At 41.8% G+C, this 72,089-nt stretch overlaps 1 protein-coding gene across 1 annotated transcript; it reads left to right on the forward strand.

The window, feature by feature from the left end:
• Positions 1–6,427: 6,427 nt before the first annotated feature.
• On the forward strand, positions 6,428–21,353 carry OTOL1 (otolin 1). The gene is made up of 4 exons (XM_029074438.1): positions 6,428–6,791; positions 12,956–13,045; positions 18,563–18,634; positions 19,990–21,353. The coding sequence occupies exons 1-4, from the start codon at positions 6,428–6,430 to the stop codon at positions 20,886–20,888; spliced, it is 1,425 nt and encodes a 474-aa protein (XP_028930271.1). The 3' UTR covers positions 20,889–21,353.
• The last annotated feature ends 50,736 nt before the right edge of the window (positions 21,354–72,089 follow it).

Consider the following 72,089-nt stretch of genomic DNA (forward strand, 5'->3'; position numbering starts at 1 on the left):
ACCTGAGACACTCACAGAACTGGAAAATACACATTTACCCAAAAAAACACTTGTGATAGTCCTTTGCAAAAAGTAGGCACTAATCAAATGCAGATGATAAAAATAATGTACTGATGCGCACCCACACTATCATTGAAATAAAAATTTGTCCACTCTAAGGAGACAAATACATGGAGAAACATGCAGATATTCAGTTAAATATATATCTAGACTTGCAAATATAGAGACAATGGCATCTGTACAGAGGGGACACCAAAATGATAACTCCACACAAAAATACAGTAGTATACATTCAGTGACTCATCTGGTGGTCAGACTGAGGGCAGGCACAGGCACAAATACAGGTGTGGCAGGTGTATTAAGGGGAACAAGAAAAATAAACATGACAAGGCCGAGACTATATACTAGTAAAGGTGAAAGCAAGAATGGCAAACTGGTCATTATGTGGGATGAGATTATAAAGGAAAAATGGTTTGAGGAAACAAATGATGAAAACAAAGGCAAAAGTTTCAGTTTTCAGCTAGTTTGTCGCACATGCAGATAAGGTTTTACTGCCAGTAGCATTATCTTTGAAAAGGAAGGACAGCTATACAATTAAGCAAAAGAGAAGGACCAAAGGAATGTCAGATCTCTCTGAGACCCTGTACAAAAGTACACAGTGAACAAGTGATTTGGATCGGGGCTCATTTGGAAGATTGAAAAGCCATCAGTGAATTGGGAATATGAACAAAAGCTGTGACATGGGAGATCCGGAAAGTACTATTTCCTCTGTACTCTGCTTTGTATACCCTTTGTTAGAGTGTGGTGTCCTGTTTTGTTATCACATTTAAAAAGGGATATGGAGAATCTGAGGAGAATCTAGAAGAGAGGAAAAAAGGTGATTAAGGAGTGGAAAATGAATCCTTTGAGGAAAGACTGAAGGAATTGAGAGGTGTAGCCCTCAGGGGGAATGACAAAACAGAATTCAAGTAGGATTGGACAAGAGGAAGAAGGTTTAATTAAAGAAGGAGAGTATTTAGCTGGACAAAAGAACATATTCTTAACTGTTAGGAGGAACAGAACAGGAAGGATATGCTGAGGGCATAAAACTTGTAAAAATGGATGGACGATACCAATCTACTTCTTAAAGGACAGCAAAATTTGAAGGCCAAAAATGACCTTCTCTTGGATGTTCTCAAGCTCCTAGAACAATGCTCTGGCACTCAGTAGGTTAGGAGCTCAGTATATACTGTTATTGCTAACCTTTTTAAAAATATTCCTGGAGTGACCCTTTTGTAGGGAGAGTCATGAAGTCCAGAGAGGAGTTTGCTTTTCCTTGCAAAACATTTGGTATTGTGCTCTGCACACACTCAATAAAACTGCCAAGTAGTTATAGTAGTACAGAGTAGCTGTGTGACTTTGGGAAAGTCATTTAGCTTCTCTGTGCATCAATTACCTCATCTGTAAAATGGGAATTAAGACTGTGAGCCCCAAATGGGGCAAACTGATTACCTTGTATCTACCCCAGCACTTAGAACAGTGCTTGGCACATAGTAAATGCTTAACACATACCATCATTATTATTGTTATTATTGAAATTGACTACTGGGGACATTGTTGAGCATTTAATCTGTACAGAGCACAGTTCTAGGAAGCAGGATAGCCTAGTGGATAAACCATGGGCCTGGGAGCCAGAAGGACCTGGGTTTTAATCCCAGCTCTGCCACTTGTCTGCAGTGTGACCTAGGGCCGGTCACTTTACTTCTCTCTATCTCAGTCCTCTTATCTGTAAAATGGGGATTAAGGCTGGAAGCCCTATGTGGGACAGAGACTGTGTCCAATGTGATTAGTTTCTATGTATCCCAGTGCTTAGAAATATCATTTTTATGAGTATTATTATTAAGAGAGTACAGTGAGTACAAGAGAGTAGACATGATCCCTGCCATCAGGGGACTCACAAGAAAACTGCTTTTTACTTCTATCATACCACCACCCCCAAAAACCAAAGAAAGAGCACAGAACTGGAAGTCAGGAGGCCTGCCTGATTTAGGGTTCCAACCTCAGCTTCACCATTTACTTACTATTTGACCTAAAGCAAGTCACATGACTTCTCTGTTTATCAATTCCTCACCTGTAAAATGGGGATTAAATCCTATTGCCTCCTACTTACTCAGAGTGTTAGCCATATTTGGGACAGGGACTATGTCTGATCTGATTGTATTGTATGGACTCCAGTACTTAGCACAGTGCTTGGCTCATAACAAGTCCTGAGCAAATGTCACCAAAAGTAAAGGCATGTTGAACTTTCTTCCATCTGCCCAAGTGCAGGAGAAGGCTTTCTAAACAGGCCAGAAACAAGTTGCTGAGAAGAGGGTAGCAGAAGCCTAAGTGAAGTACCTAGTCCTCAATTCCCACAGGCATTTGCATTTCCTCAGATTTCACTGCCATTCAGCTCACTTTCTGAAAAAGTCACTAATTTGCTTCATTTCCCTTCTTAGAGCAATGCCCTCTTGTTTGCTAGGGGCAAAGTAATGGGCAAATGAAATTAAACAGAACCCTATCTGGTTGAATAAAGATTGGATTTTCCAAGGTGTCAGTGGGGCAGGAAAGTGCCTGATAAAGGGAACAATCATAAGGGAGGAAGCAATAACAAACACTGATTCACTTTATCTTGTGGCATTTAATTTTTCAAGAGCATAGATTTAAGGGGACCATTAATATATTCCGAGCCAAGAAAATCAACATATTTGGTAAGTGTATAATGACCATTTTCTAGGTAATATTTTTTCTACAGCAAAAAGGTCTTCAGGCATTATTTAGTGATGGGGGGGGGGGGAAATTAAACATCAAAGCCAAGCTTTGGAAGTGTTTGATATTGTAAGTTCAGTTTTATATCTGCTTTTGCTAGAACACCTTAATTCTTGTATTTTCCAGGGGCAAAAGCAAATAGGTGATGCAGCAGGTATATAATAATGGGGAGGGGGGGTACAAATCTGTTATCTTTATTCATTGTTTATGATGTAATGAAATGTAGATTTAGTACAGATACAGGAAGCCACTTGCCTTTATATCATGGTAGTATTTTGCTGTGCAGTCAATTCTTTAATCCAAAAGAGTGATTAACAAATACCATAATTATTATTAATTATTTTTAATACTTTATCAGAAAAATAATCTGATAATGGAAAGAGTTGATTTGAATGTACTGTGCTTGTAACCATTTATAAATAATCCAGAATTATGATTTACACTTTAAAAATAAAATTCTTAGGATTATTTAGTGCACCATTTACTTCTAAGTCTGCTAGTGATTTTCTTGGCATTATCCTTTGTTCAGGATTTATAATTCTTAAAATCTATCACTTGTTCTAAACTGACGTGAGGATTCTTAATATAAATGTTTTTTTCCATATATTCTAGTCTAACATAATTCAGGAGTTATGTTCCAGATAAAGCCCACTTTAAGGAAAACTGGACATGTAGTATGCCTGCTTTTACTGTTGCCATGCACATGTGCATGATGATTTCTGCTGATGTCTAATTGCACTCTACTCAGACAGACACATATCAGATAAATATTTCCTAATTCCCCAAGTGTTCTAGCCAAAATGTGTGGTGAAAAACTTCCTGAAGGCAGGTTATTAATGCAGTAAAACTAATTTTGTGGCTCTACCATTCAAAAACCACTTTTTCAGTTAAAAATGGAAATTGTTTGTGAAATGAGTGACAATCTAAAATGAAATTTCAGGGAGAATGAACTCTGGATGGTAAATTAGTGATTTACATACACTCCAGTGCTTGGTGCAATTCTCTGCACCTAGTAAGTGCTCAAAAAATACTTACTTTATTTTGTAAGATTGTTTATTTTGTAAAGATTTTTGACTGCTTACTTAGATCCTATGAGATAACCTTTCTTTTTTCTGCAGTTTCAAATCTCCTGACCTTTCTTCACCCCTAAATCAATAGACAAAAATCCCAAACTAATTTAGATAAACTTCTAAAATATTCTCCTAGGTATAAACACTAAAGACTAAATACTAGATCCAACATCACTTAACTTAACAAAAGGAGAAAAATAAGATTTTTTTGGATGTCTGTTAACAGTTTTCTGAAATTGGTATCAAAGTTGGTGTAATGCTACTTCAATGCCTTATATTTGACAAGAGGAAGCAAATACTAAATGAAAAATATATTTGTGGATGGTTAGTGTTCATTCACTTTAGATATTTTCTGTATTCATTCATTCAATTGTATTTATCGAGTGCTTACTGTGTGTAGAGCACTGTAACCTAATCCAGCTCAGAAGATAGAACATTTAAAATCTAAAGGCTTTGCATTAGAACCTTCCAGGTGTTTTAATTTCCACAGGATATAATGGACCTTTGCCTGGCTAATTACTTGAGTTACAGCAGTTGCATAAAGCTCTGCACTGGGTTGGGTCTTTGGGGATCTAAAGTAGAAAGGTCATCCCGAATGAGGAAATGAATAAATGGTTTTTCATTTGCTATGTTAACCTGTAGGTAGTTTCTCAGAGACAAACCTCCTTCTGTTTTACTCTGCTCTGCTTTTTCCCTTCCCTGATCCTGCTGTTCCTCAGGCATATTTATCATTCTGAACTTCTTGGCTCCAAACTGCTTCCATTGTGTGAGGAGGCTGATGCGATAACTGTGACAAGAACCTTACAGAGGAGGCCCATGTACCACAAAGCTCAGGGCTGAAAAGCACATTCATTCCGTTGTATCACTAGTGTTCACTGTTTTAAGCTCCTTTTGAGGTTTGAGGTTCAAAATACCATCGTTTCATTTGATCTGGATTTGTCTCTTTTAAAGAAGACAAGAAGCTGGACAACTGCATGGTCTAATTTCATTCAACCCAGAAGAGATTGAATGATTTTCTGGGGGAATGGTTCTTTTGCACTATATCGTCACTTGATACGTAACTCCTGCATGGATCGTACTTTTTTTCAGTCTTCAGATGTCCTTGAGTTTGGAGTCAGCTTTTTCTCCCGGGCCTGGGAGAAAATATTTCTGAGGATTACTATTACTATATGTCAATTGGGCAACTGTTTATTGAGTGCATACTGTGTGTAGAGCACTGTACAAAATGCTTGGGCAGGTGCAATATAACAGAGACACATTCCCTCCTCACAACAAGCATACAGTCTAGAGGGAGGGACAGACAATAATATGAGTAAATTTCTGAATATAAACTCATAGGTAGGGACCATGTCTGCTAATTCCGTTTATTGTACTTTCTCAGGCACTTAGAACAGTACTCTGCACCTACTAAGTGCTCAATAAATACCATTGATTGCTTGATGAGGGAGGAGTGAATAAAGGGTGCAAATCCTGATTCAAACAGGAGCGATCAGAAGTTTTCAGCCACCTGCCTTAGTCTGCAATGCATGTAGTAAGCACTCCATAAATACCTTCGATTGGCATGACACACTGTGAGCAGCAGTGTTTTGCAAAGAAAACATTTTCAAAAAGTCATTGCAAAAGGCTTCTTTAAACTTTTACTACTTTTGTGTAGAAAATTTCAGTAAATGCATTCAAGAAATTCATTCATTCAATTGCATTTACTGAGCACTTACGGTGTGCAGAGCCGTATACTATGCAGTTGGGTGAGTACAATTCCACAGTAAACACACACATTATCTTCTCATAACGAACTTACAGTTTAGAGGGGGGCAGACAGACATTATTATAAATAAGTAAACTACAGATACATACTTAAGTGCTATGGAGCTGGGAGGGAGGATGAGCAAAGGGAGCAAATCAGGGCAATGCAGAAGGGAGTGGGAAAAGAGGAAAGGGGGCTTAGTAAGGGAAAGCCTTTAGGAGGAGATATGCCTTCACTATGGCTTTTAAGGAGGGGAAAATCATTGTCAGATTTGAGGAGGGAGGGCGTTTCAGGCCAGTGGCAGGACATGGACCAGGGGTCAGCAATGAGATAGATGAGATCAAGGCACAGCGAGAAGATTAGCATTAGAGAAGTTAAGTATGCAGGGTTGCAGTAGAGGAGTACCCAGGAGAGGTAGGAGGGAGCAAGGTGGGGGAGTACTTTAAAGCCAATGGTGAGGAGTTTTTGTTTGATATAGAGGTGGATGAGAAACCACTGGAGCTTTTTGAGCAGGGCCGGGGGTGACATGTCCTGAACGTTTTTGTAGAAAAATGATCTGGGCAGCAAAGTGAAGTATGGAATGGTTGGGGGAGAGACAGGAGATAAGGAGGTCAGCAAGGAGGCTGATGCAGTAATCCAGGTGGGATAGGATGAGTGATTGTATTAATGTGGTAGCAGTTTGGATAGAGAGGAAAGGGCAGATTTTAGCAGTGTTGTGAAGGTGGGAATGACAGCATTTTGTGATGGATCAAATATGCAGAAATTCTATGATGATGGAGCCGGAAGCATAGATGTGATCTAGTCATTTTTCTTTGTAGGTTTCAATATGTGGATGTTTTCTTGCCACAGAGCCACCTTTATTATTTTGACTATTGTTGGTTTACGCACAGAAGGAAAGACCACTCTACCTACCAAATTTACCAAGAAATTTCTATTCAAGGAAATCCCAAATGAGTTCGGGACTTCCACGAACCCACCCCCTGAAGAAGAAATCAACTACATGGAAATGACGGGAACTGGAGACATGACCGCGGAGCCCTCTACAGCAGACCCTGCCTTCCAAACAGCCACCACTCTATTTCCTTTGGAAAATTTCTCTCTTGACTCAGCTGACTTCTTCTTTAATTGTTGTGACTGCTGCACACCCATTGTTGGGCAAAAAGGGGAAGCAGGGGACCGTGGATTTCCAGGTATTTTTATATGTTTTGAAAGAACTTACTGCTCATTAGAACCTGGGCAGAATTTTACTGGTACTATTACTAATAATATTTACTTACTATGTGCCAAGCAGTGTACTAAGCACTGGAGTAGATACAATATAATGAGAAGTAGCATGACTTTGTGGATAGAGCAGGGGCCAGGGAGTCAGAAGGACCTGGATTCTAATTCCAGTTCTACTACATGTCTGCTTTGTGACCTTGGGCAAGCCATTTGCCTCTCTGTGCCTCAGTTACCTCATCTGTAAAATGGGATAATAATAATAATAGTATTGATGGTATTTGTTAAGTGCTTACTATGTGCCAAGGACTGTTCTAAGTGCTGGGGTAGATATAAGGTATCAGGTTGTCCCACGCGGGGCTCATGGTCTTCATCCCTATTTTATAGAGTATGAATCTCATGTGGGACAGGGACTGTGTACACCTTGTTAACTTGTATCTATTCTGGTGCTTAGAACAGTGCTTTGAATATAGTAAGCACTTAATAAATACCATTATTATTATTATCATTATTAATATAACCATCTTGAATATAGTCCCTGTCCCACATGAGAAACACTGACTAAATAATTTGGACATTTACTGTGTGCAGAGTATACAGTACAATAGAGTCCTGTCCCCTGTCCCTGTTACCATCTAGCGGGTGACACAGACAATAAAATAAACTACAGGTAGGGGAAGCAAATGAGTGTAAGGATAGACTCGTGCTGTGGTGTCAGGGTGGGGTAAGTACTTAAATGCTTTGGAGTGTGGATATAAGTGTATAGGTGATGCCAAAGGAAGGGAAAATAAGTTCGTACATTTTTACCAGATCAACTAAATTAATCCTTACTGAAGTACAGTGGCTGAATTCAGAAAGAACTTTTCTCCAAAATATGTGAAGGAAACTTTTATTATGTCTTACTTTGGGATTAAATAACATGAGTAATTTTACATTTTAAAAAACCTAGAAGTACTGATGCTGCTGAAACGTTGAAGAGGCAGAATTTAAGTGTGATCTACAGCAAAGGCTGAAGCCACAAAGCAGGGGTTATTTACAACACTCATTGTATAAGAGGATGCCAATGGTACTTTAGATTTACAAGCATTTTAGTAAGTACATACTTTTTGCAGCCTCCACTAGGCAAAACAGGAGAAAACATTTGAAGTGGTTTGTAAATATGAAATTGCAAAAACATACTGGAATGAAAAATACATCACCTTCTTTTGCTTTTTGTGTTCAAGTCTTTCCTTCTGTAAGGATTTTTCTAACCTCGTTCTGTATTCGTAGATAGCTTGCAACTAGGCAGCCTGGTATGAGCAGGGATTGTGTGCTAATTAGTCCCATGAGCACACAGTAAGCGATCAATAAATATGAGTGAATGAATGAAAGGGAAAATAAATTAGGGGGGTTAAGGGAAGTTAAGGCTTTCTGGAAGAGTTGTAGTTTTTAGTAGGGCTTTGAAGATGGGAAGGGTGGTGGTCTGTCATATTTGAAGGGGGAGGGTGTTCCAGGTAAAATAGAAGGTGTAAACAAAAGATTGTCAGCAAGTGAGATATGAGAGAAGCACAGTAAGAACGTTGGCATGAATGTGCAGTAGTTGGGAGATCTACGGTTTTATATCATCATGAAAATTGGCCTTGGCCCAAGACTAAAGTAAATTAATCATCTGGGATCAAGTGAGCACTTTAACAAAAAATTGAAAGCACAATCTTTAAACTTGGTCCTATATTTATAAGCCTACTGATTTGCACTGCTATGAGATGTATTATTTTGGCTGACCATATTCTTTTTGTCAAAAACTGGGACACTGGGACGACCTCCCAAGTTCATGTGTCTTTTCCTTCCTCCTCAGTGAGCAGAATGCCATAGGACCAAAACTCAGCAGGTATTGAGGACACTCACATACAGATGTTGAAGCCAACACATTCAAAGTGAGCAACGCTCTGTTGAGGTTAGGTCCAGGTAAGGTTGATCAGTTTAACCATGGCAGCTCCAAGTCCAAGACAGCTACCAAAACTCAGGACAGTCCCAGAAATCTAATTTGTCCCAAGACATTAAAAGCCAGGGATTTTCAAATAAGCTCTCAGCTGAAAATTGCATATAGTTGAATAAATTTTGCACATTCGTTAGATTTTAAGGATGGTAGGACTAAAGTGAAGCAATCACTTCCTTCCTTATTACTTCTTTATTTCTCACAGAATTTGTCGGCTGCCCCACCCTCAACACAATTAAAGTGTGAGAAATGCAGCTGGAAATATGTCTGTGGTTGTTGTCAACACAAAGATTTGAATTTAGCTAGGAATCAGGAGTGGGACAGTTAGAGGAAAGGGAGGAGAGAAGCCTTATGGTCTAATGGACCAAACACAGGCCTGGGAATCAAAGGTCCCTGGTTCTAATCCCAGCTCCACCTCTTTCCTGCTGTGTGACCTTGGGCAAGTTACTTAACTTCTCTGAATCTCAGTTTCCTCATATGTAAAATGCAGATTCAATACCTGTTCACTCTCCTTTCTTAGACTGTGACCCCTATGTAGGACATGTACAGGGTCTGATCTGATTATCTTGTATCTACTCCCCAGTTAGTATAGTGTGTAGCATACAGCAAAAACTTAAGAACATAGAGAAGCAATGTGGTCTAGTGGAAAGAGCCCAGGCCTGGAAGTCAGAGGACCTGAGTTCTAATACTGGCTCCATCTCTTCTTTGCTGTGTGACCTTGGGCAAGTCATTTAAATTCTCTTTGGCTCAGTAACCTCATCTGAAAAATAGACTCTAATACTGTGACTTCCATGTGGGACAGGGACTGTGCCCAAACTGATTAGCTTGTATCTACCCCCTACATAAAAAAGAGACTTAACAAATGCCATAAAGAAAATAACTTAATCATTACCATTATTATCATTATGAATAAAATGAGAAAATTATTCTGAGGAGTCTCACTTCTTATACTAGTGGAAGGCAAAGGCAACACTATCTTTGCTCATGGTTTTCTTATGTTGCAGCTGTAGCTTTACTGGTATATATAATCTAATGAATTTACCTTATTATGCATTTGGGAAGATTCAACAGAAGAGAGAGATATGTTCGCTATCCATATGAGCTTACATTTTAATGAAGGAAGCAGGCATGAAAATGTTTACCAACAGTGAAATAAGAATAAACTGAATGTTCATTTAAAATGTATGCATATATACTCAAGAGCTGAGGATGAGAATAAATAATAATAATAATGATAATAATAATGATAGATGTAGAAATGGAGCAGCTGTTGCATTGAAACCCTCATTTCAAATAGCTTTCACAGCACATGTAATAATGTAATTCTTTATTCATTCCAGCATACACATATGCCTTCCTTACTGTAGTTACTTACTAGAAGATTTAGCTCACCTAAGTGAAATTCTGATTTAAAATATGTCCTTCTCCATATTTAGACTGGCAAGTTCAAGTTTCCACAGATGCCAAGTCATTATTTTGAATTTTTCTGTTTACTCCTCGTAAGAAGTTTTAAGGCAGCCCAAAACTTTTTTGTCATAGTATTTGTGTTTACTGTGTGCCAAACACTATACTAAACCCTGGGGTAGAGGAAAGCTAATCAGATTGGACAAAGTCCATGTCCTACTTGGGGCTCACAGTCTTCATCCATATTTTACAGATGAGGTAAAGTGAGGCACAGATAAGTTCAGTGACTTTCCCAAAGTCACACAGCAGACAAGTGATGGAGCTGGGATTAAAACACTGGTCCTTCTGACTCCCAGGCCTGTGCAGTAACCACTAGGTCATGTTGCTTCTCCATTCTCTCTCTAAAACTACTATGAATTTTTCACAGCCAAGTCCAATTATCAGTCACTTCTTAGGGCTACTTTGTATTTGATATAGTGGCTTCTTCTGAAGAACTCGATCACTGTCATTAATCCTAATGGCAAGCATGATTGCACTCAATTTACATATTTGTGAAGCATAAGTCTATTAATCAGGCAAAAAACCTTGTCAGTGGGACTTTACAATCATCATAAGCATATTGTCATGATAGTGTTAAAATTCCATTACCAGAAAATTGAAAGCCGAGGTTCTCATTTTCACCGTTTACTTTGGGGGGTAGGAAATCTTAGAATCAGTGGCATTTATTAAGTGCTTACTATGAGCAGAGCACTGTTCTAAGCACTTGAAATAAGGTTTGTAACAAATTCAATGCTTAAAATGATAGTGGGATTATAAATAGTGGACAAGTATAGCAAAATTTCTTTAATCTAGATTAATTGATCACATTCTTTGTTTCCTGGGAAATTGGTTAGGTCCTGTGTTCTCCTGTATCTACTTTATGAAAAAGAAGGCTTTTCCAGTTTCTGGGACCCAGTTTTTATTGCTGTGCTCCCAGTAAAGCTTTTGGTTGCCTTTCTGCCCAATAGCTTCATCCTTTTCTATGTTCTTTTCTTTTTTTAATGCTTTTTCTTTCACCTAATGCTTTTAAAACGGCACTCACGTCCTTTTTAACCATGCCTTGCCTAGTTTTTTTATGACATTTGTTAAGTGCTTACTATGTGTCAGACACTGGGGTAGATACAGGGTAATTGGACTCAGTCCGATCATTCAATCAATTGTATTTAGTGAGTGCTTACTGTCTGCAGAGCTCTGTACTAAGCGCTAGGAAGAGTACAATATCACAATATAACAGACACATTCCCTGCCCACAACAAGCTTACAGTCTAGAGGTAGTAGAGGCTTATGGGAGGTGGTGGGCACATGCGAGGTGAGGGGAAATGGGGAAACAATTATAAAAATCTGTGGTGTGGTGGCAGGGGATGAATGGGGCAGAAGGAGAAAGAGTTTAAAGAGTTAGGCAAGGGGATGGAAGGGCTGTCTAGTCACCAGGTGAAGCTATCATCGAGAGTCAACACATTCATTTTACTTTTGTCTATTAGTCACTTGTCTATCAGTCATATTTAGTGAGCACTTATGTACAGAGAATTTTACTAAGCACTTGGGAGAGTGCAACAGAATTGATACATACCTTTCCTGCCCACAAGGAGCTTACAGCCTAAGGGGGAGACAGTAATATAAAAAAAAAATTACAGTTACGTGCATAAGTGCTGTGGAGGGTGAGGTGAATAAAGGGTACAAATCTAAGTGCAAGGGTGACACAGAAAGGAGAGGGAATAGGGAAAATGAAGGCTTAGTTAGGAAGGTTTCTTGAAGGAGATGTGATTTTTATTATTGATTGGCAGATCATCTTCACTTCAGACTGAACTTCTGTCTTTTCCCTGGTGTCATTTTAATTTGTATTTATCAATAAATCAAGGGTGTTTATTGAGCTCCTACTGTGTGCAGAGTATTTACATATGGAGTGCTGTAATAAAGCTGGGTAAAGAGCTTTATAACTGGTCCTGAAAATAAGCAAACTTGTGACATTATGGGGGTGTGAATCCAGAGAGAATGTTACTTGAGAAATCTTGATTGCATCACCACCTCCATCTGTAATGAAAATTTAGTGCCATTCAATGAGTAGATTGAGATTGATCACAATGTATGTTGCATTATGTTTCCCACAGAGAAATTATTTCTATATGTGTACCTATCTGTAATTTATTTTTTTATGTTGATGTCTGTATTGCCCTCTAGACTGTAAGCTCACTTTGGGCAAGGAATGCGAATGTGTCTGTTTATGGGGAAGCAGCGTGGCTCAGTGGAAAGAGCCTGGGCTTCAGAGTCAGGGGTCATGGGTTCAACTCCCGACTCTGCCACTTGTCAGCTGTGTGACTGTGGGCAAGTCACTTAACTTCTCTGTGCCTCAATTACCTCATCTGTAAAATAGGGATTAACTGTGAGCCTCACGTGGGACAACCTGATTACCCTGTATCTACCCCAGCACTTAGAACAGTGCTCTGCACATAGTAAGCGCTTAACAAATACCAACATTATTATTATTATTGTTCTGTTGTACTTTTCCAAGCACTCAGTTCAGTGCTCTGAACACAGTAAGCACTCAATAAATATGGCTGAATGAATGAACATATCTACCAATTCTATTATACTGTACCTGCCCAAGCCCTTAATACATTGCTCTGCACAAAGTAAGCACTCAATAAATGATTGGTTGATTGAAATATGCTTGATTGATTTACTCTTCTGCCAAAACAATTTTACAAGTGTTATTTCCAGGTCCTAAAGGAGAGGTTGGCGAGCTGGGGATTCCAGGAATACCAGGGATCATGGGTCCACCGGGTCCAAAGGGCCACAAAGGAGAAAAGGGTATGTATATCCTCTAAATTGAGCAAATGACATTCTGGGGTGGGGAGGAGGAAACAGGGAGATGTGGGAGAAGAGGAGTTGGTCCACCTTGCAGCATTAGGCTAAACTGTTATATTAAAATCACTGATGTCACCTATGACCCTTAAACTTTCCTAATCTCACCATGACCCCTCAATTCCCATCCTCCAAGTGGCCCAAACCTGTCCCCCCTTCCTAGCACCTCCCACTGTACCACCCCCACCCTACTCCCCCTGTGCTGTGTACTTTTTTCTGTCCCGCTGGAGTGACACAAGGTCAACTGGGAGGGAGGTTGCTCAGTGATGTGGAGAAGAGCCAGTGCGGAATCCCAATGATGCAGCAAGATGGTTGGGTAGAGGAGATGGAGGATGCTGAGGAGTCTGGGAGTCGTTTTGGTGATGGGAAGCAGAGGATGAAGAGTCATATGGCCAATTGGTGGGAAGGTCTTGTGCACCATCAGTGACAGTTTAAGACCACAAGAGCAGCTCACAATGTTGAGGGACTCTGAGAACCATTATAGAGATGCTATGGGCACCAGGAGGATGATGCTGGTGGAAGTGTCCTTTGTGTGACCAGCAGAGGCTTAAGTCTGCACAGGCATCCAGTAGTGCACAGGCATCCCAGGAGCAGAGCCTTGAGGACCACAGTGGAAAAGTAGCAGGCCCTGGGAGAATGCTGATGGGGAGAGTTGGGATGCAATCAGCAGCAGCTTAAATTCACGTGGGTAGCAAAGAAAGTGTGTTAATACCACAGTATGCCAAGACCTTTGAGTTATATTGCTATACTGTACTCTCCCAAGTGCTTAATCCCCACTCAGGACTGCACCTGGAGAGTTTCCAGTACTCTACCAGTCTCGGTTATGGGACGGACAATCAAGCAGAGGCCTACCCATTCCATTCCTTGCTTGGTCAGTGGCTACCGAATGGAAGGCAATCAGCCTCAAGTCAAAATTTACCTGTGCTGGGAGGCAGTGGCAAGGGAGAGAATCAAGGGCGGAGACTCAAGTTTATTGCACAGAAGGAGGCAATGGTAAACCACTTCTATGGATACACTACCAGAATGATTGCAGATGGAGGTTGGGCGCTCTGGGAGGGTTGTGTCCTTAGAGTCGCTAAGTCGGAGATGACTCGACAACATAAGATAAGCCAAGTGGTTAAATCAGGGCTCTGCACACAGAAAGTGCTCAATAACTATGATTGATTGATTGTACTGGATTCTTTGATAAACAAATGGAAATCTGTTGTTTATCCAACTTCTTTATATACACTGGATTGACTGGGTGATTACTCCACTCTCCTTTTTCTCTGAGTTCTGAGCTTTAGGTTCTTAATGATATTACCTTTGGTAATATAGAAAAAACTTTCCAATTAAGACTGAAAGGGGTAAGAGGTAATAATGTTGGTATTTGTTAAGTGCTTACTGTGTGCCGAGCACTGTTCTAAGCGCTGGGGTAGACATAGGGGAATCAGGTTGGATGAAAAATCATTCCAACATAGAAAAATGTTGATATTTTAGATGTGTTATAATAAAAAATTAAGACTAAATCATTCCAAATTCCAAATTGAGGTGGCTCCAATTTTGGGGGTTTTAACATATCTATAAAATGTCCCCCTACTTCTTTTAATATTAATTGCCCATGGATGGTTAGGATTCCAAACTAATATATCAGAGTAGTTTTCTGGAACATCCCTCCTCTTGCTTCTACAGTCTGTATTGGATTAAGTTCTGGATGAGCTCTGATTTTTCAGAGTCTATCACATGTTGTGAGATGTCATCACATCACACTACTTGTGATGTCACAGGTAGCAGCAGGAGAGAGCAAGATAGAGAGAGGAAGAGAGAGAGAGACAAAAAGAAAGAGATTTTATAGAGATAGGTGCTCCTTCTAAGTAAGAAAAGCCACATTTCTGAAGGTGGCTGGAGATGGTGGAGGTGTGTCCAAGGAGGTCTGGCAATGTACTCCATACTCCAGTCCCTCAGGCTGGGGAGAAATAATAATGATAATAATGATGATAGTAGTAGTATTTGTTAAGTGCTTACTATTTGTCAAGCACTGTTCTAAGTGCTGGGGTAGGTTCAAGGTAATCAGTTTGTCCCACATGGGGCTCACAGCCTTAATCCCCATTCTACAGAAGAGGTAACTGAGGCACAGAGAAGTTAAGTGGCTTGCCCAAGGTCACCAGCAGACAAGTGGCAGAGCTGGAATTAGAACCCACGTCCTCTGACTCCTTCCACTGACCCACACTGCTTCTCAAACAGCATACTGTGGACTTTGTTGTCTCTCTACCCCAGAATATCATTCCTTTCTCTTTCTACCATCCTCAACTTTCTTCTTCCTGAGCTCCAGGGTATCATCACTCTGATCTGTCTTTCTCTGCTTCCACAGCCTCTGTGGGCTGCTCCATTTGCCTATCACATGCTGGGATTTTACTCCCAAACGGGTTTGGCTATAATGGAGGGAGGGAGCTCTGCTGAGGAAGGGGGACTGTTTTGGGGGGAAATGTATTCCATCAGGCTGCACTCCATCTTCAGGCCTACAGATATGTATATATATATAATTTATTTATTTATATTAATGTCTGTCTCCCCCTCTAGACTGTAAAAGACTGCTGTGGACTGTAGATTGTTCACTTTCCAATGGCTTCTTCCCCTCTGCCTTGAAACATGACCATGTCTCCCCCATTCTTAAAAAAACCCTCTCTTGACCCCATTTCCCCTTCCAGTTATCATCCTATCTCTCTTCTGCCCTTCCTTTTCAAACTTCTAGAACGAGTCGTCTACACTCACTGCCTTGAATTCCTCAACTCCAACTCTCTCCTGGACCCCCTCCAATCTGGCTTCCGTCCCCTCCACTCCACCAAAACTGCCCTCTCAAAGGTCACCCATGACCTCCTTCCTGCCAAATCCAATGGCTCCTACTCTCTCCTAATCCTCCTCGACCTCTCAGCTGCCTTTAACACTGTGGACCATCCCATTTTCCTCTACATGTTATCCAACATTGGCTTCACTGACTCCGTCCTCTCCTGGTTCTCCTCATATCTCAGGCCCCTCATTCTCAGTCTCCTTCATGGGCTCCTCCTCCCTCTCCCATCCCCTAACTGTAGGGGTTCCTCAAGGGTCAGTTCTTGGTCCCTTTCTATTCTCCATCTATACTCACTCCTTTGGTGAGCTCATTCGATTCTACAGCTTCAGCTATCATCTCTACGTGGATGTTACCCAAATCTATATCTCCTCCCCTGATCTCTCTCCCTCCTTCCTTCTGCCTTCAAGACATTTCCACCTGGAAGTCCTCCCGCCACCCAAAACTCAACATGTTCAAGACAGAGCTCCTTATCTTCCCTCACAAACCTTGTCCTTCTCCCTGACTTCCCCATCACTGTGGACAGCACTATCATCCTTCCTGTCTCATAAGCCTGCAACCTTGTTGTCATCCTTGACTCTGCTCTCGCATTCACCCCACATATCCAATCAGTCACCAAAACCTGCCAGTCTCACCTTCACAGCATTGCCAAGATCTGCCCTTTCCTCTCCTTCCAAAGCACTACCACACTAGTACAGTCACTCATCTTATCCTGACTGGATTACTGCATCAGCATCCTTTCTGATCTCCCAACCTCCTGTCTCTCCCTGCCTCAGTCTATACTTTACTCTGCTGCCCAGATTATCTTTGAAAGAAATGCTCTGGGCATGACATCCCCCTCCTCAAAAATCTCCAGTGTTGCCTATCAAACTCTGTATCAAGCAAAAACTCCTTGTTATTGGCTTCAAAGGTCTTTTTCACCTTGTCCCCACCTACCTCACCTCCCTTCTCTCCTTCTACACTTTATCACTGTGCCTCATTCTCACATGTCCGGCCATTGACCCCTGGCCAACATTCTTCCTCTGGTCTGAAATGCCCTTCCTCCTCAAATCTGCCAAACAATCACACTTTCCCCCTTCAAAGCCCTACTGAAGTCTCACCTACTTCAAGAGGCCCTCTCAGAATAAGCCTCCCTTTTCCTCAGCTCCCTCTTCCCTCCTCATTGCCCCGACTAGCTCCCTTTGCTCTCCCCACCACAGCACAGCACAGCACTTGTTCATATATGTACATAACTGTAATTCTATTTATTGATATTAATGCCTGTTCACTTGTTTTGATGCATATATATCTATAATTCTATTTATTTATATTAATGCTATTGATGTCTGTTTACTTGTTTTGATGTCTGTCTTCTTCCTTCTAGACTGTAAGCTCATTGTGGCCAGGGATTGTCTCTGTTGCTAAAATGTACTTTCCAAGTGCTTAATACAGTGCTCTGCACACAGTAAGCAATCAGTAAATATGATTTCATGAATGAATGAATAAAATCATTGGGGGTACAGAATGAGTATACCAACTCTGTGGTGTTGTACTCCTCCAAGCACTTAGTACAGTTCCCTTCATATAATAAGCACTCAATAAATATCACTGATTGATTGACATGAAGGTAGCTTTTGGTGTTGGTGGGAGTTGCAGCACGAATCATTCAATCAATCATATTTATTGTGTGGCTACTGTGTGCACAGCACTCTACTAAACACTAAGGAGAATACAGTGTAACAGAGTTGGTAGACTTGTTCCCTGTCCACAGTGAAATTACAGTCTAGAAGAGGAGACAGCCATTAATATAAATAAATTAAATTATGGATATGTACATAAGTGCTATTGGGTTGAGGGAGGGGTGAATAAAAGGTGCAAATCCCTGTGCAAAGGTGACAAAAGAAGAAGGACTTAGTCGGGGAAGGCCTCTTCGAAGAGATATACTTTTAATAAGGCTTTGTAGGAGGAGAGAGTGGTCATCCCTTGGATACGAAGAGGGTGGGGATTTCAAACCAGAGACAGAATATGGGTAAGAGGTTGGTGGCGAGATAGACCGTATTGAGTTTCAGTGAGTAGGCTGGCATAAAGAAACTGAAGTTGTCAGTCTGGGTTGTAGTAGGAAATCAGGGAGATAAGGTAGGGAATGGGGCAAGGTGATCCAGTGGCATCAAAGGCAGCTTACATGGCTCAGGGGTTCACACTGTAGAATGTTTCCTTCCCTCCTGCCCTGGAATAGCCTGGACCCCTAGGCTTCAGCCCTTTGAGGCACTGTTTTAAACTGCCTCTCACTGCTGCAGCAGTGAACTTTGAAGGAAGGCCCATCTATAGCTTATTTCCCACTGCTATTCCAGCTGTTCTCAGCACTGCATACTCTTTACAGCGTTCTTTCCTTGTGGTCCCACTCCCCACACAGACATCCTGATGTAGGAAAGAATTTTACTAAAACTGCCTATTGCCTCTTTGTAATAATAAGTTGAACTGCTTATATGATGGGCAGTTGGATTGGTTCAGAATTCGTTAGAGCCTTTTCCTTGGATCATCTTTCCTTAGAACTGTTATGACTAAGAACAAATCAGAGAGGAACATAAGTATATGTTTTGGGGAAGAATGATCTCAAAACAATGCTGTCATCAAACTGTATTAATAGACTTTCTTTCTAGGAGATAAAGGAGAACATGGTGATCAAGGAAAAAATGGAATTCCAGGGTATCCTGGGAAACCTGGGGAACAAGGTAGGTAAGATCAAATCTATTTATATTGTGCAAAGTATTTGAGGCTCTTCCAAGTCTTTTAACTCTTCCAAGCACTTAGTATAGTGCTCTGCACACAGTAGAAACTCAATGAATACTAACATTGCCTAATTAATATTCTAATATATGCACATTGCTAATCCAGAAGGCTCTAGCTTTATCTTTGTGTGTCATCCAATTTTGACTTCATAATTATTATTATTAAATTCTGGGGCCTCTTTACTATGTGAAATTGAATGAATCTTTCCCTGACTTTCCTCAGAATGCATCTTCAGAATAAACTGAGGAATCTTTGAAGTTATGTTTTATATTGACATGAATGATTTCTTTTAAAAAATCCAAATAGGGACCACAGTTCTGACCTTGTGTAGTGTGGAAACAAGGGCTTGTAACTCTCCAGGGGTTATCACTCATGCACTTATGAAAGAGCAACCCATTCTGTCCACTGCACAAGGGCCCTGGGGTCATCTCTGTAGGTGGACCTCACCCTAAAGTGCTTATAGCACCATCTGGGTAGAAGTTGCAGGCAAAGTGGCTATTCTACCTTGAATATACCCTTTTCATCTAGGCTCTGTGGTCTGCCACCTTGTCCGCCTGCATGTGACTAATGCATTTTCCAGGGCCGTTTGCAAAAGTACATTTACGTATGGGGAGTGGGAGAAGTGGAGGAGGGTGGATTCCTGAACCCCAAGGCAGTTAGGATGCCCTGGGAAACCTGGAAGTTCTCTGATCCGTAAGATCAAGCAGTGGTGTTTATTGAGCATTTACTGTGTGCAGAGCACTGCACTAAATGCTTACAACAAAATGTATCTGCCAGCACCCACTACCCTTCTTGTGTTAGCTTAGGGTCATGTGTCAATACCGCTGCCACCCAGTATGCCAGTTTTTCTCCCATAGATGTCCCCATGATGATGACTGCTTTCGGGTAATATTATCCTTTCAATCATTCATTCAATAGTATTTATTGAGCGCTTACTATGTGCAGACCACTGTGCTAAGCACTTGGAATGTACAATTCAGCAACAGATAGAGACGATCCCTGCCCATTGACGGACTTAAGTCTGATCGGGGGAGACAGACAAAATAGAATCAATAGAATCAATAAATAGAATCAAGGGGATGTACATCTCATTAACAAAATAAATAGGGTAATAAAAATATATACAAATGAGCGGATGAGCACAGTGTCGAGGAGAGGGGAAGGGAGAGGGGGAGGAGCAGAGGGAAGGGGGGGGAAAGGGGGCTTAGCTGAGGGGAGGTGAAGGGGGTGCAGAGAGGAAGAGCCTTTTATTTGTTTTTATTTGGACCTTAAACATTTGTTTTTATTTCCATTTTAGGAGATGAAGGCTCTAAAGGAGATAAAGGAAACTCTGGTCCGACTGGAATCAAAGGGCAGAAAGGCACCAAAGGGGAGACCTGTGACAATGGTACGAAAGGAGATAAAGGAGACACTGGGGCTGTGGGGATGCCAGGAAAAGTGGGCGAAATGGGAGAAAAGGGAGAAAAGGGAGAGATGGGGGATAAAGGCTATTGTGGTGACTCAGGAGAGAGAGGTGGGAAAGGAGAAAAAGGTGAAATGGGAATGAGAGGAGAAAAAGGCAGCAAAGGTGACATTGGAGTTCAAGGCATCGGTGGTTTTGATGGCCAGCGTGGGGCAAAGGGCGATCCAGGGGTCAGAGGGGAAAAGGGAGACTTGGGGCCTCCTGGCCCAATGGGACCCGCTGGCCCCAAGGGGAGTTACGGGAGCAAAGGAGCCCGAGGGGCTGTTGGGAAGAAAGGCTCTCGAGGCCCCAAAGGGTCCAAAGGCAACAGCTCTAGAGTCGCCAGATCTGCCTTTAGTGCCGGCTTGTCAAAACCCTTCCCTCCGCCCAACATCCCTATTAAATTTGATAAGATTCTCTACAATGAGCAGGAAGACTATAATCCCATCACCGGAAAGTTCAACTGTAGCATCCCTGGAACCTATGTCTTCACTTACCACGTGACAGTGAGAGGCCGGCCTGCCCGCATCAATCTTGTGGCCCAGAAGAAGAAGCTGGCCCGAACTCGGGAAACACTCTCCGGCCAGGAGCTGGACCAGACTTCCTTTCTGACCATTCTGAAACTGAATGTCGGGGACCAGGTCTGGCTGGAAGTGGGGCGAGACTGGAATGGGCTTTACGTCAGTGCTGAGGATGACAGTGTATTTACAGGGTTCCTTTTATACCCCGAGGAGACTTTGGAGGCCACACGGTGAGCCTGGAGCCTCTAAGAGGGCCTAGGTTTCACTTTAGAAGAGTACCTTAGAATCATGGTATTTTTTTCCCAAGGCAGTATTTATGAGCTAATTTGTAATGTAGTGTAGTTTTTTGTAATTCTTCTTCACCTCCCTGGGAACCTCCCTAAATGCTTACCATTCCCTTCCATGTAAATGAGCATGGTAAGAGCTCTTGTTGGGGCAAATAGGCCTTAAAGAAATTTCCATTCCTAGTACTGGCTATTATGATTCAACCTACACAGGGAAATGTACTGTCAAATTAGTTTAATTCTGAAAGTGGTCACTAGCTAAAATGGAAAGGCTAGCTCAAACATCTTTGAAATTTTTTATCAAAGACTAATGGATTTGTAAGTGCTTGCTCATCAACTGTTTTGCATCAGCTTCTGCGTTTGGTAAAGTGCGCAATAAAGGTTGACATAGATATTGCTCAATCACTGTAGCATCTAGCTCATTTATCAAATTGTTTCACTTAGAAGAACCGAATGCCCTTGATCAAAATAAAGTCATTTTCTCAGCTGAAGACTTTTTTGTTCTCTTCCTCAGAGTGGAAAAATTATTTTTGGCTCTGCTGTGACATCCTCTGCAGAATCAGTGGCTGCAGTGTTTAAAGGTAACAGTGCTAGGCAGGTGGAGGTTTGGGGATTTGAATGGGGATGATCGAAAGCAATTATTATTATTTCGCTATATCCATGTATACATTTTATCCAAAGAGCATTGATTCCGCCTCTAGACTGTGAGCTCCTGTGGGCAGGAGATGTGTTGTATTGTACTCTCCTGAGCATTTAGTATAATGTTCTGTACTCATTAAGCACTCAATAAGTACTATTAATCTATCAAATCCAAAAAGAATTTTGTGTAATGATGGGCAGAGAAATACGATGCATTTTTAAAAAATTCCTTAACGAACACAGCAAGTATCTCTTCTCCTCCATTGCCATGTCTCACAGTGAAGTGGGACTCTAGGAGTGTGGGAGGGGAAAGTGAGATAGACCCAAAGTAGGGTGTGGGTGTGTCTAAAATGTCTTCACTGCTATGAAGAGCATGGGCCCTGCAGACACTTATGTAAACTCTATGCCTGCTGTAAAACAGAAGTTACCCAAGGTGGCAGATGAGTGCTTCAGTGGGCGGAAGGACAATTCCTTCCTCCTCCTTTATTAATTCTTCATTTTTTAGATCAGGTCTAGCTATTCATAAAGGGACAAAAGCTAGGAAACTGGAAACATGGAGGTATTTGTTAAGCACATGCTCTGGTACAAGACCTGTGCTAAAGATCGGAGTAGGTGCAAGACAATCAGACTGTTCACTTTCAAGACCTACTATCCTTCTTTGACTTTATTTTGCCTTGACCTATCCTATAGTTATTTCTGTTTGTTGCCAAAAAGGTTGGAAGTCAGAAATTGATCCTGTTATTGATTTGATTCAGAGAGTTTTGCTGTGCTTTTATTTCATGAAATTACTGCACATCGACTGTGGGACACTCCAGGCACGGGTCAAATCAAGTGTTATTTCTCCAGCTTTCCTGACTAGCTAAGCTGTACTAATACATTCAACACTTTAAGTACCATTATAGATTGTGTACTTGATTGCTTCTCCTTCCTTCCTTAGAAGGATTAAGGTGTATCAGTGGCATTTTACACCTTGAGAAAATTAACTTTAGAGAACTTATTATAACTTTTGGAGGTAAAATGAAAATCATCTTTATAGAGATCCAGATTTAAATACATTTGCCTTTCTGTTCACTTTAAACTTCTGTGAATAAAATAACAGGTAGAGATGCTTGTTTTAACACTTAATATGTATAGCTAGTATGTATTTTGAAGGTCATTCTCTGATTGCCTTAATCTTTGAACCACAGAGAAACTGGAAAAATAGTATTGCAGAGATTGAATTGCTGCAGCCATTTTTGAGGAGCCGGAGATATAAGTTATGAGTCCTAAATGATGTTCTTTTGTGGTCACTTGTCACCCTGAACATCCCACTAGTCTCCTTTTTGAGAGAGGCTGCAGCTCTCAACCACCATTTCACAACAGCCACAATGTCCTAGGCATTTCCAATTGTAAATAAAGTAAAATAATCATTCTCTTATCCTGTATGTGGAATGTAAGTATTGTTTTCTAGATGACATAGCAAGGGTCTGAGAGTTAGCAGTCGAGGGTTCTACTCCTGGCTCTGCGACTTGCCTGTTGTGTGACCTTGGGCAAGCCATGTACATTTTCTGGGCCTCAATTTCTTCATCTGTATAATGGGGATTCAATACCATTTCTCTCTCTTACTTAGACCGTGAGTCCTGTGTGAGATAGGGGCTGAGCCTGACCTGATTATCTTTTCATTCATTCATTCATTCATTTATTCATATTTATTGAGCACTTACTGTGTGAAGAGCACTGTACTATGGAAAGTAAAATATACCAATAAACAGTCACATTCCCTGTCCACAGCAAGCTTACAGTTTAGGTTATATTGTATCTAACCCATTCCTTTTTTTCAAAATGGTATTTAATAAACACTTACTATGTGCCCAACACTCTTCTAAATGCTGAAGTTAATGTTAATTAGATCAGAAACAGACTCTGTCCTGCATGGGGCTCACAATCTAAGTTCACTTAGTACTGTGGAAGAAAAACTTTACAGAATCTGCACTGTGTTCAGAAAAAGGTACGTCAGAGACATGTTTATTACTACAAGAGCTTCATCCAGCACTAATAGGGAGAGGCGTTAAGTGGCAGAGATTCCCCCGCTAGTCAAGGCCAACTCAACTTCAAGCAATACAGAAAATCTTTATATATCATTAGTATAGCATTCATAATGATCAGAACAATAGAGTAGGAGAAATACTTTAGGATAAAAAGCAGTGAGTTCCTGGGGTGTTTTCTCTTTAGTCCTGGACCTCCTTTGATAAGGTGATATGTAGGGCCAGGGGCTTGATTGGCTCAAAGGCATGGTTTTACTGATGTTGTAATGTGGTTGACTGAGATCCAGCTTGGCTACTCAATTTGAGTCAATCATGAAGCCAAATTATTAGAGTCATTCAAATGACTAGGCTTGGCTTTCAGTAAATCAACTAACCAGGTAGTTTGCTTTAATCAAATCACTGGGTTTGACTTGATTGAATCAAGTAACCAAGCCTGGAGTCAATCAACCCATCAGGCACACCCAAAGTGGTCAAGCAGGCCTAGGCAGAGGGAAAGGTCAGAGAGAAAGATGCACAAATGTAGGACCTTTACTATTGTGTTTCCACAGTATATAGCGCTTGGTTCAGAGTAAGCACTTAACAAGTACCCCAATGTCATTTTTAAATTGTTAGATGATCCTGTTGACTGGTATATATGAACCTGGAAATCTCAACATTGGGTTGAATATTTATGGTACATGCTGATTATGTCACATCACATTTATGGCCACACAGGTGATGGGGTAGAGGGTGTAATCCATGATTATTGAGCCAGACCTCTACACCCACTCTTGGTAGTAGTCACCTATTAGGTCTGCATCACTTGAATTGTTCAGTGGATGCCATTTTATCAACTGGTCTTTCTGTTTTCTCCAATGACAGCATAGCAGTTTTGGGGAGAAGTAACAAGAAAATTAAGGTTTGTAACTTTCTCTGTGTCTTTTCTCATGTCAACAATGAATTACTGTTGGAAGGTTGTAGGAACCTGAGTTGCTTGTATCCACCTCAGCGCTTAGTAGAGTGCTTGGCACATAGTAAGTGCTTAACAAATACAATAATTATTATAATTATTATTAGAGTAAATGTGAATCTTTTCATTATATTAGCTATTTTTCTCTTTCTTTTTTGCTTTTCCCATGCTTATCACCAGAAAGTAGAAAATAATTCCCTTTACCCCATCACTTATGAAGTGTCTTAGTTATAATAATTGAGGTATTTGTTAAGCACTTACTATATGCCAGGTACTGTACTAAACAGTGGGGTGGATTCAAGAAAATTGGGTTGGACCCAGTCCCTATCCTTCATTGGACTCGCAGTCTTAATCCCCATTTTACAAATGAGGTAACTGAGGCACACAGAAGTTAGGTGACTTTCCCAGAGTCACAGAGCAGCCAAGTTGTGGAGCTGGTATCAGAGCCCAGGTCCTTCTGTCTCCCAGGCCTGTGCTCTATCCACTTGACCATACTGCTTCTTTAATGAACACAGTGGCTTCCACTACTATTGAGGGCTCAGTCATCTGACCTCAGATTATACCCCTTCTCCTCCCACTCCCCCAGACTCACCGGTAAGGGAGGAGGCGTCGGCTTCCTCCTCTCGCCCCGTTGCCGCTTCCGCACTATCCCTCCTCCCCCCTCCCTCTCCTTCCCCTCCTTCGAAGCCCATATCATTCGCCTCTACCACCCACTCCAGTTACTTGTCGCCGTCATCTACCGCCCTCCCGGTCCCACCTCCGACTTCTTCAACCACCTTGACCCCTTTCTCACCTTCCTTCTTTCCTTCTCTCTGCCCACTCTGATCCTTGGAGACTTCAACATCCATATGGATGTACCCGACGACTCCTCTGCCACCTGCCTGCTATCCCTCCTCGACTCTGCCGACCTCCTCCTCCACCATACCGCGCCCACTCACCGACTCGGTCACACCCTCGATCTCGTCATCTCCTACCGCTGCACTATCTCCTCCCTCACCAACTCTGAAATCCCTCTCTCTGATCATAACCTTCTCACCTGCCTCATCTCTCACACTCCCTCCCCCTGCAAATCTTCGCTACTGCCCCACAGAGACCTCCGCTCTCTCGATCCCATCCGTCTTTCCAATAGCATCTCTCCTCACCTTGCCGCCCTGTCCTCTCTTCCCACTCTCAACGATCAGGTCTCCGCTCTCAACTCCACCCTCTCTACTCATCTCGACTCTCTCGCCCCCCTTTCCCTCCGCCGCTCTCGCTCCACTAACCCACAGCCCTGGATCACCTCCTCCGTCCACCTCCTACGCTCCTATGCTCGAGCTGCTGAGCGCTGCTGGCGAAAGTCCAAGCACCAAGCCGACCTCACACGCTTCAAATTTTTCCTTTCCTGCCTTAACTCTGCCCTCTCCTCCGCCAGGCAAAGCTTCTTCTCCTCCCTCATTGACACCCATGCCCGTCACCCCCGCCGATTGTTCTGGACCTTTAACTCTCTCCTTAGGCCCCCTGTTCCTCCCCCTCCCCCATCTCTCACCCCCAATGATCTGGCCACCTATTTCCTCACGAAAATCAACACGATCAGGTCTGAGCTCCCCAAAGTCACCCCTCCGCCTCTCCCCTCCCCCCCAACAACCCCCTCCCCTACTTTCCCATCCTTCCCTGCAGTATCCTCAGAGGAGATCTCCTCCCTCCTCGCAAGTGCCACCCCCTCCACCTGCGCCTCGGACCCCATTCCCTCTCACCTTCTTAAAACCATCGCCCCTGCCCTCCTACCTTCCTTAACTTCTATTTTTAACCCCTCAATCTCCAAGGGCTCCTTCCCCTCTGCCTTCAAACATGCCCACGTCTCCCCCATCCTAAAAAAACCCGCTCTTGACCCCACGTCCCCCTCCAGTTATCGTCCTATCTCCCTACTACCCTTCCTTTCCAAAATCCTAGAACGAGTCATCTACAATCGATGCTTAGAATTCCTTAACTCCCATTCTCTCCTAGACCCCCTCCAATCTGGCTTCCGTCCCCTCCACTCTACCGAGACTGCTCTCTCTAAGGTCACTCATGACCTCCTTCTTGCCAAATCCAATGGTTCCTACTCCATTCTAATCCTCCTTGACCTCTCTGCTGCCTTTGACACTGTCGACCATCCCCTCCTCCTCCATACCTTATCTCACCTTGGCTTCACGGACTCTGTCCTCTCCTGGTTCTCCTCTTACCTCTTTGGCCGGTCATTCTCGGTCTCCTTCGCTGGAGCCTCCTCCCCCTACCATCCTTTAACTGTCGGAGTTCCTCAAGGGTCAGTTCTTGGCCCTCTTCTGTTCTCCATTTACACTCACTCCCTCGGTGAACTCATTCGCTCTCACGGCTTTGACTACCATCTCTACGCAGATGACACACAGATCTACATCTCCGCCCCGTCCTCTCCCCCTCCCTTCAGGCTCGCATCTCCTCCTGCCTCCGGGACGTCTCCACCTGGATGTCGGCCCGCCACCTAAAACTCAACATGAGCAAGACTGAGCTCCTCATCTTCCCTCCCAAACCCGGTCCTCTCCCAGACTTCTCTATCACCGTGGATGGCACGACCATCCTTCCCGTCTCTCAGGCCCGCAATCTCGGTGTCATCCTTGACTCGTCCCTCTCGTTCACCCCACACATCCTATCCGTTACCTAGACCTGCCGGTTTCACCTCTACAATATCGCCAAGATCCGCCCTTTCCTCTCCACCCAAACGGCTACCTTACTGTTACGGGCTCTCGTTATATCCCGGCTAGATTACTGTGTCAGCCTTCTCTCTGACCTCCCTTCCTCCTCTCTCGCCCCGCTCCGGTCTATTCTTCACTCCGCTGCCCAGCTCATCTTCCTGCAGAAACGATCTGGGCATGTCACTCCCCTTCTTAAACAACTCCAGTGGTTGCCTATCGACCTCCGCTCCAAACAAAAACTCCTCACTCTAAGCTTCAAGGCTCTCCATCACCTTGCCCCTTCCTACCTCTCCTCCCTTCTCTCTTTCTACCGCCCACCCCGCACGCTCCGCTCCTCTGCCGCCCACCTCCTCACCGTCCCTCGGTCTCGCCTATCCTGCTGTCGACCCCTGGGTCACGTCCTCCCGCGGTCCCGGAACGCCCTCCCTCCTCACCTCCGCCAAACTGATTCTCTTTCCCTCTTCAAAACCCTACTTAAAAATCACCTCCTCCAAGAGGCGTTCCCAGACTGAGCTCCTCTTCTCCCTCTACTCCCTCTGCCATCCCCCCTTTACCTCTCCGCAGCTAAAGCCTCATTTTCCCCTTTTCCCTCTGCTCCTCCACCTCTCCCTTCCCATCCCCACAGCACTGTACTCGTCCGCTCAACTGTATATACTTTCGTTACCCTATTTATTTTGTTAATGAATTGTACATCGCCTTGATTCTATTTAGTTGCCATTGTTTTTACGAGATGTTCTTCCCCTTGACGCTGTTTATTGCCATTGTTCTTGTCTGTCCGTCTCCCCCGATTAGACTGTAAGCCCGTCAAACGGCAGGGACTGTCTCTATCTGTTGCCGACTTGTTCATCCCAAGCGCTTAGTACAGTGCTCTGCACATAGTAAGCGCTCAATAAATACTATTGAATGAATCTGCTTTCTCACAGCGCAAGTCACTGAACATAGGGGAAGTGGGTGAGTGAGTATGGATGGCTCATTGCAAACCAACTCCATTACTGCAAAATCAATTCAACAGCCTTTCCTTTCTTAACCAATGAAGTCTGAGCAATGCTTTTCTTGAGTGGAAAGTGGCCAAAGATTGTGCACAACTATTTTCATTGACCAAGTGGTTATGAAATTCTCTCCCAAAGACTCACATTCATAGATGCAGTTTCTCCATTGACTGCATCACCTTTGAACCAAGGGACAATTGTTCAGGCAAGTAGTTGGACCAACATTTTTGCAATTAATCAATCAGTGGTACTTACTGAGTGCTTACTCTGTACAGAACTCTGTTCTAACTTGGGAGAGCATAATAGAATAAGTAGATACAATCCCCCCTGCCCTTTACTGATCTTACAGTCTCACAGGGGAGACAGACATTAAAGTAAATATCAGATAAAGGGAAGGAACTGAGTATAAGGATATGGACAAAAGTGTTATTGGGAGTCAGGAGAGCGTAGCCTAATCCCAGCACTGCCACTTGCCTGCTATGTGACCTTGGGCAAGGTCACTTAACTTCTCTGGGACTCAGCTTCCTTTATCTATAAAATGGACATTAAATCATACTTAGATTGTGAGCCCCATCTGGACAGGAACTGTGTCCAACCTGATCAGCTTGTATCTACCTCAGCACTTAGTACAGTGCTTGGAACATAGGAAATGCTTAAAAAGTCCCAGGATTATCATTTAGGAGTAGCTAAGTGCTTAAGGCTTAAGAACTCAAGTGCATAGATAATAATAATAATGATGGTATTTGTTAAGTGCTTACTATGTGCCAAGCACTGCTCTAAGTGCTGGGATAGTCACAAGATAAGGTGGTCCCATGTGGGGTTCACAGTCTCTTAACTCCCATTTTACAGATCAGGTAAGTGAGGCGCAGAGAAGTTAAATGACCTACCCAAAGTCACACACGGGATTAGTTATAATAATTGAGGTATTTGTTAAGCACTTACTATGTGCCAGATACTGTACTAAACAATGGGGTGAATTCAAGAAAAATGGATTGGACACAGTCCACGATCTCTGACTCCCAAACCCATGCTCTTTCCACTAAGCCGTGCTGCTTCTTACACGTTTCACAGATGACACAACAGGGAGGGAAATAGGGCATGGAAATGAGAGATTAGTCAGAGAAAGCTTCCGGGAGGAGATGTGACTTCCTTTCTCTTGAATACTTAAAATCAAACCTCCAAGTTTTAAGAGGGAATATGCAACCCCTAAAGGAAGACCGAATCTGAGTTTGTCTTCAAACCACTATGGTTACATTTAATCTTTGTTTTTGTTGAAACCCCTTCATTTTCATTCCAACAGGGCCTGGGTCCAGACCCTGCATCTTTATCTGTCTCTTAAGCTGTATACTTGCCAGTTGAACATACTCTTCCTGATACCCCTGGGAGAGGGGATGAATGAGGGGCCCGTTAGACTATTTTTTTTTGCTATGTTCCAAGGTATTGACAGTGACAAATTGTGTATCCCGTGGGACCACCGAGAGAGTGACTGGCAGTAGTTTACATCAGTTGACTGATTAAGGCCACATCAGCAGTCAGAGGAATGCAGTAGTGGGGAAGCTGGCCTTGGTCCAGGTCCAGACTCATCTGATCAGACAGGTAAGATGATGAGTCTGAAAAGTTCGCTGCAATGCCCAGGAACAAAATGCTTCTGAACAGAGGATAAATGAGCCACAGGAAATTCGGTCCAACCAGATTATTCAATGTCAAATGCGATGCCAGGCCAGCACACCCACTGTCCCCAATCTTTGCATGCGAGTTAAAATTGCTTCCAACCAAAGTTTTAATGGTTGTCTCTGGGTGAAGGCTTTTGACAGTCATTAATGTAGCTCTCCCCACCCTCTCGCCTAAGGTATAGCAAAGAATCTAAATGCAATGTGTATTATAGAATGTTTTGAAAAATGAATTCAGCATATAGGCTGATTAATGTTTCAACCTAAGTAATCTACCTGCAGAAATACCGGTTGAAACTTAATAGAAGTTTATTTTTCATATTGGTCTGGTGGAAAAAAGGAGAAAAAAAAGGGGGAAATTTTTTTTTCCAAATGAGTTATCTGGTGGAAAATCTGAATGTTAATCCTGATTGAGGTACTTGGAGTCTGAAACTTTCAGTGAGATGAAAAATATATCAATCCTCAAGATTTCCCAAGAATACTATGTTTCAGGGCTAAAAATTAGGAAAGGCATGTCCTAGAAATATGCCTTAGGGCAGGTTTCTTTTATATAGAGTGATTCTTGACCACGTTTCTGAGGAATATGAGCCATCCAGAATTAGTATTATGGAGTACTCACTTGGTGAGAACTAGTACTAGGTGGTTGGGGATGCAGAATAAAAAAGTGACCTATTTCCTGCCCACAAATAATTTACAGTTAATGGAGGTGTTTACACATTAATGGCAAATATGTATGTAATCAATCAATAAATAACATTTATTAAGCACCTACTCTGTGCCACTTGAGTACACTAGGGTAAATAGATATCATCCCTGCCCTCATCAGTCTAGGAGGGAGAGAAATATTAAAATAAATTACAGGTAGGGGAAATCAATAAAATCTAAAGATAGGTACATTAGGGCAATAGTGAAGTATAAGTACTGAAGTGCCAGCTGGGTGGAAATAGGTTGGGGAGGTGAGAGATTAATCAGGGAAGGACTCCTGGATGGGGTTTGATTTCAGAAGGACCTTGAAGATGGGGGAGCAGAAATTTGCCAGATATAATGGGTGAGAGAGATAAAGGCAGAAAGGAGGGTGTGAGAAAAAAGTTTGTTGTCAGAGAGAATGAGCTCACAGATTAGGTGGACTTGAAAAGAGTAAAGTGTGTTATCTGGAGTGTATGAGGAGAATAGCAAGGAAAAGTATTGAGAAGAGAGCTAATTGAGTGCCTTTATGCCATTCATCTGGATTTCTGCTTGATGTGGAGAGAAATGGACAACCACTCGAGCTTTTTCAGGAGTGGGGAATCCTGTGTAAAATGATATTTTAGAAAAATGAACCAGGCAACCAACCTAGTGAAGTATGGACTGGAGAGAGGAAACCCTAGGTTCAGAGATGTTACATAATAAATTATATATTATAAATTATTTACTTATATTACTGTCTCCCCCTCTAGACTGTAAGTTCACTGTAGGCAGGGAGCTTGTCTACCAACTCTTTTGGACTGTACTCTCCCAAGCACTTAACACAGTGTTCTGCACACAGAAAGCACTCAATAAATACCACTGATGATAATGTCAGTGAGGAGGGGGACGTAGTAGTTGAATAGATATGACAAGTACTTAGACGATCATAGGAGTAGTTTGGATGAAGAAGAAGGGATGGATTTTGGAGATCTTGTGAAGGGAGAACCAACAGGATATGGTTTTGTTTTGTTTTGTTGTCTGTCTCCCCCATTTAGACTGTGAGCCCATTGTTGGGCAGGTATTGTCTCTATCTGTTGCCAAATTGTACATTCCAAGGGCTTTGTACAGTGCTCTGCACATAGTAAGTGCTCAATAAATTCGATTGAATGAATCAATAAAAACAGGGTTAAAAGAGAGAGGAGTCAAGGATAATGCCAAACTTTTGCTCTGGCCTGGAACTCCCTCCGCCTCCATATATGCCATTTCACCACTCTCCCCATTTTCAAAGCTTTATTAAGGTCACACCTCTTCCAAGAGGCCTTCCTCAGTTAAGCCCTCTCTTCTGTTGTATTGTGCTCTCCTAAGTGCTTAGTACAGTGCTCTGCACATAGTAAATGCTCAATAAACATGATTGATTGATTTTTCACAACTCCCTCGCACTACTGTGTCATCTATGCATTTGGAACTGTAATAGTAATAATAATAATAATAATAGTAATATTGGTATTTGTTAAGCTCTTACTATGTGCCGAGCACTGTTCTAAGTGCTGGGGTAGATATAGGGTAATCAGGTTGTCCCACGTGAGGCTCACAGTCTTAATCCCCATTTTACAGATGAGGTAAATGAGGCACCGAGAAGTTAAGTGACTTGCCCAAAGTCACACAGCTGACAGGTGGCAGAGCCGGGATTAGAACCCATGACCTCTGACTCTTAAACTCATGCTCTTTCTACTGAGCCACGCTGCTTCTCAGCCCAAATGCCTACCTTTTGGGCTCTTGGAATCCACCCCACCCTCAGCTCCACGGCACTTATTGAAAAATCTGTAAACTTTAAGCTTGTACTCTCCCAAACTCTTAGCACAGTGCTCTGCATATAGTAAGCACTCAATAAGTATCATTGATTGATTGATTGATGGTTGTGGTTTTGAGAGACAGAGAGACCATGGCATCTCCATGGGTCGGAAACAACTTGACGGCATAAGACAAGGCAAGCTCCTTTTGGATAGGGAATGTGTATACCAACTCTGTTTTATTATATTTTCCCAAGTGCTTAGTCCAGTGCTCTGTACACAGTAAGCACTCAATAAATGCAATTGATTAATTCACTGATTGTTTGGAAAGTGAGTTCAGTGTTGAACATGTTGAGCTTGAGGTGCCAGCAGGGCATCCATGTAGATATGTCTTGGAGGAAATGTGCTCTTTCAGGGCAGGAGGGAGGCTAGGGTTAGTGAGGTAAATTTGGGAGTCATTCACATAGAGGTGACAGCTGAAATCTTGATGGTGGACTATTTCCCTGAAGGATTTATTTGTCAGGAGAAAGAAGGGGACCTAGATCTTAACTTTAGGGGACTCCCACAGGTAAGGAGGCAGAGAAAGGGCTGGTGAAAAATGTCAAAAAAGAGAAGCCAGAGAGCCCAGGAAGGACAAGGGGAGGATGATTTCTTTGACAGTGTCAGATAATCTAAGGTTAAATAATGTTTCTGGGAGAAGGAGGTAGCCCACAGTGTCAATGGCAGCCAAAATTTCAAGGAGGATTAGAATGAAATAGAGTCCTTCAGATTTGGTGAGAGGGATGTCATTAGCAACCTTGGAAAGAACAGTTTCAATGGAGGTTAAGGAATGAAAGCTGGACTATAGAGGGTCAAGGAGGGAGTTGGGGGAGAAGAAGTGGAGGCAGTGACTGTAGATAATCTGTTCTAACATTTTGGATAGGAATTTGAGAAGGGAGATGGGAGATAGTTGGATAATGCTGTGGGTTCAAGAAATTATTTTTTTGGATAGGGCAACACCTAAACATCTTTCAAAACAGAGGGGAAGGAGTCATCAGAGTGAGCAATTGAAGATGGTAGTCAGCGAGGGAAAAAGAGAGTGGGCAGTAGTGATTTTATAAGGGGTGGGGTCACGAGGCACAGGGGAGTCAGGGTTGTCTGGAGTGAGCTGAGCTTTAGTAACAGGGAGGAAGAGCAATGGTGGGGTTAGGAAGAGGTTGAAGAAGGGAAATTTGTCCATAAGAGAGGAGACTATAAATAACTGCTTTCGCTGTCAAAGGTGAAGCTACTGACAGTGAGATTTTTATTAAAGTGCATACCAATTTTGTTTGCAGATAAGACCAAAGTGGGGCTGACAAACCTTTCCATAGTGTATGTGTGTAAAGACTGCATTGTTGAGTTCATGACCCAGAAGCAGTCTGCCCCATTAAGGACTGATATTCTCTCTCTACACTGATGCTTCTGGAATAGGGGAATCTTTTTTTCTAATGGTATTTCTTAAGATCTTACTATGTGTCAAACACTGTTCTAAGCACTGGGATAGGTACAAAATATTAGGTTGGGTTCAGCCCTGTACTGTCTAGAGCTCACAGTCTAGGAAAGAGCACTTGGGATGGGAGTCAGAAGGACCTAGGTTTGAATGCCCTCATTACATAAGATGTGGTTTGGTGGAATCGGGGGGGGGTGTCTGAGTACCCTTTTCTAATCGTCCCCCAACAAGCTGAAGAGGTTGTTTTTCGACTACTAAGGAGTTGTGTAAATTATGGTACTTGTTTAGTGCTTAGTATGTGCCAATCACTGGAATAGATACAAGTTAACCAGGTGGGATACAGTCTCTGTCCTATATGGGGCTCACAGTCTAAGTAGGAGGAAGTAGGATTCAATCCCCATTGTACAGATGAAGTAGTTGAGGCATAGAGAAGTGAAGTGACCTGCCCAAAATCATGCAACAGACACGTGGCAGAGAAAGGATTAGAACTCAAGTTCTCTGACTCCCAGGCCCATGATGTTGGCAGGGATTGTCTCTCTTTATTTCTGAATTGTACTTTCCAAGTGCTTAGTACAGTGCTCTGCACACAGTAAGCACTCAATAAATATGATTGAATGAATGAATGAATCGTTCCACTAGGCCATCCTGCTTCCTAATTCTATTCTCCTTTCCCAAGCAGTTAGTACACTGCTCTGCACAGAATAAACACCCAGTACATACAACTGATTGACTGGCTTCATCCAAATAATTTAATTGGCTCTGGGAAAGATCACTTGGAATTTCCTTTGCCTCATACATCACTGGCTGTTTTAAGGTTTTACAGGAAAATCAGCAAATGTTATAGTAATTAGAATGGACTGAAAGAAGGGGAAAGGGGTGTGGCCTAGTGGATAGAGCACAGGCCTGGGAGTCAGAAAGACCTGGGTTCTAATCCTGGCTCTGTCACTTCTCTGCTATGTGACCTTGGGCAAGTCACTTAGCTTCTCTGTGCCTCAGTTACCTCATTTGTAAAACGGGGATTAAGACTGTGAGCCCCATGTGAGGCATGGACCATGTCCAACCTGATCAGCTTGTAATAATAATAATAATAGTAATAATAATGTTGGTATTTGTTAAGTGCTTACTATGTGCTGAGCACTGTTCTAAGAGCTGGGGCAGACATAGGGGAATCAGGTTTCCCACGTGGGGCTCACAGTCTTAATCCCCATTTTACAGATGAGGGAACTGAGGCACAGTTCCCTTCATTGTATCTACCCAAGTGCTTAGAACAGTGCCTGGCTTCACTAGTAAGTGCTTAACAAATGCCACAAAAAAAGAATCATAAATATTGTCAAGGCCGACTGAAATCACTACTCTGTACATTTCTTCCCTCTGCAACTTCACCTAAAAATAACATTTTGGGAATATTTTGCAGGAAATTATTGACAGACATTAATATGAATAAATAAATAACAAATCAAATAAATCACAGATTTAATTAAAATGCAGATATAATAAATTACAGATATATAAATTAATGTCTGTCTTCCCCTCTGGACTGTAAGTTCATGGTGGGCAGGGCACGTGTCTGTTTATTGTTGCACTCTCCCCCTCTAGATGGTAAACTAATTGTGGGTAGGGAAAGAGTCTGTTTATTGTTACATTGTACTCTCCCAAGTGTTTAGTGCAGTGTTCTGCACACAGTAAGTTCTCAATAACTATGACTAACCGGGAATTTTTGAAATAATTTGTAGTTTTTTTATCTTGAACTTCCTACAGTCCACTCACCAAATGTTTATTTAAAATAATACTGACAGTGTTCTGCCAAAAGTAAAATGGAGAGCTGTTGATTGTCAAGTAAATTGAGGTGGCTTTACTTTATATATTTTTAATTTTTTCAATGGCATTTCTTAAGCACTTACTAAGTGCCAGACACTCTTCTAAGCACTGGGATAGATGTAAGGTAATCAGGTTGAGCACAGTTCATGTTCCACTTGGGTTTTGCAGCCTTAATCCCCGTTTTATAGATGAGTGAACTGAAGCACAGTTACCTAAGCGCTGGGGTAGATACAAGATAATCGGGGGGGACATGGTTCCTACATAGGACTCACAATCTAAGATTACATTTTACAATGTAAAATCCCTACTTTATAGATTAGATAATTTAGGCACAGTGAATTTGTTACTTGCTCCAAGGTCACACAGCAGATAGGCAGCAGAACCAGTAGGATTGGAACCCAGGTCCACTGACTCCTAGTCTTGTGTTTTTTCCAGTGGGCCCTGCTGTTTTCCAAGTTACATATCTAGTTCCAGTGGCAGAAACTGAAACTGCGTTTGCAGTGTATTCTTAAAATGTCTGTGTTTTCTGGGTTGCGGGAAATGATTATGTATGCTTTACCATGTAGCCTTGGTCTTCTAAGTCTTCCACCTTTCAAGGATAAACATCCAATTCAGAATAAAGCATTACTAGAAATATACCAAGGAATGAATCACAAACCTCCAAAAGAGTGAAACACTTATTTCAATTGAACTATGACAGCTTGTATTTTGTGATGAAAAAAGAGCTTTGACTACTTCAAGATGACAGTAAGATTAAGACCTCAAATCAATTTTACTTTTACATTTTCATTTATTGTGTGTTATATAGCCATAATATTACTTTTACATAGCTTGCTACTGCTTTGTGAAAAAAATAACAAAGTAAAGGCAAATACAAATGTTTACCAGGAGCTGTATTAGAGATGGCATTTAGTTTTGTGCTTTTTGAAATAAAAAGGTTTATCCATAGGATGCTATTTCTTCCTAGAATATTACAAGCAGCAGTTCACCATAACTGACCTTAATGCAGTAATAATAATAATAATCGTGGTATTTGTTAAGTGCTTACTATGTGCTGGGCTCTGTATTAAGTACTGGGATGGATACAAGAAAATTGGGTTGGACACAGTCCCTGTCCCAGAAGGAGCTCACAGTCTTTAACTCCATTTTACAGAAGAGGGTAACTGAGGCCCAAAGAAGTTAAGTGATTTCCCCAAGGCCACAAAGCAGACAAGTGGTGAAGTCAGGGTTAGAACCCAGGTCCTCCTGACCCTGAGGCCTGTGCTCTGTTCGTTCATTCATTCATTCATTCATTCATTCAATAGTATTTATTGAGCGCTTACTATGTGCAGAGCACTCTATTAAGCGTTTGGAATATACAATTCGACAACAGAGACAATCCCTGCCCAATGATGAACTTACAGTCTAATCGGGGAAGACAGACGGACAAAAACAAAGCAACATAAATATGATAAATAGAATCAAGGGGATGTACACCTCATTAACAAAATAAATAGGGTAATAAAAATATATTGCTTTTCATGCTTCTCAATATTAGGACAAGCTTCTAAGTGCTTAGTACAGTGCTAAGTGCTTAGTACAGTGCTCTACAAACAGTAAGTGCTCAATAAGTACGATTGAATGAATGAAGAGAAAAATTTCTGTGCTTAGAGGGTTCTGGGCTCCCATATCAACTCAGTCCCTCAGTCTGTCTGCTCCTTATTCTTCCTTCAGTAAAAGTGAGGACAAAGCTAGACTAGGATTTGTATGGACCGATGAGTTGAAATTTGGAAATCTCTCTGTATAGCCCCCAAACAGTTATTTTAACCGACGGTACAGAAAACAAGGCAAGGCAAGTAATACTGAACCTTTCTTCATGGCTTAGTGGAAGGAACACGGGCTTGGGAGGACTTGGGTTCTAAATCTGGCTGTGCCACTTGTCTGCTATATGACCTGTGGCAAGTCACTTCTCTATGCCTCAGTTCCCTCATCTGCAAAATGGGATACAATACCTGTTCTTCCACCTACTTAGAATGTGAGCCCCATGTGGGACCTATTTTGGGTCTACCCCAGGGCTAGTACAGTGCTTGACATATAGTAAGTGGTTAACAAATACCACAGATTTTTTATTATTATTCTTCATAAAATGGACTCTGCATACAATGAATACTGAATAAATACTGATAATGCTAGAGAAGGAGTGTGGCCTAATGGAAAGAGTATGAGTCTGGGAATTAGAGGACCTGGGCTCTAATTCTGACTCTGCCACTTGTCTGCGGTGTGACCTTATGCAAGTCACTTCACTTTTCTATGCAGCAGTTCCCTCGTTTGTAAAATGGGGACTAAGACTCTGAGCTCTATGTGGGACATGGACTGTTCCAACCTGGTTATCTTGTATCTACCCCATCACTTAGGACAGCGCCTGGCACACAGTAAGTGCTTAACAAATGCAACAACAAAATGATGATAAATTATGATCATTTCAGACACGCAACTTCCTTTTGCCTACCACTCTCAGATTTTCTTGTTTAAGGGTCTGTATTGAGAACCCGCAACATGCCAGTACTCAATAGGGTCTTTATAGTTACAATCCCCACCCCTGTTTTTTCCTACTGAATAATGAACAAAAGACGCTGATAACTTTAATAATAATAATAATAATAATAATAATGTTGGTATTTGTTAAGCGCTTACTATGTGCCGAGCACTGTTCTAAGCGCTGGGGTAGACATAGGGGAATCAGGTTGTCCCACGTGGGGCTCACAGTCTTAATCCCCATTTTACAGATGAGGGAACTGAGGCACAGAGAAGTTAAGTGACTTGCCCACAGTCACACAGCCGACAAGTGGCAGAGCAGGGATTCGAACTCATGAGCCCTGACTCCAAAGCCCATGCTCTTTCCACTGAGTTTGAAAGGCAAATGAATGGAATATCATCTGACTTTTTCAGGGAAAACGTTATTTTATTTTTCCTTGATTTAATTTTACTTGTCCTGGTACTTCCAGATTAGGTCGCTCTCTATAGCACTTTTGTGCTGACCTCAGGTTAATTAATGTATCTGGCTTGGGAAAGAACATTTTTTTTTTGCAAGTTGTAGTAACTGACTAGGGCAACTATTATATAAAGTTACCAAGTCAACTAAGGAGAACCACACATGAGAATAAGGAAGAGAACAACATTTTTCTCTTTTGGTGTGGTTTCTGATGTCTGGTTCTGGTCAAAGGGCACCAGATATCAGATTCCTCTGGACTCATTAGCTATTGTTATTTTTCGTACCCTCAAATTTCTCTCTAGATAAACTTTAATCACTATCAGAAGGAAACAACACATTCCTTTTTGGAAAGGGTTGTGAAAAAAGAAAACACTGGCAGTTACTACTATTTAATCAAAGGTTCTACTGAAAGTTCTCTTATTTCCTCAGATTTATTTTAAGTAACACAGATGAGTTGGTACTTGAAGCAGTTAAATATTCATTCCCTGACTCATTTGAAGTTTGTGGAATTTTTGTGGACTTAAAAAGTCTAAAGTTAGGTGACAGTAATTTTAAGTTGTTTAAAGAAACATTTAATTTCTCCAAAACGAATACTTGACTTTCCTATTACTTGGTCATTGATGTGACTTGCAGGGATTTATGAGCAGACATGACTACTTTTTAATCATATCAATGGGAAAGGATCTTATTATCTGTTTGCAGCTAAGAATTTACCATGGGGAATATGTCATAATCAGTAGTCGGGATACTGCAGATGGGATCCTCTGGTATTCTGAGTCATAGATTTACGTATTATGTGCTAATTATATATCTTTTGCTACAAATCCAGAGGGCTATTTTACTACAACTGAAGGGATTTCTGTTCTAGAAGATGACAACTAGTCATTTTCTTTTTGTGAAAGGATAATGAAGTCTGAACCTAAAATTTTGACTATCAATGAGGCTCTTTCTAAAGCATCAGTAGTTAATTATATTCTGTATAAAACTTGAATAAATTCTATAGAGAAAAATTTTACTCTTGTACATGACAATACATTAGAATTCACAGGACTTAATATTAGAGAAAATAACATTTTGTTCCAAGTAATTTCATTGATATTTCAGATATTGTTTCTCCTATGGAATGATGATGCTTCAACTATTTATTCAGATTCCTGCAGTCTGAATGAACATTATCTGACCAAGCCATTGAGCAATTTCATTAGTATTAATAGGTATAATTAGAAAGTAATGCCATGTGCATCCCTTAAAGGATTGACAATTGAAAACTAGAATCACCCACTACATGCTCTATGCAACAGAAGAATTATTTTCCTCTGTATTTTTTAGTGAAAAATGTTTCACTATCCTCATTGTTCCCTGCACTGTGCTATTTACATGTTAAGAAGCATAATGCAAACTGATTGAAGGAAAAAAATGATCCAGTACTTAACACGAAATGAAATGGCCCTTTCTGTAAGTTCACAGTGATGTATTTGTAGCTCAAAATAAATTTCCATTCTTCACATTAAAATAAATGTGTGACTCAGGAATTGGGGAAAATCAATCAATCAATGGTATTTATTGAGTTCTTACTACGTGCAGAGCACGGTACTAAGGGTTTGGGAAAATACAAGAATTAGCAGACATGTTTCCTGTCCATAAATATCACCTCTCAAGCAATAAAAAACACACCCAAACAGATTCAAAGAGGAGGGAGTGGAGTAGAGCTTTGTAGGAAAATACAGTGTTTTTTCCTTTGATTGGTTATGCATATTAATTTCTAATGCATCTAAAGTTTTCCTACATATGTGCTTTTGTTTTGGACCATTTTCAGAGTTTCCTAGTAATAATAATAATGATGGCATTTGTTAAGTGCTTACTATGTGCCAAAGCACTGTTAATAATAATAATGATAAAGATGGCATTTGTTAAGAGCTTACTATGTGAAAAACACTGTTCTAAGCACTGGGGGGATACAAGGTGATCAGGTTGTCCCAAGTGGGGCTCACAGTCTTCATCCCCATTTTACAGATGAGGGAACTGAGGCTCAGAGAAGTGAAGTGACTTGCCCAAAGTCACACAGCTGACAGTGGTGGAGCCAGGATTAGAACCCATGACCTCTGACTCCCCAGCCCGGGCTCTTTCCACTGAGCCACATTGCTTCTCTGTTCTAAGCACTGGATAAATAGAGCATGAACCTGGGAGTCCCTGTTAATTGCAAAAATGGATTTTCTAAAGTTTGTCCTTTATCTACCCCACTGCTCCCTGCATCATTCCATTCTAATTAAAAATGTGAAGAAGGGATGGAGAGATAAACAGAGTGGAAAATGTTTAGTTCTACTGAAACCTTTGCCAAGCTTTGATGAGGCCCTGAGCGGTGTGTAGAGAACGTAACTTTAAGGAATATATTTACCAATTGAAGTAATCTCGTAATCTGAAGTAATCTAGACTGTGAGTTTGTTGTGGGCAGGGATTGTCTCTGTTTATTGTTGTTTGTACTTTCTAAGTGCTTAGTACAGTGCTCTGCACACAGTAAGCGCTTAATAAATACGATTGAATGAATGAACTGCTTCCAGCAAGTGGGATACACAAAGCTGCAGTTAACCAACTATAAAAGTCTTGCCTTGCTAATTTGTAAACTTGGCTATCAACTAGGTATACATTTTCTCCAAATCATTATGCATTTACTTTATAGGCCAGTTAAAAATCCTGAATGGTACTGAGGTAGTATTAAGAGGTAGCACTATTAAAGATTCTTATTTCTGGGACACATTAGATTATTTACTTTTCCATCTTCTATCTCCTTTTCATTCATTCAATAGCATTTATTGAGCGCTTACTATGTGCAGAGCACTGTACTAAGCGCTTGGAATGAACAAGTCGGCAACAGATAGAGACAGTCCCTGCCGTTTGACAGGCTTACAGTCTATTCGGGGGAGACGGACAGACAAGAACAATGGCGATAAATAGAGTCAAGGGGAAGAACATCTCGTAAAAACAATGGCAACTAAATAGAATCAAGGCGATGTACATTTCATTAACAAAATAAATAGGGTAATGAAAATATATACAGTTGAGCAGACGAGTACAGTGCTGAGGGGATGGGAAGGGAGAGGGGGAGGAGCAGAGGCCATTATATGTATAACTGAGACAAGAAATCACCTTTCATTTGTTGAAATCTAAGTCCCTTAAATTTATAACAGCCATTTTGACCCCTAAGAAGACATCCATCTGGTCAACAAAATATTAGGTAAACAGTTCAGAACATAAGAAAATTGGATTTTATTATGATCAGGACAGGTTAATAAAACAACTACTGGTTTTTATTTTAGGTGGGTTGAGAATTAAATGAGTATTATTAAATTTTATGGTGTCTTTGGAGTACTAAGCTGACATTTCTAGTGATCTCCATAAACCTTCATTGCCCCATAACAGTTTATTAAGCTATAGGGTCTTCATAAATATGCAAAATGGCTTAATAAGATTGTCTGCTATGATTGCTCATCTATTTGGTATTGAAAGGGCACCAACCTAGTCAATAAAAATGTCTGATGGTGGAACAGCCTAGGGCATCTTCAATCTCACCATTTATTTTACTTAAAAAGGGTATATAAATGCTACAATAATAGAATTGCAGTACTTTATCCAAACGAAATTGTTCTTTTGGTCATTAGGCTTGGTCTCTGGTTTTACAAACTTATGGAAATATGTAGACAGTCTTAAGTGTGGGTAATGCAGTATTGAATATATCCTTTTTTCAAGAAAGGACATATTTGCAAATACAATGGATATAATCTGACTCAAAGGATATTAAGACATTTTCATGTTCACTAATAGAAATGTTCTAATGAGGACTTATAGAAAGGACTGCTACTCACCTAATACTGGAAAACTACATAGGATAAACATTGTAATTTTGCTTATTTTTAATTAACACACCTCAATAAAGAGGATTAGGTGGAATTCCACAGGTGAATTGAGTGGTGAAGGAGAATCAAATACAAACAGCAATTAATGACTGTGTTTGACTATTCATTAAGGCAAGGCCCTCACAGAAAGCCATATCAGTGAAATGAGTTCTGTGATGCCATTAGAGCAAGACAATCTTGATGATAATGTTGATGATGGAGCCTCCAATGTAAATGGTGCACAAGCTTTTTTTTTTGATATTTGTTAAGCACTTACTGTGTGCCAGGCACTGTACTAAGCACGGGGTCAGTACAAAGCACAGTCCACATCTCACATGGGAATCACAGTCAATCCCCATTTTACAGATGAGGTAACTGAGGGAGAGAGAAGTGAAGTGACTTGCCCAAAGTCACAGAGCAGATGAGTGGTTCAGTCACAAGGACTTTGGGACAGAGGATTTGCACAAGAGAACTGACTGTACTACTAGTGGTTTGCTCAGTATCACTCAAGCCCTCTCATCTCTGTGAAGAGAAGAAGCATGGCTCAGTGGAAAGAGCCCTGGCTTGGGAGTCAGAGGTCATGGGTTCTAATTCTGCCTCTGCAGCTTGTCAACTGTGTGACTTAGGGCAAAGTCATTTAACTTCTCTGTGCCTCAGTTACCTCATTTGTAAAATGGGGATTAAAATTGTGAGCCCTACGTGGGACAACCTGATTACCTTGTATCTCTCCCAGCTCTTAGAACAGTGCTTTGCCCATAGTAAGCGCTTAACAAACACCATCATCTTCATCATCATCCCTGACAATCATATATACCTTCTGGGGCATTGTTCACAACACATTGGTGAGAATATAGCATACTGCATAGAATATAGCATATTGCAGCATATTGCAAAATGCACCTAGGATTTTATAGGCAAAATCCATTTATATCCACATTATATGATCAGCGTGGCCTAGTGGAAAGAGTGTGGGAATGGCAGTCAGAGAACCTGAGTTCTAGTCTCAGCTCCATCACTTGCCCGCTGTGTGATCTTTAATGTCATTTAACTTTTCTGTGCCTCAGTTTCCTCATCTGTAAAATAGGAATAGAATGTCTGTTCTCCCTCCTGCTTAAACAGTGAGCCCCGTGGGGAACAGGAACTGTGATTGACCTAATTAATGTGTATTTATCCCAGGGCTTCGGACAGTATGTGACGCATAGAAAGTGCCTAACCTCGCCTATGAATCAATGTTTTATCATGGCAGGAGAGTGTGCATACACCAGGGTGGAGCTAAGAGCTATGCTCTTGAGGGATATTATCCTTCCAGGCTACCCATAATGAAAAGGTCTAAGCCAAAGCCTCAGACAAAGATGATTCAGCCGGGCTGTGCAGCAGTGGCATGGGAAAGAGTCGAATGCAGATGATCAAGTGATCAGAATGCTGATCAAAGGCAGTGGCAGAGACATAAGTTTTTACCGCATGGAAGAAGGCAATGGTAAACCAATTTTGTAATTTTTACCAAGATAACTCTATGGAAAAGTCCATAAAGTCGTTATGAATTGGAAATGACTCAACATTTCATGATGATGAAACACTTAGCAAATATAATGGTAATAATAATAATGGTATTTGTTAAGCATTTAGTATGTGCCAAGCCCTGTTCCAAGTGCTGGGGTAGATACAAGGTCATCAGGTTGTCCCACATGATGCTCACTGTCTTAATCCCCGTTTTACGGATGAGGTCACTGAGGCACAGAGAAGTTAAGTGACTGCCCAAGATCACATAGCAGGCAAGTGATGGAGCTGGGATTAGAACCCATGACTTTCTGACTCCCAAGCCCATGATCTTTCCACTAAGCCATGCTGCTTCCCCAATAATAATGATAGTGATAATAATAATCATAAAAAGAACCTCAGTAGAGTGACAACCCAATAGCAACATAGACTTGCTGGTGGCTACCGGTGGCATTACCTTGGTCATCCTTGGGGTTTTGGCCACCCAAATTAGCTAGCTGTTTTCAGGAGTACTGGGAAGCCTGTCCACCATAAGAGATACCCCAGGTTTCAGTGAGAAACTTCACTCCTGATAGTATAGCCTTCAAAACCTAATTAAGGTCACATCTACATCAAGAGGTCTTCCACAATTAAGCCCTTTTTTCTGTGACTCTCTCTTGCTTCTTCATTGCCTATAAATCAGTCAGTCGATCAATAAACTGTATTTATTGAGTGCTTCCTGTGTGCAGAGCACTGTACTAAGTGCTTGGGAGACTACAACAGTGTAACAGGCACATTAACTACCCACAGCGAACTTACAGTCTAGAGGATTCTAAGTCTCTGCACTTGAGTCTGGACCCTTTGGACTTTTGGTATACCCTTAGCCTCAGAACATTTATGTTCATATGCATTTTTTTATATTAATGTCTATCTTCCCCTCTAGACTGTAAGCTCATTTTGGGTAAGGATTGTGTCTACCAACTCTACTTTATTGTACTCTCCCAAGTGTATAATGCTCTACAATACAGTAACCATTCAATAAATTCAATTAATTGATTGATTAAGGAGTACACGGCAAGACCAGAGTCAATGTAGAAGGGAGGCCAAATAGGGGAAATAGGGGCTTATTCAGGGAAGACATCTTGTTGGAAATGTGATTTTAGGAGGGTTTTGAAAGTGGGAAGATTTTGTGGGTGAGCAGAGAACATGTCTACCAGCTCTGTTATATTGTATTCTTCCAAATGTTTAGTATAGTAGTACTTCCAAATAGAAGCAGTGTGGCTCAGTGGAAAGAGCACGGGCTTGGGAGTCAGGGTTCGAATCCCAGCTCTGCTACTTGTCAGCTGTATGTTTGTGGGCAAGTCACTTAACTTCTCTGTGCTTCAGTTACCTCATCTGTAAAATGGGGACTAAGATTGTGAGCCTCCCGTGGGACAACCTCATTACCCTGTATCTACCCCAGCGCTTAGAACAGTGCTCTGCACATAGTAAGCACTTAACAAATACCAACATTATTATAGTGCTCTGCCACAGTAAACACTAAATACGATTGATTGATTAATTATTGAATATGAAAGGAGGTGGTGTACCAGGCACAAGAGAGGACATGGGCAAGGGGGTTGGTGGCAGGATAGATGAGATTCAGAGACAGAAAGTAGGTCAAGGTAATATTTCCAAACGATCAAATTTGGGAAGAATGCAATTCATATGCCCTTAGGATTAAAATCTGCTTCTCCACAGCCATTATTTTAGTTTGTCTGAGCAATAAGTTCCCAATTTTCTCTCTTTTCTCATCTTGCAAATTGTCCTTATCCACTCTTCTCTCATTTCTTTCCCTTTTCTTCTGGAGTGTGGCAGTTACCTTTCTGAACCCTCTATGAAAGCTCAGACTGAGTCGGCAGTTACGTGTAATCTTTTCAGTAGAATGAATACACAAGGAAGCCCTTGAATATCTTTCTCCAGCGCCAGGGTGAATTTTCATTCGATTCTGTGAAAATATTTTTTACCATTTATTCACAAAGTGCATTTCATTATCTGTCTTGGTTGACATATTCCTCCATCCTCTTACTTTCTCCAAAGGGACTTGAGAGGCCATTTTCAATCACCAGATCTTTATTCCCACTTGTGACTGACAGTAGGGGAGAATGAATTGGGGTTTCTAAAATTCAATTTTGAAACCATCCTTCAGGAAATGAAATTTGTGAGTGGACATCACAATAATGAGCTAAAAATTCTCAATAAGGCTCTGCATTCATCATTTTGAAGATGGATAAAGGTTTGAGTGCCCAATTTTTCCAAATGTAGATATTGAAAAAGGAAAGTCAGATTTATTCATAGTCACTATTCTGTGTTGAAGGTGACGTACAGACTGTGCCTTCAAGAACCATTTAAAGAATATATGATAGATTTGGAAGTGGTCATTGCCCCAATATGCTTTCACCATTCCCCAACACTGGGCAGACATTGTTTTTCTAGAAGCCCCATTGGTTTTCCCCAGTGTCTTCCTGGAGCCTCAAACCTAATGTGTCTTGCACCACTCAAGTGGGAGGGATGGAGGCAGCTGTAGGATGAGATCTTCACCAATTACAGAACCTTGGGGTGACTGTGAAAGAGTGCACCCATAGTAGTCACTTTGTCTTTGGTTTGACACTGAACTATGAGGAACCCAAAATTCTCCTCCTCCAGCTACACTACCCTGATATCATGTGTTTGTCCTTGTCTTTTAGGTTGTTGTAGAGTTTCTGTTGCTTCATCTCTTCTCATATGCCTAACACCATCCCTTCGGCCCCATAGTCTCATAATCATAATAATAACTATAATTATTGAGTGCTTAAAGCATATGAAGCACCATGTGAAGCAGCATAGCGTAGTGGATAGAGCATGGGCCTGGGAGTCAGAAAGTCATCGGTTCTAATCCCAGCTTTGTCATTCATCTGCTGTGTGACCTTGGGTAAGTCACTTCACTTCTCTGTGCCTCAGTTACCTCATTTTTAAAATGGGGATTGAAACTGTGAGCCCCACATGGAACAGGGACCATGTCCAATGTGATTTGCTTGTGTCCACCCCAGCGGTTAGTACAGTGCTTGTCACATAGTAAGCTTAACAAATACCACAGTAAAAAAAACCCAGTTAAGTACTATTATCATCACTACTATTAGTGATTGGGAAGCAGCGTGGCTCACTGGAAAGAGCATGGGCTTTGAAGTCAGTGGTCATAGGTTCTAACCCCGGCTCTGCCACTTGTCAGCTGTGTGAATTTGGGCAAGTCACTTAACTTCTCGGTGCCTCAGTTACCTCATCTGTAAAATGGGGATTAAGACTGTGAGCCCCACGTGGGACAACCTGATTCCCCTGTGTCTACCCCAGCGCTTAGAACAGTGCTCTGCACATAGTAAGTGCTTAACAAATACCAACATTATTACTATTACTTCTGCTACTTCTGCTACTGTGGTGATGAGGAAATGAATGAATAATTTGATGTTGGAGTCCAAAAACATAAATTAAACAAGGCTGCCTTAGCTTGGTATGCACAGTGTATCAACAAAGAGCTATGATATTGGGTTCACTGATTCCTGTTGGATCAGGGTTGAAGGGCCCCTGTCTGATCAGTTTCCCATTAACAGTGGCAGTGGAATAAAGTAGCAATACATAGTGAGTCTGGACCAGTTCAGCTTATTTTATGCCACTGCTGAAGGATATAACAAGAGTTCTGGGTGCAGAAACTCTTCAAATACAATGCCCATCTTGCATCATACTAAGTCCTAAAAACAGTAATTTGAGAATTACTGAATGCAGATGATTTCAACCTGGAGGTTCACACCACTGAAGACACACACATGATTGTAAACCCACTTCATGAAATCATCAAGGCTTTATGGGCTGATGATAAGTTTAAGGAAAACTGAGCTGATGTGTCAGCCTGCACCAGAGAGGTATACACATCACCCAAAATGTATAGTGGCAACCCACATCCAAACACTGAATCCGAATTCTGTTACTAAGGCAGGATGCAACAATGCAGTGGTAATAGAAATTAGGAAGTAGAAAACTGAACCAAGAAAGCCAACACAACCTTTGGGAGGCTGTCCAAGAGAATACTGCAGCAGTGTGGTATCCTGTTCCAGACCAATTACGTATCTCCAACGGAAGAGACTCAACTTCTCTGTGCCTGTAAGACCTGGATACCACACAGGCACTATATCTGGCTCTTTTACAGGCATTCTCAATATCAAATAATAATAATGTTGGTATTTGTTAAGGGCTTACTATGTGCCGAGCACTGTTCTAAGCACTGGGGTAGATACAGGGTAATGAGGTTGTCCCACGGGAGGCTCACAGTTAATCCCCATTTTACAGATGAGGTAACTGAGGCACAGAGAAGTTAAGTGACTTGCCCACAGTCACACAGCTAAGTGGCAGAGCCGGGATTCTAAGTCATGATCTCTGACTCCCAAGCCCGTGTTCTTTCCACTGAGCCACGCTGCTTCTCTATCAAATGGTCATACAAGATCATGAACAATAAATTGATGGAACATAGTCTGTCTTTTGCCCTTCTTGATCTCACCTGGTGAGTTACTAGTACTTTACCAGTCTCAGCTATGGGACAGAGAGTCAAACAGAGGCAAACCCATTCCATTCCTAGATTGGCCAGTGTCTAGTAAGTAAAAACCAATCTGTTACAAGTCAAAACTCACCTGTGCTGGGCGGCAGTGCCATGATAGAGACTCAAGTTTACTGTGTGGAAGAAGGTGATGGCAAACGATTTCCATATTTTTACCAAGAAATCACTACCAGAATGATTGCTGATGGAGATGGGTTGTTCTGGGAGACCTGTGTCCATGGAATCTCTGTGAATCAGAGATGACTTGTCAGCATAAGACAAGACAAGTCTGTCTTCTAGCATCAAAACTACACTCACCTTAGCACAGATCTACTGGATGCAACCCATGAGGAGAGTGAATGAAAGCAGGATGTGCAGGCATGCTGAATGGAGAACTGAAATGATAAAATCAAAAGCAAGGAGGCCTGAAGAAACATTTTAGACATGATAAAATAAAGCCCCAGACACTGCTGCTTGGGAGTCAATCACTGAGAATAGACTAACATGGTGTATGGTGACTAAGTCACAGGGACTCAAAATCCAAGGAGGTAAAAAGAACAGCAGTGGGGTATTTTCTCTCAAGAGGCTCTCTAAAAAATAAAATTTGGGAGAATCTTTTTCTAAGTCTAACCCTAAAACAATTGATCTGTCATAAGAAAAAAGCTTAGGGTAATTTTACCTAATGGATATAATACACGGTGTATTCAGAACACCCTAATATCTCCAGGGATGTTCTGAACCAAGTGGAGAGCTGGCAAGGAGAAATACAGGAAAAGTTTCAAGTCAGAGATGCTTCTGGCATTTGAGTCCACTGGCTGTTTGATTGTGAAGATGGTGGGAATTCTCCTCCAAAAACTGAGTTTTTCTTCCTTTGAAATTTTCTTCCTTTGAGATTTTTTTCCCCCCATAGGAAATGTCGGGAATAGATGTTGGTAATAGAGAATCTAGGAGAGGATCTGTTTTCACCAACGGGCTAAAAATTGCCTTAGTGACTCAGAGACAAGTGACATTGATTAATGCAACTATAGTCTACTTCTCTTTTAACTTCACTGATCCTCAAAGAGCAAATGTGAACACTTCTATATGAATTATTCCGATGTTTTTTCCCGAGTTGAAAGTGAATATGAAAAAAATAGATTTAAATGCCTTTTTCTCACTAAAGCACTTGCCCTTTCTACAGAAATGAATGAGATTTTATGTGTACCTACTCAAAGGAAGAAAAGTACTTTAGAACATGCAGTGGCATTATTTGTTACATCCCTAGAGGCCATAACTTTAGGAACTTTGTTCTAGGATTAGTGATTTACATTCATAAAAAGAATGGAAGCAGGGGCAAATTCACTATAACTTTGTTAATCTACTTTCACATTCAAAATCCTAAACCAAATGCTATTAGCATTTTAGGTCTGTTTGGAATTGGATTTTAATTCCTTTGCAGCACGGGGAGGAAAATAGGGCTGTGGGTCAGCATTTTTCAGGCAGTTTAATTACGTAGTCCTAGAAAGCAATTTAAAACGCTGTGTCTATTTCACAGGTTCTATTCTATAGGTTTGATCCTTGCTTTGCCTGAGCTGGGTGTGTAATTAAGGACATTCACCAAAGCGAGGTCTTTTACCAGCACTGGGAAGTGAGATATCCAATACTTCTATTTAATCTGAGATGATAATTACCTCCCATTATGAGTAATTTTGCTGCTCTTATTTTACAAAGGATGGAAGGCACTTCTAGATATTTTCTCCCTTAATTATGGTTTTACTCAGGTATTGAACTGACGTTAATAGTATTTTGAACACCTGCAGAGTACTTTTCAATACTGGAAAATATCAGAGCAGTATATTAAATAATTTGTTCTTCACATACAGTATATGTGATTTATTTACTAGATTCCCTTCGCATCTAATAATTAATCAAGTTCCGAGAAACTAACTGCAATCAGGAACTTTCAAACACAAATACTTTTTATGTGATAATTCCTAAGGAGAGTTACAATTAATCCAGGGCAGCTCTTTTTCCACACAGCATCATTTTTTTTTTTAGCCAACTTCTGCTACTTGTACACATCGTGGCACCTGGGTGAGTGAGACACAAAGGAGTCAAGTGGCTTGACCATGGCTATCCAAGAGAGGCAGAAACTCAGCTTTCCTTAGGATTTTGGACCTTGATGGCATCCAATTAATTGGGGTAAACATTAGAACTTACCGCTTTATAAATGCAGCTGTGGTCTCTTGCTGAACAAATCAGTGCCTTTCACAAAGAAAGCATAATTAAGGGCACAGCTGCACATGAACCCTTCTCAACAATTTTCCCTGCTGGCCCATAAAATGTGAAAAATGCCAGTAATACATTGATTAGACAGACCTTTAGAGTTGAGTTGTGCATGGGGTGTCTACTTCTGTCACTTTGCAGTAAAACACTCCATACTTTCACTAGACTTTAAACAGCACTGAGTAAATTTCCATGCTCTGGCAGTTTTTCAGCTGGCTTCGTGGATACTTCATGGATAGGAATGAGGAAGAAGAGCGGCACTGGAATCATCATGCTCCTATTTCTCAGTGTGGTGGGAGATGTTAGAAGTACCTCTAAATCCTTTCTTATTCTGTCTGATGTTCTGAGGGAAGATGATTAGGGAGAGCAGTACTTATCTGGGATTTTTTCTTTGCCACTATTTAGGATTTGTGATAATGACCAGCACATGAGAATTTGAACCACGTACAGTTCCATTGTCTACGCTCCAAAGAAGATGCTGGCCAGTAGTATACAGGGAAGGATAATAATTTTAATTAATCCTGAAACAAGCATCTTATTGACGGAATAATTGTAGCCATGTTTTCATCAGTTTTTTTGAAAACGAACAATAGATAGTAGTTACTGAGGGCTTACACTCTGCTAAGTACTTGGGAGAGAATAGAAGAGTTCATATACGTGATTCCCTGATCTCAAGGAGCTTTATGATCTAGTTAACCATCATTCTTCTCAAAAATGAACAGTTTACCTGTCCATACATATTCAATTCCATTCAAACTCACAAAGCATGTCTTTCTTCTCTTCACCTATGCTTTCACTTTCTCAACTAAACCAACTCAAGCACTTTCTTCCATCAATACACTATCTTTCACTTCTCATGAAGTTACTTGAATCTTGCTGCATTATCCTCTTTTTCTCTTGATTTTATGAAGGCATTTCTCCTCATCAGTGGTATTTATTGAATGCTTACTGTGCATAGAGTACTGTACTAAGCTATACATGTTCCCTGTCCCCAGTGAGCTTACAGTCAAGAGGGAGAGACAAACATTAATATGAATAAATAATTTATAAAATATGATTTAAAGATATGTACATAGATATGTATATGAGAAGCATAATGGCATAGTGGATACAGCACAGGCCTGAGAGCCAGAAGGGCCTGGGTTCTAATCCTGGCTCTGTACTTGTTTGCTGTATGACCTTGGGCAAGTCAGGTAACTTCTCTGAGTCTCAGTTACCTCATCTGTAAAATGGAAATTAAGACTGTGAGCCCCATGTGGGACAGGGACTGTGTTCAATCTGACAATGTTGTTAGTGCTTAATAATAATAATAATGTTGGTATTTGTTAAGCGCTTACTATGTGCCGAGCACTGTTCTAAGCGCTGGGGTAGACATAGGGGAATCAGGTTGTCCCACGTGGGGCTCACAGTCTTAATCCCCATTTTACAGATGAGGGAACTGAGGCACCGAGAAGTTAAGTGACTTGCCCAAAGTCACACAGCCGGCAAGTGGCAGAGCCGAGGTTCGAACCCATGACCTCTGACTCCAAAGCCCGTGCTCTTTCCAGTGAGCCACGCTTAGTACACTGCCTGACACATAGTAAGCGCTTAACAAATATCCTTTATAAAAATAACGTGCTATTGGGTTGAAGGTGGGTTGAATACCAAATGCCCACAAAAGTCACAGATCCAAGCACATAGATGATGCAGAAGGAAGAGGGAGCCAGGAAAAAGAAAACTTAATCCTATCTTTTACCCTCTCTTTTCTCAGCTCTTCTTTCCATTTTGATTAAGCACCCTATGCTCTTTTCCCTCATATTGTGTTCTCCAGAATATTTTCAGTACACTTAGTTGTGCCATAATGCATGACATGATTCAATACATTGGATTTATCACTAGTCAGAGATCATTCCTCAAATTCTCTTGGGTTTTGCATGTATTTGGATTATTAGTTGTTGTATCTTCTCTCACTAAGTCTGTGGCCTACTATTGCGTTTAATAATAGTAAGAAGGTATCCAGTGGTAAAAGTACATTTTTTCCTGGTGACCTTTTAACAATGAGTTCTTGTTCTGTCAATTCTTTACCTGCTGCATTTGACAGATTGGCAAGCATTGCAGTTATTGAAGTTTTTCAAGTTATTGAAATGAGATGCAGTGGGGCCTAATGGAAAGATCAAGGGTCTGTGAGTCAGAAGGACCTGGGTTCTAATCTATATTCCCTCCCATGTCTGCTTCTCTAGGCCCCAATTATCTCAACTATAAAATGAGGATTAAGATTGCGAACCCCATGAGGGACAGGGACTGTATCCAACCTGATTAACTTGTATCTATCCCAGCGCTTAGAACAGTGCTTGGCACATAATAAGCGCTTAACAAATACCATAATCCTTTTTAATTATTACTAACAAACCCCATTAAAAAGTTTTTCTGTGTCTAACATTATACGTTATCCCAAACCCTTAGCTATTCTCCCCTTCATTACATCTTTCCTTTTCCCGATCTTTTCAATTTTCCTCTTTTTTCTCATCCCATTTTTTTTCGTCTCTCTGGGATTTTGTATTTTTCTCTTCTGAAGCAAGTGACTCCTCACAAACTGTTCACTCCTCAGAGATACCACTTGGAACTCAAATGCCCGCTGCTGGAATCTACTTTTCAGATGGTTTTATTGCACTTAATCTTCTGCTCTGCACACAGTAAGTGCTCAATTAATACCATTGATGGATTGAGTTGGCTTGGATCACTGGGATACCATATACTTCCAAACTCTACTGTAGTTGGGAGTTTGAGGAAGGAAACACCCCTAGATCCTGTAGAGTCAAGATCAGGATCTGCATAGCGTGGTTCAGTGGAAAGAGCATGGGCTTTGGAGTCAGAGGTCATGGGTTCGAATCCCGGCTCGGCCACTTGTCAGCTGTGTGACTGTGGGCACGTCACTTAACTTCTCTGTGCCTCAGTTACCTCATCTGTAAAATGGGGATTAAGACTGTGAGCCACACATGGGACAACCTGATTCCCCTGTGTCTACCCCAGCGCTTAGAACAGTGCTCTGCACATAGTAAGTGCTTAACAAATACCAACATTATTATCTACAACTTATTGAGGATTTCTGGTAGGACAATTGACGTTTCAGGCCCAAGAGACTAAGGGTATGCCCCATTGGACATTCAATAGTATTTATTGAGTGCTTACTATGTGCAGAGCACTGTACTAAGCGCTTGGAATGTACCATTTGGCAACAGAAAGAGACAGTCCCTTCCCACTGACGGCCTTACAGTCTAATCAGGGGAGTCAGGCAGACAAAAACAATAGCAATAAATAGAATCAAGGGGATGTACATCTCATTAATAAAATAAATAGGGTAATAAAAATATATACAAATGAGTGGATGAGCACAGTGCTGAGGGGAGGGGAAGGGAGAGGGGTAGGAGCAGAGGGAAAGGGGGGGAAAAGGGGGCTTAGCTGAGGGGAGGTGAAGGGGGCGCAGAGAGGAAGCAGAGGGCAAAGGGGAAGCTCAGTCTGGGAAGCCTCTTGGAGGAAGTGAGCTCTCAGTAGGGCTTTGAAGAGGGGAAGAGAGTTAGTTTGGCGGAGGTGAGGTGGGAGGGCATTTCAGGACAGCGGGAGGACATGGGCCAGGGTTCGACAGCGGGATAGGCGAGAACGGGGGACGGTGAGGAGGTGGGTGGCAGAGGAGAGGAGCCTACGGGGTGGGCAGTAGAAAGAGAGAAGGGAGAAGGGTAGGAGGGGGCAAGGTGATGGAGAGCTTTGAAGCCTAGAGTGAGAAGTTTTTGTTTCGTGAGGAGGTTGATAGGCAACCACTGGAGGTTTTTAAGAAGGGGAGTGACATACCCAGAGCATTTCTGCAGGAAGATAAGCCGGGCAGAGTAATGAAGAATAGACTGGAGCGGGGAGAGACAGGAGGAAGGGAGATCAGGGGGAAGGCTGACACAATAATCCAGCAGGGATATTATGAGAGCCTGTACCAGTAAGATAGCCGTTTGGGTGGAGAGGAAAGGGTGGATTTTGGCGATATTATAAAGGTGAGACCTGCAGGTCTTGGTGACGGATTGGATGTGTGGGGTGAATGAGAGAGCTGAGTCAAGGATGGCACCAAGGTTGCGGGTTTGAGAGATGGGAAGGATGGTCGTACCATCCACAGTGATAGGGAAGTCAGGAAGAGGACAGGACTTGGGAGGGAAGATAAGGAGCTCAGTTTTGGACATGCTGAGTTTTAGATGGCGGGCAGACATTCATATAGAGACGTCCTAGAGGCAGGAGGAGATATGAGCCTGAAGGGAGGGGGAGAGGACAGGGGCAGAGATGTAGATTTGTGTGTCATCTGCATAGAGATGATAGTTGAAGCTGTGGGAGCGAATGAGTTCACCAAGGGAGTGAGTGTAGATGGAGAACAGAAGAGGGCCAAGAACTGACACTTGAGAAACCCCTACAGGTAGAGGATGGGAGGGGGAGGAGGAGCCTGCGAAGGAGACTTAGAATGAACGGCCAGAAAGATAAGAGGAGAACCAGGAGAGGACGGAGTCTGTGAACCCAAGGTGAGATAAGGTGTGGAGGAGAATGGGATGGTCTACAGTGTCAAAGGCAGCTGAGAGGTCAAGGAGGATTAGGATAGAGTAGGAGCCATTGGATTTGGCAAGAAGGAGGTCATGGGTGACCTTAGAGAGAGCAGTCTCAGTAGAGTGGAGGGGACAGAAGCCAAATTGGAGGTGGTCCAAGAGAGAATTGGAGTTAAGGAATTCTAGGCAGCAAGTGTAGACAATTCTTTCTAGAAGCTTGGAAAAGAAGGGTAGTAGGGAGATAGGGCAATAACTGGAAGGGGAAGTGAGGTCGAGAGTATGAAGTGATTATGGGGATATAATCAATCAATCAATTGCATTTATTGCATGCTTACTGTGTGCTAAGTGCTTGGGAGGGTACAGTACACCGGTGTTGGTAGGCATATTCCCTGTCCACAAGGAGATAAGCATCATCTTGCCTTTTGAGATGTTCCTGGACCAAAGAAGATCTTGATAACACTGTACCTCAAACCGAGGAAATCTACCTCCTGCAAGTAATGATATTCCTTCATTTGTTTTGAAAGTAATCCACCTTTGGAGGCCAAGATGTAGAAAAGCATGAGAGAGAAACATCTGTGCTTTCCTCACTTTTCATTCACTTCATCCTTATTCTTATCCAAACAATGAGCACTAGGGAGCTTTTTGCAGTTTAACAGCAAGCCCCCAACTGAATTCTCTACACTCAGATTTTCTAGTTAACCACAGACAGCACACAGACGCCTCCTCTCCAGCATTCATGCTGATAAATGGATAAATCTACATGGAATGCTTGGCCTCTCGTTGTGAGACATAACAATTGGCATTAAGGGGGTGATTCACTCTCACACAGCCCCCAAAAGAAGAGCAAAATGTGAAGCATCTATTAGCAACTCACTCGTAAGGCAAGCTTAGCCTCACTCCTACTGGTTTGATTGGCCCACTTTAATTCCTTTGGTAGAACTACAGGGAGGAGAGCCAAAGTTCTGCAGTTTGCAGAGGCTCAGAAAATATGTCTGTATTCTTCCCATACACTGACTATCAAATTTTAAGCCAATTAAATAAATTCAGATAGTCAGATTCACTCTAGCTAGTTTTCTTGCCCGCTATAATTTTTCTTGACATTCCATGATTCATTTATTAGAAAAGCACTGCTCACCCTGAATGGGGTTGGAACAAGAGAAAGTGCTTTGAAAATATTCTACCTCACTTGGTCAAAACAGATTCACCAGGGTCTGACTGGTGGGTTATAATAAAGAGGAAACTTGGGGAATAGAAATAAAATAGCCATAGCAACGCGGTTGGTATACGATGGCACGTGATGATGATGATGATGATAACATAAGTGATCCAAAAGAAGTGCATCAGCCCTGTTGGAAGCAGAAACCCCATCCATGAGCAGCACTGAGAATTGTGAATGGTCATTTCTTTGAGATACTGTTTAACAGCCCTTCTCATGGTCATACCTGGAGAGTTTCCAGTCCTCTACCAGTCTCGGCTATGTGAGGGAGAGTCAAGCAGAGGCATACCCATTCCATTCCTAGCATGGATGGTGGCTAGCGAGTGGAAGGCAATCTCAAAACTCAACCGTGTTGTGCAGCAGCAGCATGGGAGAGAGTCAAGGGCGGAGACTCAAGTTTACTGTGTGGAAGGAGGCAATGGTAAACCACTTCTGTATTTTTACCAAGGAAAATCTATGGGCACACAACCAGAATGATTGCAGGTGAAGAGTGGGGAGTTCTGGGGGAGATGTGTCCTTGGTGTCGCTATGGGTCGGAAATGACTTGATGGCATAAGACAAGACAAAACTGTTTAACAGATAGCTGTGTGCAGGGCAAGGAGACACCATCAAGAGAAGAGTAATGGAAATGGCTCTGGTTGGAAAAACTACCTGTAGTCTTCAAGAAGTACCTAACCAATTGCGAGAATGCAGTCAGAACCACTCCTCTGCCCATATGTGTGCACAACTCCGCCCCCACCCCCACCCCCCCACCACATCCACACACAAACTATTGTTCATTGTAAACTTAAAATGAGGTGTTCTCAAGGTAGGAAAGCAGAATCAGCATTTAAAGACAGCACCTCCCCCTCCAACCCTTACTTAAACTGAGAGCCCCCTGTGAGTCATGGACCGTGTCCGGCCTGTTTGATTATTTGGTACTTTTTCAAGCACTGATTCAAAAACAAATGTGTGGATGTGTATTTAAGCTCAGATGTTTGTATGCATGCTAAGTGAAGCAGCCCTAAGTGAAGTATAGTTTCCCACAGGAAACAGGCGTGAGAAGTAGCATGGCTAGTGGAAAAAGCACAGGGCTGGGATTCTGCAGTCCTGTGTTCTAATGCCAGCTTTGCCACTTGTCGGCTGTGAGACCTTGGGTAAGTCACTTCACTTCTATCTCAGTTGTCTTGTCTGTAAAATGGGGATTAACACATGAGCCCCATGTGGGACGTAGACTGTGTCTGATTGTTCTGTGTATACCCTAGTGCTTAGCACAGTGCCTGGAACAGACTAAGCGCTTGCCAAATACCATTTTAAAAAAAAGCACTTTACTGCATTCTCAAGTTTTGAAGAATGACTAAAGCACTACAAACATACTAAAAACAGTAATAAAAATGCAACAACTATACATAATTGAATGGCAATGTAAATATGTTCCTAAAATAAGCTATTATGAATTATTCTTATTTGTACACCTTATGCTAACAACTAAAATTCAACATTATTTTATGTCAAAAGTGCAAAGGCCTGGGAGTGAGGAGACTCTGGGAATCAGGAGTCTAGGAATCAGGAGACCTGAGCTAATAATAATAATACTAATGTTGGTATTTGTTAAGCACTTACTATGTGCAGAGCACTGTTCTAAGTGCTGGGGCAGATACAGGGTAATCAGGTTCTCCCACGTGAGGCTCACCGTTAATCCCCATTTTACAGATGAGGTAACTGTCGCACAGAAAAGTTAAGTGACAGGCCCACAGTCACACAGCTGACAAGCGGCAGAGCTGGGAATCGAACCCATGACCTCTGACTCCCAAGCCCAGCCTCTTTCCACTGAGCCACGCTGCTTCTCTAAATCTGTCTTTCCAAAGACATACTAGAGTTCATTCATTCATTCATTCATTCATTCATTCATTCATTCATTCATTCGTATTTATTGAGCGCTTACTATGTGCAGAGCACTGTACTAAGCGCTTGGGATGAACAAGTCGGCAACAGATAGAGACAGTCCCTGCCGTTTGACGGGCTTACAGTCTAATCGGGGGAGACAGACAGACAAGAACAATGGCAATAAATAGAGTCAAGGGGAAGAACATCTCGTAAAAACAATGACAACTAAATAGAATCAAGGCGATGTACAATTCATTAACAAAATAAATAGGGTAACAAAAATATATACAGTTGAGCGGACGAGTACAGTGCTGTGGGGATGGGAAGGGAGAGGTGGAGGAGCAGAGGGAAAAGGGGAAAAAGAGGGTTTAGCTGCGGAGAGGTAAAGGGGGGATGGCAGAGGGAGTAGAGGGAGAAGAGGAGCTCAGTCTGGGAACGCCTCTTGGAGGAGGTGATTTTTAAGTAGGGTTTTGAAGAGGGAAAGAGAATCAGTTTGGCGGAGGTGAGGAGGGAGGGCGTTCCAGGACCGCGTGAGGACGTGACCCAGGGGTCGACGGCGGGATAGGCGAGACCGAGGGACAGTGAGGAGGTGGGCGGCAGAGGAGCGGAGCATGCGGGGTGGGCGGTAGAAAGAGAGAAGGGAGGAGAGGTAGGAAGGGGCAAGGTAATGGAGAGCCTTGAAGCCTAGAGTGAGCCGGAATTTGAACTCATGACCTCTGACTACCAAGCCCGGGCTCTTTCCACCGAGCCACGCTGCTTTTCTGTTAAGACCTCGGGCCCACCTCGTCCCCCTGGAGTTCATCCCCGCCCGCTAGAGTTCCACTCCTGACTCTACTACTTGTCTGCTATGTGACCTAGCCAAATAATTCTCTTGCCTTAGTTTCCCCATATAATAATGTTGGTATTTGTTAAGCGCTTACTATGTGCAGAGCACTGTTCTAAGCACTGGGGTAAACACAGGGGAATCAGGTTGTCCCACGTGGGGCTCACAGTCTTAATCCCCATTTTACAGATGAGGGAATTGAGGCACAGAGAAGTTAAGTGACTTGCCCACAGTCACACAGCTGACAAGTGGCAGAGCTGGGATTCGAACTCATGAGCCCTGACTCCAAAGCCCATGCTGTTTCCACTGCGCCATGCTGCTTCTCTCAATAATAATGTTGGTATTTGTTAAGCGCTTACTATGTTCAGAACACTGTTCTAAGCACTGGGGGAGATACAGGGTAATCAGATTGTCCCACGTGAGGCTCACAGTTAATCCTCATTTTACAAATGAGGTAACTGAGGAACAGAGAAGTTAAGTGACTTGCCCACCATCACACAGCTGACAAGTGACAGAGCCGGGAATCGAACCCATGACCTCTGACTCCAAAGCCCAGGCTCTTTCCACTGAGCCACGCTGCATATCTGTTCTCCCTCCTCCTTAGGCTATGGGTCCATGTGGGGCAAGGATTGGTCTGATCTGATTGTCAGTGCTTAGCATAGGACTTGGAACATAGTATGCACTTAAGATATAATATTATTATTGATTGATTATTAATAATAACAACAATAATAACTGAAGTCACTCGTTGTGTAATGTCAGATAGAGAGAAAGCAGTGGTGGAAATGGGCTTTTAATTTCCTAATTTTAGTCAAAATAGTTCATAGATTGAGGGAGTGGGACAGAGATTGAAAAGAAGGAGGGATTTGAGTCCGGATAAACTTTTCCCATTTGGGTTTGGAATGAGAAAATGCCATAAAATATACAGGTATTGAAATTCAATACTGTCTGATAGCTCACTGGGAGCAGGGAATGTGTCTGTTATATTATTATATTGTAATCTCTCAAGTGCTTAGTACAGTGCTCTGCACACAGTAACCACACAATAAAATTAACTCAATGACAAAAGAGGACAAATAGAAGACCATTATAGCAGGAGATCACAGTATAGAGTTTATTGATAGCATTCTGCTCTTCATGGCTGATAGAAATCCTGCATATGTAAAGAAAATAGGCCCGAAAAAAACTGAAATTATGTATCAGCCTATATCTCAGAAATCCAACAAACAATTACAATTTTCATTGTTAATACAGCGTTCTACCTTGCAGAACGCTATCTAATCCTGGATTTAAAGAAAGAGAAAACAGAAAAAAAAGGCCAGCGTGGATTTTGGGAAATTGACAGAGAGTGGTAATAACAGGGAATCAATCTTTATTGGATTGAAGGTCTATGAAGATGGAGTGATGTATGACCTTCTTAATGTCTGTGAGCTCCAACTGTACTACAAATGATACATCTAGCGTTTTGAGCAGTTTCAACAGCATCATCTCTGAGTGCCTCCTCATTAGTCAATAGTCATAGCAACATAGGTTTTTGGGATAGGACATATGAGAAGGATGGGTGAGATAACAGGATTCCCAATCAGCTGCTCTATGGTGAAGTGAAAGAAGACACATGCAACAAAGATGGAAAGATAAGTACTGGTAAAACAAAGTGAAGCAGCGTCTTCAAACAATGTGTTCTAACACTGGATGGTTGGGAGACTGGCTTAGCAAATATTTTAGCCTGCTGTGCACTGAGTAAGCAGTTAGTACAATGCTCTACATACAGTAAGTGCTCAATAAATAAGATTGATTGACCAAGTAGTGGTGGGATCATTTTTCCTTGAGCAGAGGCTTTGGAAAGATCAGTATGTCAAAAGTAAGTCTCAAAAACATTGGTAAGCCTGGCAAGTATCACAGGTGTGGGGGAATAAATTTAGATATTGCAGAGTCAAAGACATTATTCCTGAACCTCTGCAAACTTAACTGTGATTTTCAGTGTTTGATGTGAATGTATTGTGTTATCTGTTGTCCTCCAATTCCCCAAGGTGAGGGCAAGCATGTTCCAACTAAGGCAAGGAATTTCCAAATTTTTAAAGTCTAATCTCTGTTTTCCTCACTATTCCATTACCATAAGTGGCTTAGGAACTCTTTAGTCTATTAAAATAATACCATACTGAATAAATTGCAAAGAACCTCCCTGTAACCTCCCCACCTCTCCCCAACACACACACACCCTCCCAGAAGGTTTTTATGGCAAAAAGGACACGCTCAACAACAACATTGAAAGTGGATGAAGGCCCATCAGTGTCTGCTCTATAGAGGGTATGAGGGAGATTCTGCTCCATCAGTCATTGCCTCAGACTGTACCTTGAGCATTCTTTTTGGTAATGATATTTGTTAAGTGCTTATTATGTGCCAGGTACTAAATCCTGTGGTAGATAAAAGCCAGTCGGGTTGGACATAGTCTCTATCCCACATGGGGCGCCCACTCTCAATCTCCATTTTGCAGATGAGGTAACTGAGGCACAGAGAAGTGAAGGAACTTGCCCAAGGTCACACAGCAGACAGTGCTTAGTACAGTGCTTGGCACATAGTAAGCACTTAACAAGTACCATATTTATTATTAAGTGGCCAAGCTGGAATTGGAACCCAAGTTCTTTGACTTCTAGGCCCGTGTTCTTCTAATTTCAGTTAGCTGTCTTAGAGGTTGCTGGTCCTAGTGGATGGACATGAGAAGTATGGATGACTCAGTACAACCACTACCACTAGCAGTGTGGCTCAGTGGAAAGAGCCCGGGCTTAGGAGTTTGAGGTCATGAGTTCTAACCTCAGATCCATCACTTGTCAGCTGTATGATTTGGGCAGGTCACAACTTCTCTTTGCCTCAGTTATCTCATCTGGAAAATGGGGATTAAGACTGTGAGCCCCATGTGGGACAACCTGATTACCCCGCATCTACCCCAGCATTTAGAACAGTGCTCTGCACATAGTAAGAGCTTAACAAATACCAACATTATTATTATTATTATTATTACTGCTGCAGAAACAACTCACATTGTATGCCCTGTTGTTTGTGGGAAAACTTTATCAAAAGCCTATGAAAGTGGAAAGGGCCCAGGCTTAGGAGTCAGAGGTCATGGTTTCTAAATTCCGGCTCCACAACTTGTCTGCTGTGTGACCTTGGACAAATCACTTAACTTCTCTGTGCCTCAGTTCCCTCATCTGTAAAATGGGGATTAAGACTGTGAGTCCCATGTGGGACAACCTGATTACCTTGTATCTACCCCAGCGCTTAAAACAGTGCTTGGCATACAGTAAGCGCTTAACAAATACCACCATTTTTATTAAGGCATTGGTCATTCAGTTGCTGAAAACTGTACTATCATAGATTTAGAGTGAATGTTCCTTGTGGGAAAGGGAATGTGTCATTTCTTTGTTTTGTATTTGCCAAGTGCCTAAATTGAGTGTACTGCTTGAGAAACGCTACTTCCACAACTACTAACTCTTTTCCTTCTGTGGCTGTATGAACATTCTTATTTAGAAACACACTGCTCACTCCAAACACAAAGGACCTTGAAAAGGTTCCCCAACCAGCTCCTCATTCAAATCCAAGCAGGCTTAATCTAGTGGTGCATAAACAAGGAAAATATCAGCTTATTAAATCCAAGGAAAATAATTGCCTCATGGACCAATAATCAAACTCAGGGGAGATAGACAGTAAATAATTTACAGAAATCGGTAATATTAAGTGTCTCTTGGGTGCAAAGTACTTATACCTGGGAATAGAGTATACAGATGCAGTATAGTCATGGTACCTCTGACAATCAAGAAGCTCACAGTCTATGTGTTTGGGGGAGGGAGGGTTTGGGGTCGGGCATCTGTGGAAATGTAAAAACAAAAAATATTAAAGACAAAGTTGACGATGCATAGGACAAGCAGCAGGGCGGGGTGAATGGAAGAGGAGGGTGCCATGCTTTTTTTGTCTCAGTCCAACAGTCACAAAAATTACTGCTGCAGCCACTGCCTCCCAACGTTCTTTAAATTAAGAAGGGCTTCCCCCTGTTCCCGGGATTTGAATGGTCCCTGTTCCCTGGGCTGGTCCTAATGACATGGAGTTGGAGAAGAGGCACAGGGGAATATGATTATAATTAAATACGCTTAAGTACTGGGGTACATAAGGTAGGATATGTAAGGATGTGAGGATGGGCTATTTAAGGTAAAGTATGTAGGGTATGAAAGAATGGGCCCTGGAAGACAGTTTGAGAGTACTTTGGAGTTTTGTTTGATTCTGAGTTCAGGTAGGGGAGGGACTGTGCTCGACTTGATTATCTTGAACCTACCCCAGTGCTTAGTGCATACTAATAATTATGATATTTGTTAAGTGCTTACTATGTGCTAAGCACTGTTCTAAACACTGGGGTAGGTACAAGGTAATCAGGTTGGATACAGTCCTTGTCTCACATGGGGCTCACAGTTTTAATCCCCATTTTACAAATGAAGTAACTGAGGCACAGAGAAGTTAAGTGATTTGCTCAAGGTCACACAGCAGACACGCAGGAGACGGGATTAGAACCCACTAATACCACTAATGCCAAACCCGTACTCTTGCCACTAAGCTATGCTGCAGTGCTTGGCACTTATTTATTGTTTAGTTAATGCTTAAATACCACAATTATCATCATCATAATTATTATTATACTATATTATAATTATTATTATCTTGGGTGGCATGGAAATGCTGAAGTGGTGAGTAGATTATAAACTTGAGCAATTCAGAAATTAATTAGGAATGACTTCCTGGAGATGTGATTTCAGAAGGGCTTTGATGATGGAAAGATTAAAGACTATATAAACACAGTAGTTTTCTACACATAGTAAATATTCAATAAATATGACTGATTAATTGATTGACTGATTGATGAAAGTGGAGGGAGTTGATGAGGGGTTGAAAGAAAGGGAAAGGGAGGGAGGAGTCGAGGATAATGTCAAGGAGATGGGCGGTGACAGGGAGATGCCAGGTGACAGTGGGAGAACAATAGTTATACAGTAAGGGGAATAATAATTATAATAATAATAATATTTGTTAAGAACTTACTATGGCACTTACTATGTGCCAGACACTGTACTAAGTGCTGGGGTGGATACAAGCAAATAGGGTTGAACACAGTCCCTGTCCCACATGGGGCTCACAGTCTTAATCTCCATTTTACAGATGAGGTAACTGAGGCACAGAGTTGTGAGGTGACTTGCCCAAGGCCACACAGCAGACCAGTGGCAGAGCCAGGATTAGAACCCATAGCCTTATGACTTCCAGCCCTATGCTTTACCCACTGTGCCTCTACCCCTTCTCGCATAATAGCTAGCAGATATGTGATCAGCATGGCAATAGTGAGTGAAACAACGCTTCCAGATGGACAGTCACAGAAGTAGGTGTGGGATACTTTATAATTATGTCTCTCTTCCCCTCTAGACTGTAAGCTTGTTGTGAGCAGGAAATGTACTTACCAACTCCATTGTATGATAAACAGGAGACTACAATAAAAACAGAGTATGGAGAAACAGATCAGTTTCCCATTAGTAAGGGTTTAAGATGAGGATGTATCATCACCTTATCTGTTCTTCCTTTACACTGAATACCTAATGAGAGAAGCTGGACTGAATGAAGATGAACTGGGAGTAAAGATTGGAGGAAGCAATATAAACAACCTTCAATATGCTGATGATACAACCCTACTAACAGAAAGTGAAGAAGATTTGGAGGGCTTATTATTAAAAGTTAAGGAACAGAGCAAAAAGATGGGCCTGCACTTGGTGAACTCTTTCACTCCCACGGCTTCAACTATCATCTCTATGCAGATGACACCCAAATCTACATCTCCTCCCCTGCTCTCTTCCCCTCCCTTCAGTCTCGTATCTCCTCCTGCTTCCAGGACGTCTCCACCTGGATGTCTGCCCGCCACCTAAAACTCAGCATGTCCAAGACTGAGCTCCTTATCTTCCCTCCCAAGCCCAGTCCTCTTCCTGACTTCCCTGTCACTGTTGATGGTACAACCATCCTTCCCGTCTCTCAAGCCCGCAACCCGCAACCTTGGTGTCATCCTTGATTCAGCTCTCTCATTCACCCACACATCCAATCTGTCACCAATGCCTGCCGGTCTCAACTTTACAATATCGCCAAGATCTGCCCTTTCCTCTCCATCCAAACGGCTAGCTTATTGGTATAGGCTCTCATAATATCCCAGCTGAATTATTGTGTCAGCCTTCTCTCTGATCTCCCTTCCTCCTGTCTGTCCCCGCTCCTGTCTATTCTTCATTGCGCTGCCCGGATCATCTTCCTGCAGAAACACTCTGGGCATGTCACTCCCCTCCTTAAAATTCTCCAGTGGTTGGCTATCAACCTACACATGAAACAAAATCTTCTCACTCTGGGTTTCAAGGGTCTCCATCACCTTGCCCCCTCTTACCTCTCCTCCCTTCTCTCTTTCTACTGCCCACCCCGCACGCTCCGCTCCTCTGCCGCCCACCTCCTCACCGTGCCCCGTTCTCGCCTATCCCGCCGTAGACCCCTGGCCCATGTCCTCCTGCTGTCCTGGAATGCCCTCCCTCTTCATCTCTGCCAAACTAACTCTCTTCCCCTCTTCAAAGCACTACTGAGAGCTCACCTCTGCTCCCTTTCTGCCCCTCTTTCATCTCCCCTCAGCTAAATCCCCTTTCCTCCCTTTTGCCTCTGCTCCTCCCCCTCTCCCTTCCCCTCCTCTCAGCACTGTGCTCATTTGTGTACATTTTTTATTACCCTATTTATTTTGTTAATGAGGTGCACATCCCCTTGATTCTATTTATCGTGATTAAGTAGTCTTGTTTTTGTCTGTCTGTCTCCCCCGATTAGACTGTAAGCCCATCGGTGGGCAGGGATTGTCTCTCTCTGTTGCCAAATTGTACATTTCAAGTGCTTAGTACAGTGTTCTGCACATAGTAAGTGCTCAATAAATACTATTGAATGAATGAATGAAAGAAAACAAAGATCATGACAACTGGAAGCTTTAACACATTTGCAGTGGGTGGAGAGAAGACTGAAACAGTTGATAATTTTTCTCTCCCGGGATTGATAAGCAATAATAAAGGTATTAGTAGCCAAGAAATACGCTGAAGGTTAATGTTTGGAAGACTTGCTATGAAGAGCATGGAAAAAGTCATGATATATGTTGATGTAACAATTGCCACAAAAATGCAAACTGTCAGTTCTATGGTGTTTCCAGTGACAGTGTATGGATCCTCTTCCCCCCATCTCTGCCCCATAGCTCTTATGTATATATGTATATATTTATAATTCTATTTATCTATACTGATGTCTGTTTACTTGTACTGATGTCTATCTCCCCCAACCCCCTAGACTGTGAGCCGGTTGTGGGCAGGGATTGTCTCTCTTTATTGTTGTATTGCACTTTCCAAGCAGTTAGTACAGTGATCTGCACATAGTAAGTGCTCAATAAATATGATTGAATGAATGAATGAAAAAACAGGGCAGTGAAAAAACAGTATAGAAAGAACACTGATTATTTTGAAATGTGGTGTTGGAAAAGGCTTTAGGGAATACCATGGACTGCCCAAAAAACAAATATATGGATTTTAGAGCAAAGTAAGCCTAAATTTGGAAGGCCAAATAACTTGGCTTAGATTAGCATATTTTGGACACATAATTAGGAGGACTAATTATCTGGAGAAGACACTAATGCTAGGAAAAATCCAAGGAAAATGAGGAAAAGGCAGACCAGAAGCTAGATGGATAGAGACCATAACGATGATAACGGAAGAACTGTTTGAAAGGTTGAGGATTATGGCAGAGGACAGGACGTTCTGGAGAAAGTATGTTCATGGAGTTGCTATGAATTGGAAACTTTCATTCAATCACATTTACTGAAACAACCCGACAGCCCTTAATAATAATGAACTTACTGAAAAGCACACAGTAAGTGATATATGATATATTTCATCGATAATAATGATACTGAAGTATAAAGAAGCAGCATGGTATAGTGGATAAACCACAGGCCTGTGACTCAGAAGGTCATTGGTTCTATCCCAGCTCTACCACTTAACTGCTGTGTGGCCTTGGGCAAGCCACTTCATTCCTCTGTGCCTCAGTTGCCTCATCTGTAAAATGGGGATGAAGATCATGAGTCCTCTGCGGGTCAGGGACTGTCTAACCCGATTTGCTTGTATCCACCCCAGTGCTTAGTACAGTGCCTGGCACATTGTAAGGGTTTAACAAATACTGTAATTACTGTTATTATTATTACTCCTTTTTCTGGAAGAGCTCTTCCCTCTTCTGAGCAACAGTTGCAGCTACAGACTTCAACAGGTCTATTAGTCAAGGCCTGGTTTTATCAGCCACACCCACACATGCAGATCCTATTTTGCCCCCTTGAAAAACTGGAAGGACAGCTATATAATCCTTACTTTAATCCCATTGCGCAAGTTGCAACTGACCTAAGAAGGAATACTGCAGTTAGGAAGCTGCCGATCTCTTATTATGTGTGAAAAATAGGAAAAATGCCATTCTCAACTGACAGCTCTCATCTACTTTTGAGAAAGCAAGTACCCTGAAACCTCTAGTGATGATATGAAAAAAGCCCAAAGTATGGATCGATCTCAAATCTCTATTCCTTTATCCACTATCTGCTGGTGAAATGTACCATTGATGAAGTTTCCTCTCTTGTGGGTCAGGGAAGCACTGAACATTTTGGAGAAGTAGAGAGTAGGGTATTTGTATGATTCTTGCACCTCAATTGCTGCTCCTATAATAATACCATTCAGCTGCTCTTCAGCACTTCTCATCCTTCAAGCATCTGTCAAACGTTAGCTAATTCATTTATTCTTATAATACTTCCACGAAGTACAGAGTTCTATTATCTTTCTCTAACAGAAGAGCAGTTAGAATGTATGGAGGGGTTAAGACCTTCAGAAGGAGTCAGTGTCAGAATTAAAATTAGAACACAGAAGTGTGTATTTTTCAGGCATGCTTGTTGACTTGGGAGGCTGTTGATACACGTATTAATTTAGAAAGAACTCCAACATTCCTGTTTCTGAGGCTTGAAGTTAGATCATAGAAAATGTGAAGAATCCTTCAGTCAGGAAAACATCGATTGATTCGTCTGCTTGATCCAAGGAAGTAACAATCACCTCTTGTATCATGTTTGTATCATTTTTGAAAAACTAATTTTTCACCCAATCTGAGTACCTAAAAATCAAGTGATAAAAATGAACAAGTGGCTGTGTTGGCAAGTTGAGGGGATGGATAGCAAAAGAGCCCCACAAGGTCAGAGCCAGCCAGCTGGACCCAATAGATAGCCCAGAGCCACTTGGTGTGAATCTGGTTTCAAAGCCTATTTAACTTATGGAGATCCACAGCTGTCCCTAAGAGAGGATTTTACCAATCCACTCATTTCTCTACTCCCACACTTACCATCCTAGGACTGGATCCAGCACTCAGTGTATACCATACAGCATACCTAGAGGAGCTGAGTAATTCTGACCTAAATTTTTACCAGATTACTGACCTATTTTAGGCCAAGAACCCCAATTCATTCAAATATATAACTAAATCAGGTAAACGTTAATTTCAGAAGTCTGAATTACCTTGACACTATGTGGCTTAGTGGAAAGAGCACTGGCTTGGGAATCAGCAGTCATAGGTTCTAATCTCGACTATGCCACTGTCAGCTGTGTGACTTTGGGGAAGACACTTAACTGCTCTGTGCCTTGATTACCTCATCTGTAAAATGGGGATTAAGATTGTGAGCCCCACTTGGGACAACCTGATTTCCTTGTATCTACCCCAGTGCTTAGGACAGTGCTTGGCACTTAGTAAGTGCTTAACAAATCATTTATTCTTATAATACTTCCGAGAAGTACAGAGTTCTATTATCTTTCTCTAACACAGGAGCGGTTAGAATGTATGGAGGGGTTAAGAGCTTCAAAAGGAGTCAGTGTCAGAATTAAAATTAGAACACATAGTGCCAGAATGGCACTATGGACCCCCATCTTTACAGTACACATAGTAGAGGAATGTAGCATCAGCTGATCTGACTTTAGAAATAGTTCATTAAGATTTTGTTTGATCGCAGCTGAACCGAGGAGACCCTATTGCCATTTCCATTGCTAGTTCTGGAATATGGTCCAAGCACAATCTTGTTCTATTTATTTTAGGAAGCCATGCTGGAAGATTCAGACATTAGAATTTGCTTTCAGGAGGTTTTTTTTCAACATTACCCACTACAGTCAAGAGAAGATCTCTCGATTTTTACATAAGTAAAAACAGAGCTGGGCACTGCAAACAACTAACAGAACGGTTCAATAATGTCTCTGTGTGTGCACAATGTGCTCAGAACTGTGGGTCCTGAAATAGTCTCTACCAGAACTCATGGATTTTTTTTTTTGGTGATTTCAGTCAGTCGCTTCTTCTTCAGGTGCGAGGGACAATTTATACAGACCAACGGAGATGAATAAGTAAGTTGTATTAAAATGTACAAAATTTACCAAATGTCTCAAGCAACTCTCTACTTGTTTATTTGCCAGAACAATGAATGACTAAGGGGAATTACATTTTTATCGAAAAATTCAGACCCGCTACTCCACGAATCACCCTAGAGTGGCACTGTTGTATAATATCTGATTTCTGTCCTGAGTACACACCAACTCCCAAATTTTCTTCTTTCCCCTGAAACCTTTATACTTCCACATTCAAACTTCTGATGGTGGTACTGCCAAAGAGAAAATAATCCATTCCTATATAATCATCTCTATGAAAATATTGAAAATTAGATTTCCGTTTAAAGCAAGATGCCTAGCTAGATTCTTCGAAATGCAGAGAGAATTCCTGTGCTAAGAACAGTGCCTGGTGTATAGTAAGCACTTAACAAATACCATTAAATAATAACAAATTATAAGGTCCAACGTCTAATGAGAGTTTTAAATCTTTCTTTTTTCATATCAGAAATTAGACACACCTTATCCATTCTATAAAATCTGCATAGGAGCCTCAGACATATGGCTATCAACCCCAAGTGAAAGAACATATTTTTTCCCAGTTGAAAAGTACATTATTTAGTTGAGACTTGGGGGGTTAAGTGTCTTGTTTCTAAAAACAATAAATAGTTAAAAAATTATAACGATTTTTTTTCTGCATAATCCACCTTTCCTGGCCTGGAGTATATAGTATATCAGTACATCTCCTCCAAGAAGCCTTCCCCCCTTTTCCCATTCCCTTCTGCATCTCCTTGACTTGCTCTCTTCCTTCATCCTCTCTCCCATCCCCAAAACTCATATGTATATATCTGTAATTTATCTATTTATTAATTTGATCATATTTATTTAGCACATTATGTGCAGAGCACTGTACTAAGCGCTTGGCAAATACAATATTAATGTCTAGCTCCCCCTCTAGACTGGGAGCTCCTTATGGGCAGGGAATGTGTCTGTTTATTGTTATACTGTACTCTCCCAAGTGCCTAATATAGTCCTTTGTACACGGTAAGCGTTCAATAAATATCATTGAATGAAAAAATGAATACCAGTTATATTAACAGTTCCCTCATTTCCATACAGAATGCTTGCTGGGGTTGTCTATTGTAGGCAATGATGTCTACATTACCTTGCCCCTTCCTACCTCATCTCCCTTCTCTCTTTCTACCGCCCACCCCGCACGCTCCGCTCCTCTGCCGCCCACCTCCTCACCGTCCCTCGGTCTCGCCTATCCCGCCGTCGACCCCCGGGTCACGTCCTCCCGCGGTCCTGGAACGCCCTCCCTCCTCCCCTCCGCCAAACTAATTCTCTTCCCCTCTTCAAAACCCTACTTAAAATTCACCTCCTCCAAGAGGCTTTCCCACACTGAGCTCCCCTTCTCCCTCTGCTCCCTCTACCACCCCCCTTCACCTCTCCGCAGCTTAACCCTCTTTTCCCCCCATTTCCCTCTGCTCCTCTCCCTCTCCCTTCCCATCCCCTCAGCACTGTACTCGTCTGCTCAACTGTATATATTTTCATTACCCTATTTATTTTGTTAATGAAATGTACATCGCCTTGATTCTATTTAGTTGCCGTTGTTTTTACGAGATGTTCTTCCCCTCGACTCTATTTATTGCCATTGTTCTCGTCTGTCCGTCTCCCCCGATTAGACTGTAAGCCCGTCAAACGGCAGGGACTGTCTCTATCTGTTGCCGACTTGTTCATTCCAAGCGCTTAGTACAGTGCTCTGCACATAGTAAGCGCTCAATAAATACTATTGAATGAATGAATGGTGGAAAGAGAACAGCTCTGCAGGTTCAGGAGACCTGGTCCTAGCCCCACTCTGCCACAGACCCCCTGTATGATTTTAGTAAATCTCTTAATCTGTATGTGCCTCAATTTCCTCAATATTTGCCTTTCCCTATCTCAAAGGGATATTGGATAAGACAAGGAATATGAAAGTGCTTTGGAAAAATGAAAAACCCTATAAAATTCAATATAGTGCTGTGACATGCCTTGTTAGGTCTTCAAAATTAATTAGGCCATTAAAATTGATTTAAAGAAAGGATTCATTGTAATTATATTTGAATTTTGGAGAACAACATGCTCAATGTGCTTTATTTCATCCAAATTAGTGGGCTACACAGTTGAAGAAAAGGCTAACAGTTGGTGGCAGTGTTGTTCTATGGAACTTATTAGGCAAACGGATGAGAACAACCCATTTGTGAAAAAGTTTAATATGCAACATATTTAAGAACACAAGAGTTTTTTCACTGTCTCCTGCAAAATAGAATATTTTCATGTGCATTT

Source organism: Ornithorhynchus anatinus, chromosome 1 (assembly GCF_004115215.2).
Source record: "Ornithorhynchus anatinus isolate Pmale09 chromosome 1, mOrnAna1.pri.v4, whole genome shotgun sequence".
Lineage (NCBI taxonomy): Eukaryota > Metazoa > Chordata > Mammalia > Monotremata > Ornithorhynchidae > Ornithorhynchus > Ornithorhynchus anatinus.

Bases quoted from the DNA above. Each gene is read 5' to 3' on its own strand.
- OTOL1 (XM_029074438.1), top strand. From the start codon at position 6,428: ATGTGGATGTTTTCTTGCCACAGAGCCACCTTTATTATTTTGACTATT. The intron at 6,792-12,955 runs GTATTTTTATAT...TGTTATTTCCAG, and splicing joins AGGGGACCGTGGATTTCCAG to GTCCTAAAGGAGAGGTTGGC. The intron at 18,635-19,989 runs GTAGGTAAGATC...TTTCCATTTTAG, and splicing joins TGGGAAACCTGGGGAACAAG to GAGATGAAGGCTCTAAAGGA.